Source organism: Procambarus clarkii, chromosome 50 (genome assembly GCF_040958095.1).
Source record: "Procambarus clarkii isolate CNS0578487 chromosome 50, FALCON_Pclarkii_2.0, whole genome shotgun sequence".
NCBI classification, from domain to species: Eukaryota; Metazoa; Arthropoda; class Malacostraca; order Decapoda; family Cambaridae; genus Procambarus; species Procambarus clarkii.
In genome coordinates this window covers 23,955,250-24,027,338 of record NC_091199.1, presented here as the reverse complement: position 1 = coordinate 24,027,338, position 72,089 = coordinate 23,955,250, and the positions used below count along the sequence as shown (strand labels likewise).

The 72,089-nt window shown below is 44.3% G+C and overlaps 2 protein-coding genes across 2 annotated transcripts; both read right to left on the bottom strand.

Annotated features, from left to right (window-relative positions):
- Positions 1 to 31,692: 31,692 nt before the first annotated feature.
- LOC138351702 (S-antigen protein-like) lies at positions 31,693 to 32,666 on the bottom strand. Its single transcript, XM_069303723.1, has 2 exons — positions 32,622 to 32,666; positions 31,693 to 32,367 (listed from the first exon to the last, which is right to left on the bottom strand). The coding sequence occupies exons 1-2, from the start codon at positions 32,664 to 32,666 to the stop codon at positions 31,693 to 31,695; spliced, it is 720 nt and encodes a 239-aa protein (XP_069159824.1).
- A 37-nt stretch (positions 32,667 to 32,703) lies between these two features.
- LOC138351701 (S-antigen protein-like) lies at positions 32,704 to 35,738 on the bottom strand. Its single transcript, XM_069303722.1, has 6 exons — positions 35,574 to 35,738; positions 34,784 to 35,199; positions 34,470 to 34,599; positions 33,569 to 34,215; positions 33,318 to 33,423; positions 32,704 to 33,159 (listed from the first exon to the last, which is right to left on the bottom strand). The coding sequence occupies exons 1-6, from the start codon at positions 35,736 to 35,738 to the stop codon at positions 32,704 to 32,706; spliced, it is 1,920 nt and encodes a 639-aa protein (XP_069159823.1).
- Between the last annotated feature and the right edge of the window lie 36,351 nt (positions 35,739 to 72,089).

Below are 72,089 nucleotides of genomic sequence, written 5' to 3'. Positions count from 1 at the left end.
CATGACAATACTTTCATATATTCTACAAGTTAACTTTACCATCTGTGTTTTTATATTATACTGTTTTGAATATATTTATGTAATATTGTTTATCTATTCTTCAGTCCTAAACGAAGATTGTTATTTATGTGCTCATTACTTATCAAGGGGTTATACTGGTGACGCGCTTTAGTGAGCAGCAGTGGTATCCCTAGACGTAATTAAAGTTTGGCTGCTGTAGGGTCACGAACCGTAACGAACGATAGGTAACAAAGAGTTATGGGGGCCTGTGCCGGGAAATATTGTTCCCACTTTAACTTAACTATGCTAATCTAACCTTGCCTTCCTAGGTACCAGTGTGTCAAGTGTCTGTGTGTTTCTTAAGAACTATTCCATGTGCCAAGCAAGCCTTCCTGTGTGTCAAGTAACAACGTTTCACGATTTTGAGGTAAGTCATCCTATATATTTTGTTTGTGCAGTGAGGCCAAGCGAATTTTCAGTGTGGTGACAATTTTACAGTGAAGTGTAGTGCAGTGCCATTGTTTTAATTATTTTTGTGAATCAAGTGCCAAGTGTTAGTAACGATGGAGGAGAAAGTTGCAGCGTTGGTGGCTCACCCAGACTTTGAAGGGATTCAGAACCTTAAAAAGACTGAGTTAATTCAAATGGCAAATCAGTTGGATTTGACCGCCAGCAATAGAATGGTTAAAGCCCAAATATTGAAAGTCATTGTGACGCATTTTGTTGAGAATGGGGAGTTAGATGAAGAAATTCTAGAGGAGTTAAGAGAGGAGTCGAGTGATCAGATGACGTTAAAGCGTCTTGAGTTAGAAGCGCAAATAGCCAATGCTAAGCTTGAAACTCAAAAAGAACAGCAAATATTAGAGGCTGAAGCTCAGAAAAGGGAACTTGAGACTAGGCGTTTAGAAATTGCGGTACAGTTGCAAATAGAAGCCACAAAGAAGCAACAAGCCGAGGAACAAACTAGGCAATTAGAGATTCAACAACAAATGGCTGACACTAACTTCAGGCTTGAATCACAGCGTATGGCAGCTGGGCATGGAAATACTAGTAATGTTTCAATAAATAGTGATAATAATCCCATCAGGATGAATAAGTATATAGAGTTGCCCAAGTTCAATGAGGAGGATCCTGAGGTTTTCTTTGCACATTTTTATAAAATTGCCATCAGTATGAACTGGCCAAGGGATCAGTGGGTAGCCATTATGCAGTCTCAATTTAAGGGGCGTAGTCAGGAGGTTTTCACATCCCTACCTGACACTCATAGCTTTGATTATGACTTTGTAAAGAAAAGCATCCTCAATGCGTACCAGTTAAATCCAGAGGCACACAGGCAAAGGTTCAGAAACCTAAGGAGGATAAGGGATCAGACAATAGCAGATTTTACTCGTCAGAAGACGAAATTTTGCAACAGATGGTTAAAGTCACTTTCAGTCACTGATTTTGATGCTTTAAAGAATCTTCTTATAATGGAAGAAGTATTGTCATATCTCCCAGACCAGTTGTCTACTTTTATGGCAGAACAAAAGAATGTAACAGACATTTATGAGCTGTCAAAGCTCGCGGATGAGCATGAGTTGTTGACTAAGGCCCCGTTTACGGCCACTTCACCTAAGTCTAGTCGTAGAGTAAATTATAATGCTCACCGAACTCCTTATCAGAATCCATCCCGTCCTAGTACTCCAGTTACTCCCATGAGCTCTTCTCTTACAAAACCTAACCCTGCTACTTCATTGTCAGGAATGTCAAATAATAATAAGGTTATTTCTAAACCTACAGTTGGTTCTACCAGTGTGTCCACTGTAAGGTCCTGTTCCCATTGTAAGAGAAAAGGCCATGGAATTCATTCATGTTTTATATTGCACCCTGAGTTACGACCAACTGGTCTCATTTATTGCAGAGGTGTGCAAAATAAACTTACTTATAACCATGTAACTGTAAACCCCAATTGGGTGAAACAGTATTCACCATATATGTCTTCAGGTGAAGTTTTGTGTATTAATGGGAAGTGGAAGCCAGTGGTTATTCTTCGTGATACAGGTGCTTCCCAAACCATAATTTCATCCAGTGTTCTTTCTGATGTTGAAAAGAAAGAGACAGGAAAGTTTGTTGTTCTTCAGAGTGTTGCAGGATGTAAAACTGTACCTCTAATAGACCTTAATTTCAGATCCACCATTACACCACGTTTATGCACTGTGGGTGTTAGTACACAGTTGCCCATCCCAGGTGTGGATGTTATATTGGGTAATGATGTGGCCATAAATCATGTTGTGGGTGAGAATGATCCCCGTTTGTGTAAACAGCCAGTTGCAGACCATGTTTATTCTGCCTGTGCTGAAGTTAGTTCTATGAATGAACCTGTTGTAGAAGATGGTTTTGTCCATTCTACCTGTGCTGATGTCAGTACTAATATAAATCCAGTTGTCAGTTCTGATGTTGTTACTCAAGCATTTGTTCCAGTAACCAGTACCCCTTCAGTGGAGAAGTGGGATGTGGTTGTTCCAGATTCCTGTGTGGCCGATTTAGTTGTTGAGAGTAAGCCTGATACTATGACTCTGCTTTATTCCAATAAATTGGGAAAGGATGTCCATGTACCATTGTCTTGCCCGCTCACTACGAACGTTGTGCCAGGAGTTGAGAGAAACTTAAAAGCCACGACTCTGTATTCCAGCCAAGTGAATGGTTTAGGACAAGATGTTGGGTTGGCAGAAGTATTCCCGCTCACTCCAAGTTTAGAATCAGTTGTCGAGAGTAAGTCCGTTGTAGAGGCCCCGCCTCACCCTAGTCAAGGTGATATAATAGGGAAGGAGGTCAAACTACCTGTTACTTGCCCGCTCGCTTCAGATTCCCTTCATTTATGTGCTTTGAGTAGAACTGACCCTAAGATTTCAGAGAGAAGCAAGGAGACAGTCTGTACTGTAGATCCAGTTTTGGAGAGTGTGGGAAAGCAGCCAGAGGATCAGCTTCTGTTGAGTAGATGGAGACCCATTGAGCCTCCCTCTTCAGTTGTCTGTGAGGATGTGACCCAGCTTGGTAGTGATATTATTGATTGTGAGCAGACAGTACTCCAAGCAGCTCCAGAAGTCATGGGAGGAAATTTTGGTAAAATCATTAATAAGAGTGGTAAAGTAGCATTTGGATCTAAGTTGCAGAGTTGTGATTCTTATTCCATGTGGAGTAAGTATTTCTCATTGTGTACATTGAGTCAGAGTGTGTGTAGGATGTTGAAATCTACTTTTATTCTGCAGGAGCCATTTTCTTGTGAAGTAATGGACTGTGGGACATCTTTGTCAAGCCTTGTGGTGGAGCAGAGAGAGTTTACTCAAGTAGGTTGTGCATCCAGTTCTGAGGAAGTGGTGAGTTATGCTAGAGCAGTGTCTCTATATTCAGATCCAATTAATTTTGATGCACGAGTGATAAAAGTGTATGTTCCACTCAAGTGTGGTGTTGACTTTCAGAGTCATATTGGTGTTGACCTTCAGAGTCATATTGTGGGTGAAGGATTAAATCATACTGGGGAGCAGATGTTTGAGGCTCCAGGTGTGCAATTCAAGTTGGAGGATAAGGTTATCCTACCTAGAGTTAATCATTGTGAAGGGTTTCAGATTGTCCTTGGGCGTTTCCCAGGTAATCTGCTGTTCATCTTCAAGATGTTAAGACCCTTAAACCTCTTGGTTGATTGGTTGTCATCAGACGTAAATCACTTGGGAAGTGATGGTGAGGGTTGTAAAGTTTTCGGCATGTTTTATTTAGTCTCTTGGAAGACTAGACGGTTGATGAAAGTGTGTGTTGTGTTCAAGTTCACCATCAGAGGGTGTGAACTTGTCTTCGGATTTCTGATTGAGATATGGTGCCTAGGCAGATGCCTGTTTTCTTTCACTGATCGTTATGACAGAGTTATGAGGAAATTGATTTCTGTGTTCCTTATGGATCATCTGAGTCAGTTCGATCAGGTAGTCTGTGCACTTATCTTGGGTTGTATTTCTTGGTTGGAAGGTCAAAGGTTTGATAAGTCGGTGTCTTGTGTTTCGGAAGGTTCTATGAATGGGAAAGTTTTATGCATAATTGTGAGGTTTAATGCTACTTTCTCTAATTTTAGTATCCATTGGGCGAGAGTATGTGTTCCACAGAGGATCAAGAGTGATGAGCAGATGTCTGTGTCAGAGCATACCCAGGAGAAGTCCCAACTCAACTCAACATACAGCCTGCTTCAATTAAGCAGTTCAGCTCCAGAAAAAGGGAGTAATGGAAAATCGAGGCTGTCTTGGGAAAATTCACCATGTGGAAAAGGAATCACATGGAAAAATGAAACTGATCTTGAAGAAATAGTAGAAACATATGAAAAACTAAATTGCCATGATAACTGTGTGAAAGCAGCTACCTTTATTGACAATTCTATTCATGCTACTAATGATACTGTTGTAGATAGGAGTGTGAAATATGATCTAAAACAAAGTGAAATAAATGAGATAGTCCCTTGGAGAGATAAATTTGCATACTCCAGTGACACATATGTAGAACATTGTCATAAGACTGAAATTTCTGAGTTTCCTGTAAAACTATATTTGGAGTGTTTCCATTTTTGTCCTGAAATGTGTTCTTATTACTTTCACATGTTTGGTGTAATTAATACCATAAATCTCAAGTGTCATACATTTTACTTTGAAAAAATGCCATTGATCTTCAATCTATTGCATTTTTTTTCTTGGAGGTGGAAGTGTTACGTACTCCTAGCAGAATACGTATATAAATTTAAAATAAATATTATTTTATTTTATCATTGCATGTATATGTACACACATTGTGTTTTGGGTAAATTGTCGTATGGTTTGGCAGCGTTAGTGGAGACCAGAGCGGGGTTGCGTTGTACACGTCTATTACCTGATTGATACGGGAAAGCTGGACCTGTTCAGTTGAGAGTTCCAGATGTCACTTTATTTTAGTTAGAAAATGTTTTATATACTGTAATTAAACAGGTGTCATTATACTTATATATTTTGTAAGCAACTATTATATGTAACTTGCAGTCTTATGTGTTTTGAGAACAAGTGGTTGTTCAATTAGTTTATAATATTAAAAAGTCCTTAGTTTCCATCCCTCATCCTGGGATGAGGCAGACGGGAGGTGAGAATGTGGGTGGCGACAGAGCGAGAGTTCAGTAGCTGATACTGGACCAGGAGAGTAACATGTGGGAGATAAGTCTATTACATTCATTTTGTGCCATAATTACTATTATATATTACGTGCCATGACAATACTTTCATATATTCTACAAGTTAACTTTACCATCTGTGTTTTTATATTATACTGTTTTGAATATATTTATGTAATATTGTTTATCTATTCTTCAGTCCTAAATGAAGATTGTTATTTATGTGCTCATTACTTATCAAGGGGTTATACTGGTGACGCGCTTTAGAGAGCAGCAGTGGTATCCCTAGACGTAATTAAAGTTTGGCTGCTGTAGGGTCACGAGCCGTAACGAACGATAGGTAACAGGGTGAACGGTGCGGGAGGACAGGAAGGAAAGGAGGGTTTTCTATGCAGAGGAGGGTGGTAGGGTTGCCCTCCCTGCTGGTGTTACTGGGTAGCTGGTTGTGGGTTTCCCCCTCGCCTCTGGGGGTGATGTGTTGGGAGCTGTGGTTTCCTGGTTTTCCCCTCTCGCCCTGTGCTTCTTCCTTGCTTCTGCCACCATGGCCCTCTCCTCCCTCGTCATGTCCCTCTGGAGGAATACTTTTTTGAATTCTCCCACATGTTGCAGGTGGCTTTTCTTTGTTAGAATCGTGTCCTTTGTGTTCTCGTTTGCAAACACTATCTTTAACACACGGTCTCGGTCTTTTTTGTACCAGCCTAACCTGAAAACCTTCTCAATGCTATGCTCAGCCCCTTCCATGTCTAGTGCCTTCAGTATTTCATCACTGCCGCTTTGTCCTTATCATTCCACTCTTTCCTATTAGAGCCTTCCTGCTCTTTAATTCCTACAGCTACCACTGCTCTTTTCCTTTCCAGCAGCTGGGTAGTGGAGCGTGCCGCTTCCTGCGAGGTGGCTGCTTTCATGGCTACCTCCATCACTGCAGACTTCAGAGTTGTTGTTTTTTAGCATTTCTGCAAATGTTGCTTTTAATGTGGCATTCTCTTCCAAAGTACTATTACCACCACCTCCCTGGGTGGTTATCTGAGTCTCAGCATCGATAGTGTTCTCTTTGAGGGCTCTAATCTCCTCCTTTGCTGCTGTCAGCTCTCTTTTTAGGTTGCTTATTTCATTCTTCATTTCCTGCATCATTTCCTGCATCTCACTCTTGATGTCCTCCAGAAACTGGGCAAACATTTCCTTCATTTCGTCGCCTGAACTTTTCCCTGTTCCCCTGTTGCTTCTGCCTGTCATGCTTGACCCTGTTCCTAGTTGTGCCATGATAGAATTTGTAGGAAGGGCAGAGCGGGGTGGGGGAGAGAGAAATAGAGAGGGAGAGAGAGAGGGAGAGAGAGAGAGAGAGAGAGAGAGAGAGAGAGAGAGAGAGAGAGAGAGAGAGAGAGAGAGAGAGAGAGAGAGAGAGAGAGAGAGAGAGAGAGAGAGAGAGAGAGAGCAGAAAGTGGGAGAGAGAGAGACGAGAGAGAGAGAGGAGAGAGAGGGGGAGAGTATATGTAAGAGGGATGCAGGGGACTGGGGGGGGGGGGGCGGTGGTGGCGACCAGGTCAGGTCAGGTCAGATGGGGGGGGGGTAAGAGAGGAGGTGGGGTATAGTAGGGACTTGGCTCTTTCCACAAAAGGTGTTAATCCTTTCTTCCCTGACTGAACGTTTGTGTGTGCGTATGTGTGTGCGTTTTTGCGTGTGCGTGCGTGCATACGTACGTGGGCGTGCCTGCGTGCGTGTGCTGCGTGCGTGCGTGCGTGTGTCACGAGTTCCCTTAAGTGTTACCTCTACCTAAATGAGCCACTTTGAGATTTTAAATATATATGATATCCTGAACAAAAATTTAATAATATATTACCTCGCACTGTACACCTGATTAATTGACCAGAGAGGGGTACATACCAGTCTTCCTTTCTGCTCACACAACTAGATGAGTAATGATGATGTATGGTTGACGATGGTCTCCGTCGTCGCCTTCCACTTGGTGATTCTCTAAGTGCTAGTAGATTGATGATGTCGGTTCTTCTCTATCTACACTAAGCTCTGTAGTCAGTCACTGTATCGTTGTGTGACAGTTCACTAATTTACTTTACCACTGATCACAGTCACCACTCAACAAACACAATCAGGTAGTTCCACAGCGGGTCGTCCCCCCTGGCCGTCAGGTCAGGTCGCTCTACGCGGTCATCCACACTGTATGCACCAGTAATGCCACTAGCTACACTTTGGTTTCTTCGCACTATCGCTAGCGATATGACTATGCTATGTAGCACCCTGCTAGCTACACACTGTGAGAGGCCAAATACTATGATCTAGCCTCTATAATCCTTCAATGTCCCGAGAAATTGACGAATTTCCGCGGACCTCGTTAATCGCGTGTGTCTCCTACCGTACTCACCTAATTGTGCATGCGGGGGTTGAGCTTTGGCTCTTTGGTCCCGCCTCTTAACTGTCAATCAACTGGTGTACAGATTCCTGAGCCTACTGGGCTCTATCATATCTACATTTGAAACTGTGTATGGAGTCAGCCTCCACCACATCACTTCCTAGTGCATTCCATTTATTAACTACTCTGACACTGAAAAAATTCTTTCTAACGTCTCTGTGGCTCAACTGGGTACTAAGTTTCCACCTGTGTCCCCTTGTTCGTGTCCCACCCGTGCTGAAGAGTTTGTCTTTGTCCACCCTGTCAATTCCCCTGAGAATTTTGTAGGTGGTTATCATGTCTCTCCTGGCCTACTGTGTGTGTGTGTGTGTGTGTGTGTGTGTGTGTGTGTGTGTGTGTGTGTGTGTGTGTGTGTGTGTGTGTGTGTGTGTGTGTGTGTGTGTGTGTTTATGTGTGTGTACTTACCTAGATGTGCTTATGGAGGTTGAGCTCTGGCTCTTTGGTCCCGCCTCTCAACTGTCAATGAACTAAAGTACAGGTTCCTGAGCCTACTGGGCTCTATCATATCTACACTTGAAGCTGTGTATGAAGTCATCCTCCACCACATCACTTCCTAGTGCATTCCATTTGTCTACTACTCTGTCACTGAAAAAGTTCTTTCTACTTCTCTATGGCTCATTTGGGCACTCAATTTCCACCTGTGTCGTGTAGTGTGTATGCCCTTTGTGTTAAATTGTCTGTCTTTATCTTCCCTATCCTTTAACTACCCTCTGAGAATCTTGTATGTGGTGATCATGTCTCCTCTAACTCTTCTGTCTCCCAGTGACGTGAGGTTTAATTCCCGTAGTTTCTCCTCGTAGCTCATACCCCTCAGTTCGGGTACTAGTCTAGTGGCAAACCTTTGAATCTTTTCCAGTTTAGTCTTATGCTTGACTAGATATGGACTCCATGCTGGAGCCGCATACTCCAGGATTGGTCTGACATATGCGGTATACAAAGTTCTGAAAGATTTCTTACACAAGTTTCTAAGGGCCGTTCTTATGTTAGCCAACCTGGCATATGCCGCTGATGTTATCCTCTTGATATGGGCTTCAGGGGAAAGGTCTGGTGTGATATCGGTCCCCATGCCTTTCTCTCTTTCTCTGACTCTTGAAGTATTTCATGTCCCAAATGATATGTTGTACCTGGTCTCCTGCTCCCTACACCTATCTTCATTACATTACATTCTTGGGTTAAACTCTAACAACCATTTGTTCGATCTTTCCTGCAGCTTGTGCAGGTCTTCTTGAAGCCTCAAGCTGTCCTCCTGTGTATTAATCCTTCTCATAATTTTCGCGTCGTCAGCAAACATTGAGAGGAATGTGTCTATACCCTCTGGGAGATAATTTACGTATATCAGAAACAGGATGGGTCCGAGTACATAGCCCTGTGGGACTCCACTGGTAACTTCACGCCAATCTGAGGTCTCACCCCTCACTGTAACTCTCTGCTTCCTATTGCTTAGGTACTCCCTTATCCACTGGAGCTCCGTACCAGTTAATCCTGCCTGTTTCTCCAGCTTATGCATCAGCCTTTTATGGGATACTGTGTCAAAAGCCTTCAGACAGTCCAAAAAAATGCGGTCCGCCCATCCTTCTCTCTCTTGTTTAATCTTTGTCACCTGTTCGTAGAACTCTATAAAGCCTGTAAGGCAAGATTTACCTTCCCTGAACCCATGTTGGTGGGAGGTCACGAAGTCCCTTCTCTCCAGATGTGTTACTAGGTTTTTTCTCATGATCTTCTCCATCACCTTACATGGCATACAAGTTAAGGACACTGGCCTGTAGTTCAGGGCCTCTTGTCTGTCACACTTTTTTGTATATTGGCACATTTTTTGTACAATAGCCGTCTTCCATATTTCTGGTTGGTCTCCCATCTCCAGTGACCTACTATACACTATGGAGAGTGGCAAGCAAAATGCTCCTGCACACTCTTTCAATACCCATGGTGAGATTCTATCTAGGCCAACAGCCTTTCTCACGTTCAGATCCAACAGATGCCTCTTTAGCCCATCTCTTGTAATTTCGAACCCTTCCAAGGCCGCCTTGTTTACTGCCACCTCTTCTAGCGCAGTGACCTCTCCCTGTTCTATTATGAAGACTCCTGGAACTTCTTGTTGAGTTCTTCACACACCTCTTTATCATTCTCTGTGCACCTGTCCTCACCCGTTCTAAGTTTCATCACCTGTTCCTTCACTGTTGTTTTCCTCCTGATGTGACTGTGGGGTAGCTTTGGTTAGGTCTTGGCTTTATTAGCTATATCATTTTCATACTTTTTCTCAGTTTCTCTTCTCACACTAACATACTCGTTCCTGGTTCTCTGGTATCTCAATGTTTTCTGGTGTTCTGTTATTTCGGAAGTTCCTCCACGGTCCTCTTGTTCAGTTCCTTTGCTTTCATACATGCCCAATTAAACCACGGATTCTTCTTTTGCTTCTCGTTCTTTTCCTGTCAGACCGGGATTAACCTGCTTACTGCCTCTTGACACTTTTGGGTGACATAGTCCATCATGTCTTGTACGGACTTAGTTCTGAGTTCTGTGTCCCATGTGTTGGAAATTTTTAACAATTATTCTCATTCCTAATACAATAGGATGTATTTCCTGTATTAGGTATCATAATCATTTAATATTAATTTACTAATCCTTAGTACAATGGGATGTATTACCTGTTCTAAGCGTCATAATTATCTAACACTACTAATCCGTAGTTTAGTATTACAGAATTCATTGCATTAGGATGTGGAACATCATGTAATTTCTCCTAGAATTGTGGCAGTGTTGCGTCAGCCACCCACAGAGAATCAATTTCCACATATCCGTAGATCTAATAGAAGTCCAACCATTTACTTATCTTTATAATAATTATAATTTAGTAATTAGGATAATTATTTAGTAATAGGTTTACTTTATTTAGTATACAACAGTTTACTGGAATTCCTTTACCCAGCTAGATAGCTGTTCTAGTAAACAATATCATAATCTAAAATAATTTTTACCTCCATAGATTCACATTTTATTTGTGCAGTCTATATTAACTGATTTGCATCGAGAAATCTCTATTTTCACATAAAGCATTTATATATATAGCGTAAGTATTCGTCATAAACACTTTCTTCCCTATTTAGAATTTAATGAATAAATATAATTTATGCTCGGGCCCCATACTGGGAGCTATTGTGCATGCGCATCCCCCGAGAGTGAAGGAGGACTCTCGCCATATTAGATCCACTGGCTGCGAGGTGTTCTGAAGCGGTTCTTTTAATTCACACAATCCTGCAAGCATCCATACATCATCGGGCTTCAGATCAAGAATGCAGCTACCAGAATCACGGACACCAGTTGCGGCAGGCATTTACCACTTAGTTTTTATTCCTGAGCTGTTGAATATCTTGCTAATGTAGGTACCCTGTCGTGACGCTGTAGGCGATAAAATAAACCCCATGTAAGTGCTGTTTCCACCGCTCCAAATATTTAGATCTTGCATTTATGTGTGTAAATACTAGTTTGAGTGGAAATTATGGAAGTTAATTATTACAGCATGGTGCAACACAACTGAGGAGGCGTGTGACTGTCCATATGCTTACGTGTTCCCAGGATCACTATCTCAGGGCTGATTCCAGACTGTTGAAGAGATTGGACTCCAAGTAAGTTCCTCTGTCAGAGCTGAGATTTAATTAGATCTTATTGTAGATAGTTCTCTCTCAGTTGTGAGAGTCAATACATACTCTATTGCATATTGATTAATAATTATTTGATCTTTAGTATGCAGTAGTATTTTCGCATTACAATTTACTAGTCAATATAATCTGTGGGTGCATATTATCATCATTATCATGTAAACAATTATTATATATGGCATAACTTAGACTAACCTCAAAGAAGACCTCCCCCCCCCCTCCAAAATGTGTCATGAGAAGATGGTTCTAAAATGAGTAGAATCTTACTGATCATTGCAGAATAGAGTTTTATAATTAATTGCATTTAATCATAGAGATCCATAAGCCACTGGTTCTCTCATTTAGAATAGAATTCTGGTCCATCGAGCTATCTTAGAATTAATTATTATTTTGCATTTATAGAACTATACATTTTATTGGTATAAACCAGAACCAGATTTCCCCACACCATGGTATATCCCTTAGAAATGTTCTCATCTCATAACTCATCTTCTCTCATCTCATTTTCTCATCTCTGTTTAACCCTTGTTAAACAGTTTATCTTTATCTACCCTGTCAATTCCTTTGAGAATTTTGTAGGTAGTGGTCATGTCTCCCCTTACTCTTCTGTCTTCTAATGTCTTGAGGGGCATTTCTCGCAGTCTTTCTTCGTAACTCATGCCTCTTAGTTCTGGGACTAGCCTAGGGGTATATCTCTGAACTTTTTCGAGCTTTGCCTTGTGATTGACAAGGTACGGGCTCCATGCTGGGGCCGCATTATCCAGGATTCGTCTTTCATATGTGGCATACAAGGTTCTGAATGATTACACTGGTTCCTGAAGGCAGTTCTGATGTTAGCCAGCCTCGCAATCGCCGCAGATGTTATTCTATTGATGTGGGCTTCAGGAGACAGGGTTGGTGTGATATAAATTCCTAGATCCTTTTCTCTATCCGTTTCATGAAGGACTTCATCTCCCATTTTGTATCCAGTGTCTGGCCTCCTGTTCACCTGGCTAGTTCCATTACCTTACATTTACTCTGGTTGAACTTTAGTAGCCATTTGTTGGACCATTCATGCAGTCTGTCTAGGTCATCTTGTAGTCTCATACTGTCTTCCTCCGTCTTAATCCTCCTCATAATTTTTGCATCATCGGCAAACAATGAGAGAACTCATTCTATACCATCTGGAAGATCATTTACATATATAAGAAACAGTATGGGTCCAAGGACTGAGCCCTGCGGGACCCCACTGGTGACGTCTCGCCAATCTGAGACCTCACCCCGCACAGTGACTCGCTGTCTTCTGTTACTTACGTACTCCCTTATTCAATGGAGTACCTTCCCTTTCACTCATGCCTGCATGTCCAGCTTTCGCACTAGTCTCTTGTGTGGCACTGTGCCAAAGGCTTTCTGGCAATCAGAAAATATGCAGTCTGCCCACCCCTCTCTTTCTTGTCAGATTCTTGTTGCCTGATCGTAAAATTCAAATAATCCTGAGAGGCATGACTTGCCATCCATGCCACCAACCATGACTTGCCACCAACCATGTTGGTGTTGTGACACAAAGTTCCTTCGTTCCAGATGTTCGACTAGCTTTTTTCGCACAATTTTCTCCATTAGCTTGCATGGTATGCAAGTTAGGGACAGTGGCCTGTAGTTCAGTGCCTCCTGTCTATCCCCCTTCTTGTATATCGGGATTACGTTTGCTGCCTTCCAAATTTCTGGCAGTTCACCTGTTACCAGTGATTTGTTATACACCATGGAGAGTGGCAGGCACAGTGCTTCTGTTCCTTATTTTAGTATCCATGGTGATATTCCATCCGGGCCTATGGCCTTTGTCACATCCAACTCTAGCAAAAGCTTCCTTACATCTCCACTGGTATACTCAAATTCCTCTAGTGGTGCCTGGTTAATTATTCCTTCTCTTATCTCTGGAACTTCTTGCTCTAATGTGAAGATTTCCTGGAAATTTATAGTGAGTTCCTAGCACACTTCTTTGTCGTTTGTAGTGAATCTGTCTGCCCCTATCCTCAGTTTCATTACCTGTTCCTTCACTGCTGTCGTTCTCCTGATGTGGCTGTGCAGCAATTTGGGTTGGGTCTTAGCCTTGCTTGCTATGTCATTTTCATATTGCCCTTCTGCCTCTCTTCTCACCCGGACATATTCATTCCTGGCTCTCTGGTAACCTTCTCTGCTTTCAAGTGTCCTGTTATTTCTATAGTTTCTCCATTCTCTTTTACTTTGTTGCTTAGCTAACCTACATCTCTGATTAAGCCATGGGTTTCTCATCTGCATTTCATGTTTTACCTTTTGGGCCAGGATAAACTTTTCTGCTGCCCCCTTGCACTTCCGCATGATGTATTCCATCATGTCTTTGGCCGTCTTTCCCCTTAGCTCTGAATCCCATGTTATATTCGTTAGGAATTTTCGTATCTCCTTGTAATTTCCCTTACGGAATGCTAGCCTTTTGCTTTCAGTTCCCTTTCTTGAGTACTTTAGCCCTTCTTCGACCAGATACTCAAACGTCAATACACTGTGATCGCTCATTCCTACTGGGGCCTAGAAGTCAATTTCCCTGATGTTGAAGTCATTCAGAGTGAAGACTAGGTCGAGTCTCGCTGGTTCATCGTTTCCGCTCATCCTAGTGAGTTCCCTAACATGTTGGCTTAGAAAGTTTCTTTTCGCCACCTCCACTTGTTTGGCTTTCGACGTATTCTCTCCCCCGTGCGGTTCCTTGTTCTTCCAGTCTATCCTTCCGTGATTGAAGTCCCCCATGATGAGCAGGTGGGATCGATTTCTATAGGCAGCAGAGACTGCCCTCTCAATTATGTTATTAATTGCTATGTTGTTTCTGTCATACTCTTGCTTGGGTCTTCTGTCATTTGGTGCAGGGTTATATGTCACTGCTACTACTACTCTAGGTCCTCCCATCATCGTGGTGCCTGTTATGTAGTCTCTAAACTCTTCACAACCTGGGATAACCATCTCCTTGAAACTCCATTCCTTTCTCATGAGTAGGGCCTCTCCACCTCCTCTCCTACCCTCCATCTCATTCCTTATTACAGTGTAATCCTGGGGGAAACACTGTATTTGTTATGATTCCTGAGAGTTTTGTTTCTGTGATTCCAATTACATCTGGGTTTACTTCTTGTGCTCTTTCCCTAAAATCACTAGCCTTGCTTGTAATTTCATCTATGTTCGTGTACATCACCTTGAAGCTGACTCTTTTCTGTCCATCCACAGTTTCTGTTGATTCCACTGGTGTAGATAAACATGGAGGGTCTGGGAAGGGGAAAAGAAAGGAGGGCCCTGGGTGGTGAGGGGAGCTGAGAGTGAGGGGGACCTCTGTTGTGGGGGGGGGCTGGGAGGATCTGGTTTGGAGAGGGTAGGGGAAAAGTGAGGGCTTGGAGGGGCGGGGAAGAAGGGAGGGCTTGGGGGATGGGGGAGAAGAGGGGGGTTTGGTGGAGAAAGGGGGGAGAGAGAAAAGGGGCCTCGTAGCCTGGTGGATAGCGCGCAGGACTCGTAATTCTGTGGCGCGGGTTCGATTCCCGCACGAGGTAGAAACAAATGGGCAAAGTTTCTTTCACCCTGAATGCCCCTGTTACCTAGCAGTAAATAGGTACCTGGGAGTTAGTCAGCTGTCACGGGCTGCTTCCTGGGGGTGGAGGCCTGGTCGAGGACCGGGCCACGGGGACACTAAAAAAAGCCCCGAAATCATCTCAAGATAACCTCAAGAGGGCTTGGGGGTAAGGGAGAAAGGAGGGCTTTGGGAGAGGGGCAGGAAAGAGGAATTGGGGGGGGGGAGGAGAAGGGAGGGTTTAGAGGGGGTGAAGGAGGGGGTAGGGGGGGTGGGGGAGAAGGGAGGGCTTAGAGTGGTGGGGGAGAGTAGGGGCTGGGGCAGGTAGCTCTTCTATTAGGTGGGAGGTGGGTGTGATCCTCCTCCCACTGGGGCTGTTGAATTGCCTGTGAAGGGTTTCCCAATCCCTTCCTTGATCTGAGCTGGGTTGTGGTTCCCTGATACTTTTCTCTCTCCCTGCACTTTTTCCTTGCTGCTGCTGCTCTCTGTCTCTCCTCCATGGTCATATCCCTCTGCAGGAACACCTTTTTGAACTTCAGTACATTGAGTAGGCTGCTCTTCTCTGCTAAACTTTCCTCTTTTGTGTTCTTGCTTTTGAAAACCACTTTTATCAATCGATCTTTGTCCTTGTTGTACCAGCCAAGCCTGAAAACCTTTTCTATATTTAGTTCTTCCCTCTCCATCTGTACCCCATCAAGGATCTCTTTGACTGTGGCTTTGTCCATATCTCTCCTCACCCTTGGAGTGGCCCTTATTTTGCTCCTAATACCTACTACGACTGCTGCTCTTTTCCTTTCCATCAGTCGGCTAGTGCATCTTGGTGCTTCCTGAGAAGTAGCAACTTTCATGGCAATTTCCTGTACTACAGAGACAACTTCCGGGGTCTTTCTAAGTATGTCTGCAAATGAGGGTTGTATTGTAGAAGTCCCTTCTATAGATACATTACCATCTTCCTGAGGGCTGAATCGTGTTTGATATTGGGGGATTCTCTTTCAGGCTTTTAATCTCCTCCCTTGCCTTAATCAGTTCACCCTGCAGGTTGGCTACCTTTTCCCCCATTACCTGTAGTTCCTCCATGATTTCTCTCAACATTTGAAAGAGTGCATCCTCAAGCGAGACATCTTGTCCTCCTCCTCCCTTTGTGTTACGTCTGCTCCCTGTTATGTTCCCTGAGTATGTGTGTGTGTGTGTGTGTGTGTGTGTGTGTGTGTGTGTGTGTGTGTGTGTGTGTGTGTGTGTGTGTGTGTGTGTGTGTGTGTTTGTGTGTGTGTGTGTGTGTGTGTGTGTGTGTGTGTGTGTGTGTGTGTGTGTGGGTGTGTGTGTGTGTGTGTGTGTGTGTGTGTGTGTGTGTGTGTGTGTGTGTGTGTGTGTGTGTACTCACCTAGTTGTGCTTACGGGGGTTGAGCTCTGGCTCTTTGGTCAAACTGTGTGTGTGTGTGTGTGTGTGTGTGTGTGTGTGTGTGTGTGTGTGTGTGTGTGTGTGTGTGTGTGTGTGTGTGTGTGTGTGTGTGTGTGTGTGTGTGTGTGTGTGTGTGTGTGTGTGTGTGTATTCACCTAGTTGTGTTTGCGGGGGTTGAGCTCTGCTCTTTTGGCCCGCCTCTCAACTGTCAATCAACTGATTACTAACTACTTTTTTTCCTCACACCACACACACACACACACAGCCCAGGAAGCAGCCTGTGACAGCTGACTAACTCCAAGGTACCTATTTATTGCTAGGTAACAGGGACATCAGGGTGAAAGAAACTCTGCCCATTGTTTCTCGCCGGCACTGGGAATTGAACTTGGGACCACAGGATCACGTGCCCAGCGTGCTGTTCAGTCAGCAACCGGCCCCCTGGGGCCGTTGGCTCCAGGGGGCCACCACACACTGTGTGTGTGTGTACTCACCTAGTTGTGCTTGCGGGGGATGAGCTCTGGCTCTTTGGTCCCGCCTCTCAACCGTCAATCAACAGGGGGACAGGTTCCTGAGCCAATTGGGCTCTATCATATATACACTTGAAACTGTGTATGGAGTCAGCCTCCACCACATTTCTTCCTAATGCATTCCATTTGTCAACCACTCTGACACTAAAAAAGTTCTTTCTAATATCTCTGTGGCTCATTTGGGCACTCAGTTTCCACCTGTGTCCCCTAGTGCGTATGCCCCTTGTGTTAAATAGCCTGTCTTTATCATCCCTGTCGATTCCCTTGAGAATCTTGAATGTGGTGATCATGTCCCCCCTAACTCTTCTGTCTTCCAACGAAGTGAGGTTCAATTCCCGTAGTCTCTCCTCGTAGCTCATACCTCTCAGCTCGGGTACTAGTCTGGTGGCAAACTTTTGAACCTTTTCCAGTTTAGTCTTATGCTTGACTAGATATGGACTCCATGCTGGAGCCGCATACTCCAGGATTGGTCTGACATATGCGGTATACAATGTTCTGAAAGATTCCTTACACAAGTTTCTAAAGGCCGTTCTTATGTTAGCCAACCTGGCATATGCTGCTGATGTTATCCTCTTGATATGAGCTTCAGGGGACAGGTCTGGCGTGATATCAACCCCCAGGTCTTTCTCTCTCTCTTTGACTCTTGAAGTATTTCATCTCCCACGTGATACCTTGTATCTGGTCTCCTGCTTCCTACCCCTATCTTCATTACATTACATTTGCTTGGGTTAAACTCTAACATCCATTTGTTCGACCATTCCTGCAGCTTGTCCAGGTCTTCTTGAAGCCTCAAGCTGTCCTCTTCTGTCTTAATCCTTCTCATAATTTTGGCGTCGTCAGTAAACATTGAGAGGAATGAGTCTATACGCTCTGGGAGATCATTTACATATATCAGAAACAGGATAGGTCCAAGCACAGAGCCCTGTGGGACTCCACTGGTGACTTCACGCCATTCTGAGGTTTCACCCCTCACTATAACTCTCTGCTTCCTATTGCTTAGGTACTCACTTATCCACTGGAGCGCCCTACCAGTTACTCCTGCCTGTTTCTCCAGCTTATGCATCAACCCTTTATGGGGTACTGTGTCAAAGGCTTTCCGACAGTCCAAAAAAATGCAGTCCGCCCATCCTTCTCTTTCTTGCTTAATCTTTGTCACCTGATCATAGAATTCTATCAAACCTGTAAGGCAAGATTTACCCTCCCTGAACCCATGTTGATGGGTTGTCACGAAGTCTCTTCTCTCCAGATGTGTTACTAGGTTTTTTCTCACAATCTTCTCCATCACCTTGCATGGTATACAAGTTAAAGACACTGGCCTGTAGTTCAGTGCCTCTTGTCTGTCACCCTTTTTAAATATTGGTACTACATTAGCAGTCTTCCATACTTCTGGTAGGTCTCCCGTTTCCAGTGACCTACTATACACTATGGAGAGTGGCAAGCAAAGTGCTCCTGTACACTCTTTCAATACCCATGGTGAGATTCCATCCGGCCCAACAGCTTTTCTCACATCCAGCTCCAATAGGTGCTTCTTGACCTCATCTCTTGTAATTTCGAACCTTTCCAAGGTCACCTGGTTTGCTGCCACCTCTCCTAGCGCCGTGACTTCTCCCTGTTCTATTGTAAAGACCTCCTGGAACATTTGTTGAGTTCTTCACACACCTCTTTGTCATTCTCTGTGTACCTGTCCTCGCCCACCCTAAGTTTCATCACCTGTTCCTTCACTTATGTCTTCCTCCTGACGTGACTGTGTAGTAGCTTTGGTTCGGTCTTGGCTTTATTAGCTATATCATTTTCCAACCCGTTCTCGCAAATTTAATAAGTCAATATTGACTTATTAAATATGTGCATAGGTGACATACTTAACATAATAGATACCCTTAAAAAGATTCATAGAAAACACCGACCTTACCTAACCTTGTTAGTATCTTAAGATAAGCATCTTATTGCTTCGTAATTACAATTATTACCTAACCTATAATAGGTATAGGTTAAGTAATAATTGTAATTACGAAGCAATAAGATGCTTATCTTAAGATACTAACAAGGTTAGGTAAGGTCGGTGTTTTCTATGAATCTTTTTAGGGGTATCTATTATGTTTAGTATATCACCTATGCACGTAGTTAATAAGTCAATATTGACTTTACGAATTTGCGAGAACGGGTTGCATTTTCATACCTTTTCTCAGCTGCTCTTCTCACACTAACATACTCGTTCCTGGTTCTCTGGTATCTCTCTCTGCTTTCTGGTGTTCTGATATTACGGAAGTTCCTCCATACCCTTTTGTTCAGCTCCTTTGCTTTCATACATTCCCTAATAAACCACGGATTCTTCCTTTGCTTCTCTGTTTTTTCCTGTTGGGCTGGGACAAACCTGCTTACAGCCTCCAGATATTTTTGGGTGACATAGTCCATCATGTCTTGTACGGGCTTGGTTCCGAGTTCTGTGTCCCAGTGTATATCCCATAGGAATTTATTCATCTCTTCATAGTTTCCCTTTCGGTACGCCAGCCCTTTGTTTCCCAGTTCTTTTTTGGGGGTGATAATTCCTAGCTCAACCAGGTACTCAAAGCTCAATACACTATGATCACTCATTCCCAAGGGGGCTTCCAACTTAACTTCCCTTATATCCGACTCATTTAGGGTAAATATCAGATCAAGCAAGGCTGGTTCATCCCCTCCTCACGTTCTTGTCGATCCCTTCACGTGTTGACTTAGAAAGTTTCTTGTTGCCACATCCAGCAGCTTAGCTCTCCATGTGTCTGGGCCTCCATGTGAGTCTCTGTTCCCCCAATCTATCTTTCCATGGTTGAAGTCTTCCATGATTAGTAGCCTGGATCCGTTCCTGCTAGCCACAGAAGCTGCTCTCTCTATTATATTGATGGTGGCCAAGTTGTTTCTATCATATTCCTGTCTGGGTCTTCTGACATTCGGTGGGGGGTTATATATGACTACTACTATAATTTTCTGTCCTCCAGTTGCTATGGTGCCTGATATGTAGTCACTGAAACCTTCACAGTTCTGAATTACCATCTCTTCGAAACTCCAACCTTCTCTTAGTAGCAAAGCTACACCACCTCCTCCTCTCCCTTCTCTCTTTTTCCTCACTACATAGTAGCCCTGTGGAAACACTGCGTTTGTTATGGTGTTTGTTAGCTTTGTTTCTGTGAGTGCTATTATGTCTGGGTTTTCTTCTAGTGCCCATTCTCTGAGTCCACTTGTTTTATTTGTAATTCCATCTATGTTAGTGTACATTGTCTTGAAGCTCACTTTCTTCAGTTTATTTTCTTGTCCCTTTCTTGGCGAGCATTCTGCTGGTGTGGGAAGCTTTTCAGTGGGTGAGATGATCTGTGAGGTGGTTTGCAGGGTTTCAGGGGAGTTTAGGGTGAGGGGTGGGGGTTTCATGGAAAGAGTGACAGGTAGGGTGTGGGTTAAGGAGATAGGTGGGACATGGAGGATACGGGGTGAGTGTGTGTGTGTATGTGTGTGTGTGTGTGTGTAAATATATATTATTTAGATGCTGGTGAGGCTTACCATAATTTTAACCTATCCTACCAATATTTACCATCTCCTAAGCAAAATTCACCTATATTAATCAAAATTTAACCTCTTACAATTTTTTTTTTTTTTTTTGAGATATATACAAGAGTTGTTACATTCTTGTACAGCCACTAGTAAGCGTAGCGTTTCGGGTAGGTCCCTGGAATACGATCCCCGCCGCGAAGAATCGATGTGTAACCAAGTACCCATTTTACTGTTGAGTTAAACAGAGGCTACAGTTAAGGATTTGCGCCCAATAAATCCTCCCCGGCCAGGATACGAACCTATGACAAAAGCGCTCGCGGAACGCCAGGCGAGTGTCTTACCACTACACCACGGAGACTAACCTACCTAAATCTCGACCTATTTTATCCCTAACAGAAACTATGTTAACCTAATCTAGCCTATGATGTCCAACTAAAAGTAATGATGTCCATTCCCTACCTATGCTATTTTTGCCAAACCTAAAGTGACAAATCTTTTTCCAAAATTAACCTAAGAGAAGCAAAATGTATGCAAATTTACTATATTCAACTAAAATTTACCCCAACACATGCTAAATCTAATGAAATTAAACTTATCCTTTCCAAATTTACTCCAACATGATCAAATTTGAGCTATCCTAACTGAACCTGTGATGCCATACCCAAAGCTATATTTAATTAAATATGGTCAAATTTTAACCTGTCTAGAATGTGATCTAATCTATGCACCCCAACCTACTCCATGATAACCTGTTCCCATTGAATACCTAATCCAGCCTAACCAAGCATAATCTAACCTAAATCTAATAAAATTAATCCTATCCTTTCCTAATTTACTCCAATGTGACCAAATTTAAGCTATTCTAACTGAACCTGTTATACCACACCCAAAGCAATATTTAATTAAATTTGGTAAGATTTTAACCTGTCCAGAATGTGATCTAATCTATGCATCCCAACCTACACCCTGATAACCTGTTTGCATCGTATACCTAATCCAGCATTACCAAGCATAATCTAACCTAATACATCTAAAGCTATATTTTATTATTTTTAACAAAACTGGACCTACCCTCAATAAATTTAGCCTAATTTATGCAAAAACCACCAAATTTAAATTAACCATAACACAACCAAAGCTAAATTTTACAAAATTTTACCAATCCCTTTAAATTTATTACCTACCTATTTCCAACATGCAATTAACATGCTGTTTTCCTATTCTTAACACTGTTTCACTCTGTTAGGACTGCTTCTATTTAACTATTTCCAGTATCAAGTCACTAAGCATCCTACCCAATACTCAACACCATTTAACTCTTGTAGTGATGTGTCCGTCTAACTATTTCCAACATTCAATCATCATACATTCCACTCTATTCTCACACAATTTCACTCAATTTGAGGGGTCTGTCGAACTATTTCCAACATTTAATCCTCACATAACCAACCCACATTCCCAATACCATTGCACTCTGTTAATGTTCTGTCCAGCTAGCTATTTCCAACATCTAGTCTACTCACAGTTTGTCCCATTCTTAATACCATTTTACTCCGTTATTGGTGTGTCCGAAGTCTAATATATCATACTCTAGGGAACATTTTTTTTTTTTTGCATCCACACAACTATACCCAACCTAACTTAACCTGAACTAACCTCTAGTACAACATATTCTTAGGAAAGTGTTGTTTTGGACATCATCCCAACCTAACCTAAATTCTAATATTACATACTATTATGAAAGTGTTGTTTTTGGACCTAACCTAAATTCTAATACCTAAGGCAGAGCTCACGTTTGCAACTGTACTCATAGAAATGTGTTTTTATTGGACATTTTCCCTACCTCTACTACCACACATATTTAATTAACATAACCCAAAATTGGGTTTACTATTCATATGGAAATTGTATTATTTGCTCTGTTCTAACTAAAAACAAATAGAGGTAGATAGGGGTACCCCCACCTGATCTTGAAACTATGTTACATCTTTAGGATAAGAATGTATTATTTATCACATTTTATCCTATTTTACTTTATTGGCCTTAATTGTTGATAATGTTTCTATATTTAAAATAATTTTAACAATTTGGGGAAGGGGGTTAAAATTGTGTGTTATTGTCAATTTGCCTATAGATGTTTAAGGGAAATAAGAATGGTATATATATATAATGTAAGGATAATATTCTCACCCTTAAAATATAGAATTTCAGGGTTACGTACAGGGCATTCTTTCCTACATGTTGTTAGCTTCTAAAGGATGAATATAACAAATAATAACATTTTCCTAAGAATAGTAAACCCAGATCCGAATAGATTAAGTAAAATTATGTTAAAATAATGGTTTGCATTGTATGGATATTGTGAATAATCTCACTTTCCTAAGAAAATGGTGTAAAATAGAATCTAGATCCAGGAATGAGAGGTTTCGTTAAGGATGTTGGGTTAAGTTGATATAAGGAAAATTAACAATGGCAAATCATATTCCACGCATTGAGCTCTATGAGTATAGTTGCATAAAATGAGTTCTGATCCAGGTATTTGAAGTTAGGTCCATGAAGGACCTAATCTCAACCTGAGGTTGAGCTGATGTCCTTCGCAGTCACAGTGAGATGTAGGGAGTGAACTGGTGCTAGTGAGAGAGCTAAGTGGAACTCTGAGGACAGAGTTGAATTCCCTGCAGAAGAAGCTTAATGCGGCTTAAACAAGGTCAAGAGGAAGCAAAGGAGGAGAGCAGCATTAGAAAGTCTTCGTCTTGGAATGTCGTAAGAGACAGGGGGGACTTAAGAAGACTCTGACAAGGCCGCTTACCGCTGTCCTAAAGACCTCTAACTCATTCACTGAACTGAATGAGTTGAAGGACAAGAGCTGTAGGGAGACTGCAGTTCGCTCAAAAGGCAACGCATCGTAGGGAGCGTCGGTAAAGGAAGTTGCTTCGCGAATTTTGGTTGTTAGAGAATACCAGGTGAGGTATTTTGATAAAGATTTTTGTGCCAAAGATAAGGGGAACAGGTTAAGGGTTTGCTATCTGGGATCAGGAATCTAAGATATTATAAACAACATGAATGATATTATAGCTGGAAATGGGAACAAACCCATTATTTGTATCGGTTCTGGTGGAAATGATATAGGACGATTTAGGAGTGAGACACTGATACCAGGTGAGATATTTTGTGGCTCAGCAAGGCTTGGCTGGGTACAGCTATATAAACCCATAATTTTGGACGTTATAATTTTTTGCGTCTAAACTTTGAGCATCTTTTGAAGGTCAAAATTGACTACTTTATTTATATTAAACTATACCCTCAATCTAGATTTTCTGTCAATGAAAATTAACGTTATATGCCATTCTGAGCCCATAATGAATAAAATAAAAATTGGTGAAATATTAAATTAGTTAACTTAATTTGAAAATGCAAAATTTTCAATTATAAAATATTGTTTTCCCGTTCATGTTTTGATATTGATCCATTAGGAAAAGTTGGAGCATTTTCCATATAGATTGTGCACAACAAATTTTAAAGTGTTAGAGGAAGGTTGAGAATGTGAGGACCTGGCCCCCTTAACACTTAAACTGTGCAACGTGCCTGCAGGCCCATGTCTGGTTTGCGCAACGTGCCTCCGGGTACTCTTATTTTTCACGTTCCATTCAAAACTGGCACGCGGTATGGCATGGGTGGGTGGGGGCCCCAGTGATCGTCCACCATCTTAAAAAAAATCCCAGCATGTCCCACGGCCATGGGTAGCCTCAGTTTCACAGCAGCAACCATGTCTGACGCATCCTCTACGAGCTCCCGCTCCAGGGTGACCCACAGTCATGGAAAACGACTCTCTGAGGAGGAAATACGCAATATTTTGTATGATGACGGTGCTATGGATGATGACATAGACTATGACCCAGAGAAAGACCTTACTCAGACATCTGATACGAGTGAGAGAGAGAGACGGAATTGGAAGATGTGGCGAGCGTGTACGGTACACGCGCCTCGCCTGGGCTGCCTCGCTGTCCTGGGTCAACACCGTTATCATCACCACCATCATGTATGTCCACAGACGCTAGTAGTTTATTCAGGGACAGTGCATGTGACGAATCTTTCTCAGGCTTCAGTGACATTGGCTCTGATATGAGTAGTGTGGACGACCCGAGTATGATGTGGGAACCGATCTGTGAGATTTATATTTATTTAATTTATATGAATTTATATAGAATTTATATTTACGTTAATTTATATATTTCGATAAAAATTGGTATGATGTTAAGTGAACTGTATTTCTGCAATATTTCTCACAAATCGATCCTTACTCATTAGGGGGGGTTTATATTAAATTTATATATATGCAGCCAATCAAACTACAGTATTAAACTACATATACTAGTAAATAAATTGGAGGTGCCTTATCTTATTGTACAGCAGGCTTAGTCCACCAGATATAACTAGGATGTAGACACCAAATTATCCTCGTGTGAGGCTAGCTTCCATCACCCTGGTAACTGATGTACCAAGATTAATTTGCTTCCTCTTCTTGTTCCTTCAAAGGACACTAGCTGTCAAGCCGAAAACCTAATATATGACAGCTATATCAGAGAAAACACTGTATATTAAAGAATAAGGACCAAGGCTTAATTACCTTTATTAAGAGGCTAGTTCGCATCCTAACCAGTTTGCCCTTATCTACCTAACATTAACTGGCCAGAAATGATTAGATAAACGGGTTTTGGTAGGACACTTCCCTTGTTTATGTTGACAGCGTGTTGATGATGGTAGAACACTTTGATCTCCATAACACTTTGTCCAAGAGAAATTATAGGAGCTGAATTTGCTCCCCTGCGCCCCTGGTCATAACAAACAACGGCTGACCTCTCCACAGCATGACGCCTTGGCTCTCCTTGTCCAATGGCAATAAGTGATAGAAGGGTCACATTTACTTTATTTTGATACTGATAATTAAGTTAATTCAAATGAGATATTTTTATGATGGTAAAAGTCCAAAGACTAATGTATTTAAGAATAATTCCCAACAGAATAGCTGGTGAATTTATAGTACTATATGGCAATGATATCCTGTTTTCTATTGACGGAAAATTCCACTTCAATCTACATTTTCTAAGGGTTAACTTGTGTACACAACACAGCAGCAATATCATCTGCAAATTACATGTAATATTATTAAATGGTGTCGGGTTTTCCGACATACGAGCAGCAGTGGTGTTACCAGGCGGGGTTTTGCTGCCTCAGCAACACACCATGGCAGGCGGCAGCGTGTCTCACAGCATGTGGACAACAACGACAGTGGCCCCTGAACATCATTTATTCGTGGTGGGTCTACAGTACGTAAATCTGCCTCAGCGCCTAGCATACCCTCACTCAGCTTTAGCAGCAGCAGTAGACGACGTAGCCGTGTTCTTGGTGCTCGTGGTGGTGTTGGCCGTGGTGTTGGCACCACGGCACCACTTGTGTGGGAGGATTGCACCACATTTGTCCCTCAAATACCAACGTTCGATGATACTGATGTTGGTGTTACACCATTATTCCCATATACCGGTGATGATATGGCAGACATGGAATATTTCCAGGCATATTTTGACAATGTATTCATGACGCATCTTGTGACTGAGACAAACAGGTTCGCTCACAGCCTCATAGACGACGGCATTTTACCTGCCTCACGCCTCACACGATGGAAGGACACGACAATCGACGAAATATACGTGTTTCTGGCACTCAGCATGATGATGAAGCACTCTGAGAAACCTGTCATCCAGGATTTTATTCCACTGCCCGTGTTCAACCAGTACATGTCGCGTGATAGGTTTCTCTTGATTCTCAGGTGCCTGCACTTCGAAAATAATGCAAATGAGGACAGACACGACAGACTGTGGAAAGTACAATAGATGTTCAGTGACATGAGAGGGAAGTTCAGGAATTATTTTGTACATGCACAGAATGTGGTTATTGACGAGTCGCTTGTACTCTTCAAGGGGCGACTGGCATTCAAGCAGTACATCCCATCAAAGCGGCACCGATTTGGACTGAAGTTTTTTGTGCTGTGAGACTGGTATCGTCTTGGACATGATATTATATTTTGGTACAGACGAGTGAGTGCCAGCTGTGCAAGTGTGACAATATGCTGTCAGTGCAGTGGAAGGACAGACAAGAGGTGAATTTGCTGACTACGATTCACACCGGTGCCATGTTGGACAGTGGGAAAGTCCACTGTCAGACACGCAACACCGTGTATAAGCCAGACTGTGTCATAGACTATAACGTGAACATGCGCCTCGTCGATAAATGTGACATGATGCTTGGTGGAGTGGAGTGCGTGCGCAAGTCTGTAAAGTGGACGAAAAAGTTCTTCCACCTCATGGATGTTGAAGTGCTCAACTGCTTCAATATGTACCTAGTAAAATCTGGCAGGAGACCGTCTATACGTACAATCAGTGCTGGTGTTGTGTCACAGCTGCTAGTAAAGTATGGCAAGGAGGGCACAGTTGTACCGCATGAGGTGCAAGCAATAATATCACACGCAGCTCCAGACAGATTGAGGGGTAATGAGAACTTCGGAGTACATATGCTCGAGTATATGCCAGGCACAGCATCACGGGAGAAGGGTAAACGTGCATGTATAGTCTGCAGGAACACTACCCGTAGAGAACAGAAACCAAGATACATCAGCACCTGGTGCGTGGAGTGCAAGGTGCCAGTCTGCGCCGTTGGCTGTTTAGCAGCATATCACACACTCGCGGAGTACTGAGTGTGTTTATGGTGTGTGTATATAGTGTGTGATACTGTACAGTGTGTATATAAAGTGTAAATATAAATATATTAGGCGTGATACATTGGAAATTGTGCAGGATAAGTGAACTTGTTTGTGATGCACGTAACACAGTGTCTACGGACAGTACGGATATTCTACTGCCATAATATAGTGTACGTGTTCATTATATATTGGATTGGCACGTAAAAACAACTAAATTGTATTTGGAACTGTGCGTAAAAAATTAACGAAAATATATTCGCAGCAACTCGCGCGCCCCGCCCCGAGCGCCCTACTGGCCCCGGGAGCGTACGTCACGGGCGCACGGGGAATGATGACCTCACGCCCCGACTTACGGACCACATAGCAGCCAAAGTAAGTACAATTTCGATTTTTTTTTACATACCCATACTGAGTAAGGGTTTTTGAGACTTTAAAAAAAAATAAAAAAATTCCAGAGAATTTATTTCCTGCACACTACGGAGGTGTCATATTTGGAGGCAACGCAGTTAAGGGGTTAAGTTACTGCACATCAGCAGTCATTGCAAGACCGTCTGGTCTGTTGTGTAGTCAATGTCCCACCAGCCCCGTTGGTTACCAGACCCTCTAGTTTGTGGTGTGGTCAAAGTCCCTGCAGCCCCGTCTCTTACCAGACCTCTGCTTTGTTAAGTGGTCATCGTCCCCAGAGCCATGTCTCTAACCAGACCCTCTGGTCTGTTGTGTATTCAACGTCCATGCAGCCCCGTTTCTAGCCAGACCCTCGGGTTTGTTGTGTGGTCAATTGTCCCACCAGCCCTGTCTCTAACCAGACCCACTGGTTTGTGATTTGGTCAACGTAGCTGTAGCCCCCGTCTCTAACCAGACCCTCTGAGTTGTGGTGTTGTGTGATCAACATCTCTGCAGCCCTGCGTCTAACAAGACCTCCTCTGGTTTGTGTTGTGGTCAACGTCCCAGTAGCCCCTTGTCTAACCAGACCCTCTGGTTTGTGGTGTGATCAACGACCCTGCCGCCTAGTCGCTAAACAGACCCTCTTGTTTGTGGTTTGGTCATCGTCCGAACAGCCCAGTCTTTAACCAGACCCTCTGGTCTGTTGTGTATTCAATTTCCATGCAGCCCCGTCTCTAGCCTGACCCTATGGTTTATGGTGTGGTCATTGTTCCAGCAGCCCTGTCTCTAAGCAGACCCTCTGGTTTGTTGTGAGGTCAACGTCCTACCAGCTCCATCTCTAACCAGACCCTCTGATTTGTTGTGAGGTCAACGTCCTACCAGCTCCATCTCTAACCAGACCCTCTGGTTTGTTGTGTGGTCAACGTCCCTTGCAGCCTTGTCTCTAACAAGTGTTATGACCCCATGTAGCCTGGGTGGAACGAGTCTACCCCAGTGAGAGTTATCCTGTCTTATGGACCTGATTGAGAGGTTAGAGGAAATATGTATATATTAGACAATTGAATAGACGTCAGTGAGTAATCTCAGGATAATAGCAGAAGAAGGGAGTTGGTAATAAGTTACATGAAATGAGATGTCGATACTTTGACGACGTGCAATGATGCTAGCAGGAGGCTGTGACCTCACTTGAGTCACGACTATCGTCAGAGGTGGTTGTATGTCACTGATTCTCCCAGAATAAGGAAAAATATAGTTCCCTGTGTTTGTACTGGAGTGAAGACGACATGTCTGCAAGTGTTAGGAAGCTGTTGAGGACTTAGTACACCATTTTTCTGTGATTTTGATAAATTAGAGACGACCTGGAAATGAGTGTTGGTCGCGCCATGGTGAAACTCTAATTGTTGTGCCTTCAAGAGGAAGGAAGTGAGCAGGCGTTTCTGTTGTTGAGCCTGCCAGGCGACGTTGTGAAATCAAGATGTGGACTGGAAGAAGCCTTGTGAGGCAGTCCTGAATCATTTTTGTGGGCGGCCTATGTGAGCGCCATGTTTGAGCTCCAGTGACTGAGTGTCCTCACGTCAGAGATTTTGGCGATAAGCCTACTTAATCAGTTGTAATTTAGCCACTAGTGTTTGTTTGTGTGGCCAGCGATCGTCGTGAACATATGTACTTGTAGAATAGAGATTTTATTGAGACAGTGAGCTAAAATAAGTAGTTAAATTTGGGAGGACATGCTGCAGGGAGGAGCGAGACAGCCTCCCTCGCCGAAGGTCAAGTGCTGATTGAAGGGAGGAAGCCTCCAGCTTTGCGACAGGGGAACTGGCCTGGAGGGTGTCAAGACATGTTCCCAGAGTAGACTCGCCCAGGATTGAGGGAGGACCATCGCGGCGACGCATTAGTGTTTAAAGAGATGTAGGATTTTATTTCCTGTGAATAAATTTAATTAAGTTTGGTTAGGAAAACATTTTTATTGGCATGGTAATGGAATTGCAGGTTTGTTTGGGAAGGAGTTTGTGGAGAAACTTTGAAGTTAGAGAAAAAGTTAGTGGAGGAACTTCGAGGCTGGAGAAGAAGTGTATGCTAAACTCTGTGGTAGAGCAGAACTCTATGTTGAGGAGTTGGTTTCAAGCAGTGTAGAGGAGTTATGCGTGTCTCTGTGGAATCAGTGGTGATGCGTCACTGTAATCGGATTAGAACTTCGTTGTGCAGGAGATTGGGAGAACTGTAGAAGTGCCTTTCCTGATATTATGAAGGACATAAAGATATACATTGGTGTTGAACCTTTAGGAGCAGAACAAAGATTCATGATGGACACACGTAAATATATAAGGGAAGTGCTTGAATGCTTATAGGCAAGTAAGATGCAGTGTAAGGTGAGAGATTGATTTCTTCTTTTGTTGGGGGATATTTATGTAGATGTTTCTGGTGTTTCAGCCCCAAACTTAGTTTCATATATTTATAAGGCTGATAATACAGTATTGCTGTGACAGGATTTGAGCCCCATTAAGTGAGGGAGTAGTAAGTGGTAAGGCAAGAGTTGAGCAGCCACTTGATAACGACATTTGGTGAAAGCAGGATATTATATTGGAATGCCACCGGATTGAAGCAGTTTGGAGAGTTGTATGATAATGTTCTATTTTATATGTTATGTATTATGTATGTTTTCTTTGTATATTAAATTTATATGTTAGCTGGCTTTTGCTCTTGCCCTGGTGAGGTTTCCCAGAAAGCAGAGGAGAGAGGGAGAGGGTCACGGCTGCGTATAGGGTGGCAGAAGATACTAATTCAGGAAAGGGGGATCTAGGAGATCATTCCAAACAAGGAGAGAGTTGGGGGTCACAACGACTCGAGTAGTGTGTGTACACAAGACAATGAGGCCTGTTTTGGAGCCACACCCCTAAATATGTGATGGTGAACCCATCTCCAAGATCAAGAGGCATACAGGGTGATCTCCTAGGTAAATTAGAAACACTCCAGTGTCCATTGCTGGTCGACCAACGGTAGCGGGAGTGTGGCTGACGGGGTCGGTTGTTTGTTCCGTCAGAGAGTGGTTGGGGACGTTGTCCACCTGTACAAAAGTAACAGTCTGGTGCAACAACCAGGGCGCACTTATGGAGGTTTAAGTCCCAAAATCCCCAACCCCCTCAGGGCAGAACACCAGACCCTCTGGTTTTTGTTGTGGTCAGCATGCCAGTAGCCCCGTCTCTAACAAGACCCTCTGGTTTGTGTTGTGGTCAACGTCCCTGCAGCCCCGTCGCTAACCAGACCCCTGTGATTTGTGGTGCTGTCAACGTCCCTTCAGCCCAGTCGTTAACCAGACCCTGTGGTTTGTGGTGGTATCAACGTCCCCGCAGCCCCGTCTCTAACCCTCTGGTTTGTGGTGTGGTCAACCGTTCAGTTCGAGGCGGCGGCTCGCAGCCTGACAAGTCAGTCACAGCCTGACATATCAGACGCAGCCTTGTTGATCAGGTATCCTTTGAAGGTGTTTATCAAGTTTTCTTTTGAACACTGCGAGACGTCGGCCAGTTATTCCACATTTGTGAAGAGAAAATGTTGAACAGTCTTGGGCCTTTGATGCTCGAGTTCTCTGCCAGCGTGTCTCTTGCACCTTTGCTTTTCAGTGAAGCTATTCTGCACATCCTGCCAAGTCTTCTTGTCTCATGTGGTGTTATTTCTGTGTACAGATTTGCAACCAGTCACTTCTAATATTTTTCATGTGTAAATTATTATGTGTTCCGCCTGTCTGCGTTATAAGGAATACAGATTTAACATTTTTAAGCAGCCCTAATAATTTAGATGTATTATTTAGTGGATTCTAGCTGTAAAGTATCTTTGCACACTCTCCAGGTCAGCAATATCTCCGGCTATGAATGGGGCTGGGAGTGTGCAATAGTATATCACTCTACAGAGCACTAGCGTCTTAAAAAGTATCATCATCATTGGTCTGGCATCTAATATTTGAAAGGTACATGTTATCCAACCTGTCATTTTTCTTGCGGTTGTGGCAGCTATTGTGTAGTGCTCTTGAAAGATTTGGTTTTCCCACATGATTACTGAAAATTACGGAGTAACTTCAACTTAGCCACATTAAACATCATGTTATTTTCTGTGCCCCGTTGAAAGACTTGAAGAACATCAGACTGGAGGTCTGCTGTGTCCTCTATAGTGTCTACTTGCATGAAAATCTCAGTGTCGTCAGTAAAGAATGATACATTACCATAGTTTGTGTATATTTGTCTTATATGAGGAGGAGGAAAACTACCTGAGCAAGCACTATATCTTGGGGAACTGAGCTTTTTATGGTGAATAATTCGGATTTTACTGTTGACCATTACACTCAGGGTTCTGTTGACCATTACACTCCGGGTACTGTTGACCATTACGCTCCGGTAACTGTAGACCATTACACTCCGGGTACTGTTGACCATTACGCTCCGGGTACTGTTGTCCATTACGCTCAGGGTACTGTTGACCATTACACTCCGGTAACTGTAGACCATTACACTCCGGGTACTGTTGTCCATTACGCTCAGGGTTCTGTTGTCCATTACGCTCAGGGTACTGTTGACCATTACACTCCGGTAACTGTAGACCATTACACTCCGGGTACTGTTGTCCATTACACTCAGGGTTCTGTTGTCCATTACGCTCAGGGTACTGTTGACCATTACACTCCGGTAACTGTAGACCATTACACTCCGGTAACTGTAGACCATTACACTCCGGTAACTGTAGACCATTACACTCAGGGTTCTGTTGACCATTACACTCAGGGTTCTGTTGACCATTACGCTCCGGGTACTGTTGTCCATTACGCTCAGGGTTCTGTTGTCCATTACACTCAGGGTTCTGTTGACCATTACACTCAGGGTTCTGTTGACCATTACGCTCCGGGTACTGTTGACCATTACACTCAGGGTTCTGTTGACCATTACGCCCAGGGGACTGTTGACCATTACACTCAGGGTTCTGTTGACCATTACGCCCAGGGGACTGTTGACCATTACACTCAGGGTTCTGTTGACCATTACGCCCAGGGGACTGTTGACCATTATGCCCAGGGGACTGTTGACCATTACGCCCAGGGGACTGTTGACCATTACGCCCAGGGGACTGTTGACCATTACGCCCATGGTTCTGTTGACCATTACGCTCAGGGTTCTGTTGACCATTACACTCAGGGTTCTGTTGACCATTACACTCAGGGGACTGTTGACCATTACGCCCAGGGTTCTGTTGACCATTACGCCCAGGGGACTGTTGACCATTACGCCCAGGGGACTGTTGACCATTACGCCCAGGGGACTGTTGACCATTACACTCCGGTAACTATAGACCATTACACTCAGGGTTCTGTTGACCATTACACTCAGGGTTCTGTTGACCATTACGCCCAGGGGTCTGTTGACCATTACGCTCAGGGTTCTGTTGACCATTACACTCAGGGTTCTGTTGACCATTACACTCAGGGGACTGTTGACCATTACGCCCAGGGTTCTGTTGACCATTACGCCCAGGGGACTGTTGACCATTACGCCCAGGGTTCTGTTGACCATTACACTTAGGGGACTGTTGACCATTACGCTCAGGGAACTGTTGACCATTACGCCCAGGGGACTGTTGACCATTACACTCAGGGGACTGTTGACCATTACACTCAGGGGACTGTTGACCATTACACTCAGGGGACTGTTGACCATTACGCCCAGGGGACTGTTGACCATTATGCCCAGGGGACTGTTGACCATTACGCCCAGGGTTCTGTTGACCATTACGCCCAGGGTTCTGTTGACCATTACGCCCAGGGTTCTATTGACCATTACGCCCAGGGGACTGTTGACCATTACGCCCAGGGGACTGTTGACCATTACGCCCAGGGGACTGTTGACCATTACACTCAGGGGACTGTTGACCATTACGCCCAGGGGACTGTTGACCATTACGCTCAGGGGACTGTTGACCATTACACTCAGGGGACTGTTGACCATTACGCCCAGGGGACTGTTGACAATTACACTCAGGGGACTGTTGACCATTACGCTCAGGGTTCTGTTGACCATTACGCCCAGGGGACTGTTGACCATTACACTCAGGGGACTGTTGACCATTACGCCCAGGGGACTGTTGACCATTACAGTCAGGGGACTGTTGACCATTACGCCCAGGGTTCTGTTGACCATTACGCCCAGGGGACTGTTGACCATTACGCCCAGGGGACTGTTGACCATTACACTCAGGGGACTGTTGACCATTACGCTCAGGGAACTGTTGACCATTACGCCCAGGGGACTGTTGACCATTACACTCAGGGGACTGTTGACCATTACGCCCAGGGGACTGTTGACCATTACGCCCAGGGGAGTGTTGACCATTACACTCAGGGTTCTGTTGACCATTACGCTCAGGGTTCTGTTGACCATTACGCCCAGGGGAGTGTTGACCATTACACTCAGGGTTCTGTTGACCATTACGCTCAGGGTTCTGTTGACCATTATGCCCAGGGGACAGTTGACCATTACGCTCAGGGTTCTGTTGACCATTACGCCCAGGGTTCTGTTGACCATTATGCCCAGGGGACTGTTGACCATTACGCTCAGGGTTCTGTTGACCATTACGCTCAGGGTTCTGTTGACCATTATGCCCAGGGGAGTGTTGACCATTACACTCAGGGTTCTGTTGACCATTACACTCAGGGTTATGTTGACCATTACGCTCAAGGTTCTGTTGACCATTACACTCAGGGGACTGTTGACCATTATGCCCAGGGGACAGTTGACCATTATGCCCAGGGGACTGTTGACCATTACACTCAGGGGACTGTTGACCATTACGCTCAGGGGACTGTTGACCATTACGCCCAGGGGACTGTTGACCATTATGCCCAGGGGACTGTTGACCATTACACTCAGGGGACTGTTGACCATTACGCCCAGGGTTCTGTTGACCATTACACTCAGGGGACTGTTGACCATTATGCCCAGGGGACTGTTGACCATTATGCCCAGGGGACTGTTGACCATTACACTCAGGGGACTGTTGACCATTATGCTCAGGGGACTGTTGACCATTATGCCCAGGGGACTGTTGACCATTACGCCCAGGGGACTGTTGACCATTATGCCCAGGGGACTGTTGACCATTATGCTCAGGAGACTGTTGACCATTATGCCCAGGGGACTGTTGACCATTATGCTCAGGGGACTGTTGACCATTATGCCCAGGGGACTGTTGACCATTATGCTCAGGGGACTGTTGACCATTATGCCCAGGGGACTGTTGACCATTATGCTCAGGGGACTGTTGACCATTACGCCCAGGGGTCTGTTGACCATTACACTCAGGGTTCTGTTGACCATTACACTCAGGGGACTGTTGACCATTACGCCCAGGGTTCTGTTGACCATATCGCCCAGGGGACTGTTGACCATTACGCCCAGGGGACTGTTGACCATTACGCCCAGGGGACTGTTGACCATTACACTCCGGTAACTGTAGACCATTACACTCAGGGTTCTGTTGACCATTACACTCAGAGTTCTGTTGACCATTACGCCCAGGGTTCTGTTGACCATTACGCTCAGGGTTCTGTTGACCATTACACTCAGGGTTCTGTTGACCATTACACTCAGGGGACTGTTGACCATTACGCCCAGGGTTCTGTTGACCATTACGCCCAGGGGACTGTTGACCATTACGCCCAGGGTTCTGTTGACCATTACACTCAGGGGACTGTTGACCATTACGCTCAGGGAACTGTTGACCATTACGCCCAGGGGACTGTTGACCATTACGCCCAGGGGACTGTTGACCATTATGCCCAGGGGACTGTTGACCATTACGCCCAGGGTTCTGTTGACCATTACGCCCAGGGTTCTGTTGACCATTACGCCCAGGGTTCTGTTGACCATTACGCCCAGGGGACTGTTGACCATTACGCCCAGGGGACTGTTGACCATTACGCCCAGGGGACTGTTGACCATTACACTCAGGGGACTGTTGACCATTACGCCCAGGGGACTGTTGACCATTACGCTCAGGGGACTGTTGACCATTACACTCAGGGGACTGTTGACCATTACGCCCAGGGGACTGTTGACCATTACACTCAGGGGACTGTTGACCATTACGCCCAGGGGACTGTTGACCATTACACTCAGGGGAGTGTTGACCATTACGCCCAGGGTTCTGTTGACCATTACGCCCAGGGGACTGTTGACCATTACGCCCAGGGGACTGTTGACCATTACACTCAGGGGACTGTTGACCATTACGCTCAGGGAACTGTTGGCCATTACGCCCAGGGGACTGTTGACCATTACACTCAGGGGACTGTTGACCATTACGCCCAGGGGACTGTTGACCATTACGCCCAGGGGAGTGTTGACCATTACACTCAGGGTTCTGTTGACCATTACGCTCAGGGTTCTGTTGACCATTACACTCAGGGGACTGTTGACCATTACGCTCAGGGTTCTGTTGACCATTACGCTCATGGTTCTGTTGACCATTATGCCCAGGGGACTGTTGACCATTACGCTCAGGGTTCTGTTGACCATTACGCTCAGGGTTCTGTTGACCATTACGCTCAGGGTTCTGTTGACCATTACGCTCAGGGTTCTGTTGACCATTATGCCCAGGGGAGTGTTGACCATTACACTCAGGGTTCTGTTGACCATTACACTCAGGGTTCTGTTGACCATTACGCTCAGGGTTCTGTTGACCATTACACTCAGGGGACTGTTGACCATTATGCCCAGGGGACTGTTGACCATTATGCCCAGGGGACTGTTGACCATTACACTCAGGGGACTGTTGACCATTACGCTCAGGGGACTGTTGACCATTACGCCCAGGGGACTGTTGACCATTATGCCCAGGGGACTGTTGACCATTACACTCAGGGGACTGTTGACCATTACGCCCAGGGTTCTGTTGACCATTACACTCAGGGGACTGTTGACCATTATGCCAAGGGGACTGTTGACCATTATGCCCAGGGGACTGTTGACCATTACACTCTGGGGACTGTTGACCATTATGCTCAGGGGACTGTTGACCATTATGCCCAGGGGACTGTTGAACATTACGCCCAGGGGACTGTTGACCATTATGCCCAGGGGACTGTTGACCATTATGCTCAGGGGACTGTTGACCATTATGCCCAGGGGACTGTTGACCATTATGCTCAGGGGACTGTTGACCATTATGCCCAGGGGACTGTTGACCATTATGCTCAGGGGACTGTTGACCATTATGCCCAGGGGACTGTTGACCATTATGCTCAGGGGACTGTTGACCATTACGCCCAGGGGACTGTTGACCATTACGCCCAGGGAACTGTTGACCATTACGCCCAGGGGACTGTTGACCATTATGCTCAGGGGACTGTTGACCATTATGCCCAGGGGACTGTTGACCATTACGCCCAGGGGACTGTTGACCATTATGCCCAGGGGACTGTTGACCATTATGCTCAGGGGACTGTTGACCATTATGCCCAGGGGACTGTTGACCATTATGCTCAGGGGACTGTTGACCATTACGCCCAAGGGGACTGTTGACCATTACGCCCAGGGGACTGTTGACCATTATGCTCAGGGGACTGTTGACCATTACGCCCAGGGGACTGTTGACCATTACGCCCAGGGGACTGTTGACCATTACACTCAGGGGACTGTTGACCATTACGCCCAGGGGACTGTTGACCATTACGCCCAGGGGACTGTTGACCATTATGCCCAGGGGACTGTTCACCATTACGCTCCGGGGACTGTTGACCATTATGCCCAGGGGACTGTTGACCATTACACTCTGGGGACTGTTGACCATTATGCTCAGGGGACTGTTGACCATTATGCCCAGGGGACTGTTGAACATTACGCCCAGGGGACTGTTGACCATTATGCCCAGGGGACTGTTGACCATTATGCTCAGGGGACTGTTGACCATTATGCCCAGGGGACTGTTGACCATTATGCTCAGGGGACTGTTGACCATTATGCCCAGGGGACTGTTGACCATTATGCTCAGGGGACTGTTGACCATTATGCCCAGGGGACTGTTGACCATTATGCTCAGGGGACTGTTGACCATTACGCCCAGGGGACTGTTGACCATTACGCCCAGGGAACTGTTGACCATTACGCCCAGGGGACTGTTGACCATTATGCTCAGGGGACTGTTGACCATTATGCCCAGGGGACTGTTGACCATTACGCCCAGGGGACTGTTGACCATTATGCCCAGGGGACTGTTGACCATTATGCTCAGGGGACTGTTGACCATTATGCCCAGGGGACTGTTGACCATTATGCTCAGGGGACTGTTGACCATTACGCCCAAGGGGACTGTTGACCATTACGCCCAGGGGACTGTTGACCATTATGCTCAGGGGACTGTTGACCATTACGCCCAGGGGACTGTTGACCATTACGCCCAGGGGACTGTTGACCATTACACTCAGGGGACTGTTGACCATTACGCCCAGGGGACTGTTGACCATTACGCCCAGGGGACTGTTGACCATTATGCCCAGGGGACTGTTCACCATTACGCTCCGGGGACTGTTGACCATTATGCCCAGGGGACTGTTGACCATTACGCTCCGGGGACTGTTGACCATTACACTCAGGGTACTGTTCACGTGGAATTAAAGTTTCATTTACCTACTTGGTTATTAATTCCTTTTGTGCGCATTTTGTGAAATCTATAAATATAAAGAGCTTTTTGCTTGTCTTCCATGGCCTTAACGGCCATGTCATAGTGGTCACAGTGTCATGAAGTCTCTGTGATCCATGTGTCCAGTGTTATGAAGACTGTGATCCATGTGTCCAGTGTTATGAAGACTGTGATCCATGTGTCCAGTGTTATGAAGACTGTGATCCATGTGTCCAGTGTCATGAAGACTGTGATTTATGTGTCCAAGGTCATGAAGACTGTGATCCATGTGTCCAGTGTCATGAAGACTGTGATTTATGTGTCCAGTGTCATGAAGACTGTGATTTATGTGTCCAAGGTCATGAAGACTGTGATTTATGTGTCCAAGGTCATGAAGTCTCTGTGATCCATGTGTCCAGTGTCATGAAGACTGTGATTTATGTGTCCAGTGTCATGAAGACTGTGATTTATGTGTCCAGTGTCATGAAGACTGTGATTTATGTGTCCAAGGTCATGAAGACTGTGATCCATGTGTCCAAGGTCATGAAGTCTCTGTGATCCATGTGTCCAGTGTCATGAAGACTGTGATTTATGTGTTCAAGGTCATGAAGTCTCTGTGATCCATGTGTCCAGTGTCATGAAGACTGTGATTTATGTGTTCAAGGTCATGAAGTCTCTGTGATCCATGTGTCCAGTGTCATGAAGACTGTGATTTATGTGTCCAAGGTCATGAAGTCTCTGTGATCCATGTGTCCAGTGTCATGAAGACTGTGATTTATGTGTTCAAGGTCATGAAGTCTCTGTGATCCATGTGTCCAGTGTCATGAAGACTGTGATTTATGTGTCCAGTGTCATGAAGACTGTGATTTATGTGTCCAAGGTCATGAAGACTGTGATCCATGTGTCCAAGGTCATGAAGTCTCTGTGATCCATGTGTCCAGTGTCATGAAGACAGAGTGATCCAGGTTTCCAGGGTCATGAAGTCTCTGTGATTCATGTGTCCAGTGTTATGAAGACTGTGATTCATGTGTCCAGTGTTATGAAGACTGTGATTCATGTGTCCAGTGTTATGAAGACTGTGATTCATGTGTCCAGTGTTATGAAGACTGTGATTCATGTGTCCAGTGTCATGAAGACTGTGATCCATGTGTCCAGTGTCATAAAGACATTGTGATCCTTGTGTCTAGGGGTCATGAAGACTCTGTGATCCCTATGTCCAGGGTCATGAAGACACTGATCCATGTGTCCAGGGTCATGAAGACACTGATCCGTGTGTCCAGGGTCATGAAGAATGTGACCTATGTGTCCAGGGTCATGAAGACACTGATCCATGTGTCCAGGGTCATGAAGAATGTGATCCATGTGTCCAGGGTCGTGTAGAATGTGATCCATGTGTCCAGGGTCATGAAGAATGTGATCCATGTGTCCAGGGTCATGAAGAATGTGATCCATGTGTCCAGGGTCATAAAGTCTGTGATCCATGTGTTTTGTGATCTTACTTTTTAGCCATCTTTTAAGGACTTTCATGTTGTGTGATGTTATAGCTGTTGGTCTATAATGCTTTGCAACTGCTCTACTACCTCCTTTGTGACGTGGGGCTATCTCCAGTATGTAAGTATCAGGTATAACACCAGCATCTAGGCTCCTTTTCATATGATGTTTAGGGCTTGTGATAGAGGATTTTAGCAGTTCTAGAGAACATAGAATTCCAGGACTCCAGGTCTAGTGCAGAATGCATGGGCACGCTCTCTACAGCTACTTCTAATTCCAGTGCGGTTAAGATTACAACTGATATATGATTCGAATGTGGTGTCTTCGGTTAATGTGATTGGTGGACATATTACCAAACATAAAATAGAAGGTTTTATCAATGTTAAAGATGAGTTTGTTAGCAGTTAAAAAGTATGGACTTCTTTATTTCAGTATTCAGTGTCAATTTTAATGAAATGATTATGATTGGAGAAAATAAAGGTTGTGTTATCAGCTAACTGCAGTGGCTTCAGGTGTTGAGAGCCACTTGGAAGGTCATTGACGCAAATAAAAAAGAGGAGAGTACCAAGTATACTGTTGTGTGGAACTCCTATGTGGAAGGGTGGAAGTAGTAGCATCATTCACAGAGACATTCTGGAATCTGTCACTGAACTAAGATTACAGGTATTGGAGGGAGTGATCTTTGACTCCAAAGCGTTGCAGCTTAAGAAGAACTGTGGTTAAATTAACGGTGTCAAAAGCCTTAAGAAGGTAAAAAAAAAAAAACTACGAGGTACTCATTTTTGTCAAGGTTGCATGTATGAAGTCAAGCATACCAGTTAGTGCGTTATGGGTGTTTTTTTGGTCAGAAAGCATGTTGGCAAGGACTAAGTAATTATGTTTTGGTAGATAGGAGTAGAACTATACATAACCCTATAAGCTTTTTCAAATATTTTGGACAAGGATGGAAGGATTAATATAGGTCTAAAATTATTGATTTCAGTGAGAAAACCCTTTTTATGGACAGAGATCACTCGATACTTTTTTTTTTAGAATATCAGGAAGATTCGATACTCAAATGATTTCATGTAGAGCAAAGACCATGACGGAGCTAAACATCTTGAAGCTTTTTGTACATTAAGGCTTGTATCTCAGGTGGAATTAGTGAGAGGATTATATCATTACCGTCAGAGGAATCAATGGGAGTTAGGTACAGAGACGCAGGGCAGGTAAGGTAGGTATTAATTTAACATTGGTTATGGCTCTGGAATTTAATTAGCCAGGGATGTACCAATGGATGGAAATACACTATTAAATTTAGTAGCAGTGGAGAAACTTATTACTATGCAGTAGTGCTTCAATGAAAGTGAAGGAAAGGCTCAATATATACGTGTAAGTGTATTAAAACCAAATTTTCGGATGCACCCGAAATCCGATTTCATCACACATGTGAAATCTAAAGTAAAAACCGCTGCCAGTATTGTATAGTGTTCGTACAAATGAAGGTTCATACACAGAGGAGGACAAAGAAATTACTGAAATCGTAAAAAAGCATTATGAGGACATGTTTAGCATTTCAGGAAACAGCATGAAAGTGGAAGATCCGGATAACTTCTTTATGTATGATATGTATACTCAAGAAAATATAACTGATATCAACACGAGCGTAGCAGATTTTGAAAGAGAAATTAACAACATGCCTATGCACTCATTCCAGACTAATGGAATTCAATATTTATAAAGAAATGCAAAGTGCCAGTAGCACAAGCACTTAGTATTGTATGGAGGAAAAGCTTGGACATGAGGGTGATACCAGATGCGCTAAATCAGCAGACATAGCTCCTCTACACAAGGTAGGGAGCAAAGAATTATAGACCCCACATAAGAAAAGTATTTGAGAGAGTGATCAGAAGTCAGGTCACCAGTTTCATGGAGACCAATGATCTCCACAACCCAGGCCAACATGGATTTAGAGCGCGAAGATCATGCCTCTCACAGCTACTTGACCACTTTGACAGTCACTGAGGCATTAAAAGAAACACAAAATGCTGATGTGGTATTCACGGACTTCGCAAAGTCATTCGAGAATGTGACCATGGCGTGATAGCACACAAAATGAAGTCAATGGGAACCACCGGTAGAGTAGGACGCTGGATACTCAGTTTTCTGTCGAACAGAACACAAAGAGTAACAGTCAACCAAATAAAATCACGTCTAAGCGCAGTTAAAAGCTCTGCACCTCAAGGTACAGCTCGTGCACCACTGCTTTTCCTTATTCTCATATCGAATATAGGCAAAAAAACAAGTTACAGCTAAATATCATCCTTTTCAGATGCCACAAAAATCAGCATGAAAATTATCTCTGTTGAAGACATTGAAAAACTACAGTAAAAATGAGGACCTTAAACATACTACAGGGTAATTCCGGGTTCAAATCCCGGGCAGGACACAAATGGTTGGGCACATTCCCTTTCACCTAATGCCTTTGTTCACCTAACAGTGATTAGGTACTGAGGAGTTAGTCAGCTTGTTGTGGGGGCCGGGGGGGGGGGGGTGGCATCCTGGGCACGGTCAAGGGAGTAACCCTTGACCGACTCTGGAGGGGGGTCCTCGATTAAAGCCTAACGTGTATGAAAACACTGACTTCCTGTCCACAGTAAATTATATTATTAAAACACAATCAAATGTGCCCATAGTAGAAAAGAAGCATGTGAAGGTTCTGGGAATAATGATGTCTGACGACCTAAAGAGCACAACACGTTTAAGGAGAACCACTAAGCAAACATTATGTCAGCCAGAAAAATGATTGGATGGATTATAAGAACCTTCAAATCCAAGGATCCCATCACAGTGGTTGTGCTCTTCAAATCATTTGTGCTGTTCCATCTTCAGTACTGGTCAGTACCCCTTCAGAGGGTAACTTCCCCCTTCAGAGCAGAAGAGATTGCAGAAATAGAGGTAATTCAGAGAACATATAAGTCATACATAGACGCAATAAAGCACATGAAATATTGACATCGTCTCAGAGCTCTCCCAATGTACTCCTAGAAAGGAAATGACAGGGAAAGATTTCAAATAATATATACGTGTAAAATACTGGAGGGCCAGGTCCCAACTCTACACAGTAAAGTAACAACGTACTAGAGTGAACGATATGGAAGAAAATGCAGAATACAACCAGTGAAGAGCAGGGGTGCCATAGGCACAATCAGAGAACACTGCATCAACATCAGAGGTCTGCGGTTATTCAACATCCTCCCAGCGAGCATAAGAAATAAATGCCGAAACAACCGTGGACATCTTCAAAGGAAAACTAGAATGTTTTCTTCAAGCAGTGCCGGACCAAACGTGCTGCGGTGGATATGTGGGCCTGCGGGCCAGCCCAGGCCAGGTGTACAACCCGTCACCAGGCCAGGTGTACAACCCGTCACCAGGCCTGGTGTACAACCCGTCCCCAGGCCAGGTGTACAACCCGTCCTCTGGCCAGGTGTACAACTCGTCACCAGGCCACGTGTACAATTCGTCACCAGGCCAGGTGTACAACCCGTCACCAGGCCTGGTGTACAACCCGTCCCCAGGCCAGGTGTATAACCCGTCCTCTGGCCAGGTGTACAACCCGTCACCAGGCCTGGTGTATAACCCGTCCTCTGGCCAGGTGTACAACCCGTCCCCAGGCCAGGTGTACAACCCGTCCTCTGGCCAGGTGTACAACTCGTCACCAGGCCACGTGTACAATTCGTCACCAGGCCAGGTGTACAACTCGTCACCAGGCCACGTGTACAACCCGTCACCAGGCCAGGTGTACAACCTGTCCCCAGGCCTGGTGTACAACCCGTCCTCTGGCCAGGTGTACAACTCGTCACCAGGCCAGGTGTACAACCCGTCCTCTGGCCAGGTGTACAACCCGTCACCAGGCCATGTGTACAACCCGTTACCAGGCTAAGTGTACAACTCGTCACCAGGCCAGGTGTACAACTCGTCACCAGGCCAGGTGTACAACTCGTCACCAGGCCAGGTGTACAACCCGTCACCAGGCCAGGTGTACAACTCGTCACCAGGCCAAGTGTACAACTCGTCACCAGGCCAGGTGTACAGCTCGTCACCAGGCCAGGTGTACAACTCGTCACCAGGCCAGGTGTACAACTCGTCACCAGGCCAGGTGTACAACTCGTCACCAGGCCAGGTGTACAACTCGTCACCAGGCCAGGTGTACAACTCGTCACCAGGCCAGGTGTACAACCCGTCACCAGGCCAGGTGTACAACTCGTCACCAGGCCAGGTGTACAACCCGTTACCAGGCCAAGTGTACAACTCGTCACCAGGCCAGGTGTACAACCCGCCACCAGGCCAGGTGTACAACTCGTCACCAGGCCAAGTGTACAACTCGTCACCAGGCCAGGTGTACAACTCGTTACCAGGCCAAGTGTACAACTCGTCACCAGGCCAAGTGTACAACTCGTCACCAGGCCAGGTGTACAACTCGTCACCAGGCCAGGTGTACAACTCGTCACCAGGCCAGGTGTACAACTCGTCACCAGGCCAAGTGTACAACTCGTCACCAGGCCAGGTGTACAACTCGTCACCAGGCCAGGTGTACAACCCGTTACCAGGCCAAGTGTACAACTCTTCACCAGGCCGAGTGTGCAACTCGTCACCAACACAGATGTACAACCCGCCACCAGGCCAGGTGTACAACTCGTCACCAGGCCAGGTGTACAACTCGTCACCAACACAGGTGTTACCTGGTTGATGGGGTTCTGGGAGTTCTTCTACTCCCCAAGCCCGGCCCGAGGCCAGGCTTGACTTGTGAGAGTTTGGTCCACTAGGCTGTTGCTTGGAGCGGCCCGCAGGCCCACATTCCCACCACAGCCCGGTTGGTCCGGCACTCCTTGGAGGAATAAATCTAGTTTCCTCTTGAAAATGTCCACGGTTGTTCCGGCAATATTTCTTATGCTTGCTGGGAGGACGTTGAACAACCGCGGACCTCTGATGTTTATACAGTGTTCTCTGATTGTGCTTATGGCACCTCTGTTCTTCACTGGTTCTATTCAACATTTTCTTCCATATCGTTCACTCCAGTACGTTGTTATTTTACTGTGTAGATTTGGTATTTGGCCCTCCAGTATCTTCAAGGTGTATATTATTTGATATCTCTCTCGTCTAGTGAGTACATTTGGAGGGCTTTGAGACGATCCCAATAATTTAGGTGCTTTATTGCGTCTATGCGTGCCGTATATGTTCTCTGTATTCCCTCTATTTCATCAATCTCTCCTGCTCTGAAGGGGGAAGTGAGTACTGAGCAGTACTCAAGACGGGACAACACAAGTGACTTGAAGACTACAACCATTCTGATGGGATCCCTGGATTTTAAAGTTCTCGTAATCCATCCTATCATTTTTCTGGCTGTCGCAATATTTGCTTGGTTATGCTCCTTAAACGTTAGGTCGTCAGACATTATTATTCCCAAATCCTTTACATGCTGTTTTTCTACTATGGGTACATTTGATTGTGTTTTGTACTCTGTATTATGATTAAGGTCCTCATTTTTACCGTACCTGAGTACCTGGAATTTATCACTGTTAAACATCATGTTATTTTCTGATGCCCAGTCGAAAACTTTATTAATATCAGCTTGAAGTTTTTCAATGTCCTTAGCCGAGGTAATTTTCATACTGATTTTTGTGTCATCTGCAAAGGATGATACGAAGCTGTGACTTGTATTTTTGTCTATATCTGATATGAGAATAAGGAAAAGCAGCGGTGCAAGGACTGTACCCTGAGGTACAGAGCTTTTCACTGCACTTGGACTAGATTTTATATGGTTGACCGTTACTCGCTGAGTCCTGTTTGACAGAAAACTGAGTATCCAGCGTCCTACTTTACCGGTTATTCCCATTGACTTCATTTTGTGTGCTATCACGCCATGGTCACATTTATCGAAATCCTCTGCGAAGTCCGTGTATATCACATCAGCATTCTGTTTTTCTTCTAATGCCTCAGTGACTTTGTCGTAGTGCTCAAGTAGCTGTGAGAGGCACGATCTTCCCGCTCGAAATCCATGTTGGCCTGGGTTGTGAAGGTCATTGGTCTCCATGAAATTAGTGACCTGACTCCTAATCACTCTCTCAAATACTTTTATGATGTGCGATGTTAGTGCAACTGGTCTATAATTTTTTGCCAATGCTTTGCTCCCTCCCTTGTGTAGAGGGGCTATGTCTGCTACTTTAAGTGCATCTGGTATCTTCCCCGTGTCCAAGCTCTTCCTCCACACTATACTGAGTGCCTGTGCTACCGGCACTTTGCATTTCTTTATAAATATTGAATTCCATGAGTATGGACCTGGGGCCGAGTGCATGGGCATGTTTTCAATTTCTTTTTCAAAATTTAGTGCGCTCGTGTTTATATCAGTTATATTTACAGGGGTTTGAATATCCCGCATAAAGAAATTGTCTGGATCTTCCACCTTCATGTTGTTTATTGGAGTGCTAAACATTGTGTACAACATGTCACCAGGCCAGGTGTACAACTCCTCACCAGGCCAGGTGTACAACCCGTCACCAGGCCAGGTATACAACCCGTCACCAGGCCAGGTGTACAACCCGTCACCAGGCCAGGTGTACAACCCGTCACCAGGCCAGGTGTACAACCCGTCACCAGGCCAGGTTCATTAAAGTCTTGTAAATAGAGACCTTGATCACCACAACAAATGTTTCCTCCATTGCTTCAGAGACACTTGGTGCCTGGGGTAAAAGTGCTGCTAGTGTTTTGAAGGAGCTGGGATCTAAGCTAATGGAAACACTAGCGACCATAGAGTCGCCAGATTCCTCTTTCAGCGCCTTGGTGTAGCGTTCCAGAGAAGATATGCGCCCTGCATCCACGGTTCCTGCCCACCGTTTAGGGGCCTCGTAGCCTGGTGGATAGCGCGCAGGACTCGTAATTCTGTGGCGCGGGTTCGATTCCCGCACGAGGCAGAAACAAATGGGCAAAGTTTCTTTCACCCTGAATGCCCCTGTTACCTAGCAGTAAAATAGGTACCTGGGTGTTAGTTAGCTGTCACGGGCTGCTTCCTGGGGGTGGAGGCCTGGTCAAGGACCGGGCCGCGGGGACACTAAAGCCCCGAAATCAACTCAAGATAACCTCAAGATAACCAACTGAGGCGCTGGAGACACTCTACAACCTGTGACAAGTAGTCTTGTACCTTTGCATGTAACCAATGGTGCAACCCTTTTTGTGTAATGAAGCTTTAAATAAAATAGAAAGACAAAACACACAAAATAATGGGGGTGGTAGGAGAAGATAATACGTGTGTTTGCGGGTGGTTATCTTGAGGTTATCTTGAGATGATTTCGGGGCTTTTTAGTGTCCCCGCGGCCCGGTCCTCGACCAGGCCTCCACCCCCAGGAAGCAGCCCGTGACAGATGACTAACACCCAGGTACCTATTTTACTGCTAGGTAACAGGGGCATAGGGTGAAAGAAACTCTGCCCATTGTTTCTTGCCGGCGCCTGGGATCGAACTCAGGACCACAGGATCACAAGTCCAGCGTGCTGTCCGCTCGGCCGACCGGCTCCCTGGCTGCAAACTCTACAAGGTGCCCTACAAGGATTCCCTGCATGCTACATATGCATCGTCTTCTCAATGTCGAGGGTCCTTACAAACGCAACTATTGGTGGGGGTTCCAAATCTTTGTTTATAAAATGAATCACTAAAGCTGAAATAACTATCTTTAATGCACAATTTTATGAGTTCAATTTTTCCTAAACATACATTTGGCATAGCGATAGGTAATCCCCTCTCACCTGTTTTGAGCAATTTGTATATGGAGTGTTTTGAAACGAATATCTTACCTAGGATTTTACCCTCGAGTTTGGTGTGGTATAGGTACGTTTACGATGTTTTGTGCCTGAGGCCGGTTAGCCAAGAACAAACTGATTGCTTAATCATTCGTCGTTGGTTTCGTCAATTAAATTTACAATTGAGAATGAAGATAATGGTGTTCTGCCTTTTTTAGGCCTCATGATTGATAGAATCGGTAGGAGTTTCAAATTCAGTGTATAGGAAACCTACCAATGTGTGTTTAGTTTTACTAAACACACGTTGGTAGGTTTATGCTCGCGTGTTTAATTTTACTGAAATCATCATGTTCAGGTTAAGCGGGCAGTATTTTCAGAAATGTTTCTCAGAGCCCTCAGAGTTTGCAGCCAGGAATTTTTTGATGAAGAAAAAAAGAAAATATTTGAAATTGGGAAAAAGTTAAAATACCCAAAATCGGTCGTGGATGATGTGTTTGGTTAGGCAAAAAGGACGTTCTACAAATAAGCTCCCAAGTCTAAACCAGAACATAAAAACTCGTTGGTATTACCATATTTTGATAGACTAGTAAATTTTGCCCAAGTCCTGAAAAACCTGAATATTAACCCAGAGTTCAATGATAATAATAATAATAATAATAATAATAATAATAATAATAATAATAATAATAATAATAATAATAATAATAATAATAACACAATTAAGTCCATTTTAATTTAGGACTCGCCCTGGTCTATAGCAGGTTGTGTGTACTATATCCCTTGCAACGCGTGTGCATATGTTTACATCGGTCAGACTGGTAAGTCTCTTTCCTCACGTTCAAAATCACATTCAAATACTATTCGTACAGCCCAGGACTCCAGTGCATTGTATTTACGTTCCAGTTTATGTGATCATCTATCGATTTCAGAGGGGCAAAATGTACTGTTAAAAGTAAGGATTTCGTTGATCAAAATGTGATTGAGTCCGCTCTGATCACACAATGTAACAACAGCCTAAATGTATGCCCTGGAATACATGAAGGAATACATTATATATTTTCACTCACTTGGGCCATAGCAGCCTTGATCCACTGACCATATGGGCGGGAGACAGTCGGAAACATACAACACTGTACCCGGAGTAGGATACATACGACACTGTACCCGGAGTAGGATACATACGACACTGTACCCGGAGTAGGATACATACGACACTGTACCCGGAGTAGGATACATACGACACTGTACCCGGAGTAGGATACATACAACACTGTACCCGGAGTAGGATACATACAACACTGTACCCGGAGTAGGATACATACAACACTGTACTGTACCCGGAGTAGGATACATACAACACTGTACCCGGAGTAGGATACATACAACACTGTACCCGGAGTAGGATACATACAACACTGTACTGTACCCGGAGTAGGATACATACAACACTGTACCCGGAGTAGGATACATACAACACTGTACTGTACCCGGAGTAGGATACATACAACACTGTACCCGGAGTAGGATACATACAACACTGTACCCGGAGTAGGATACATACGACACTGTACCCGTCCCTGGTACTCTACCAGGTCATCCCAGTCTTACAAACGACAAACTGCACAAGAGTAACTTACCCACTACGACCCACGGCTTGAGTAACTTACTACGATCCACTGCTTGAGTAACTTACCCACTACGACCCACGGCTTGAGTAACTTACCCACTACGACCCACGGCTACGTTCAATAGACAATCACACGGTAGTGAAATTGTTTTTTTCAGTTCACCGCCAGGACGCTGTACACAAGTGTCGAAGCACCTGTGGTTAACATTCGCTCAACAAGGTACGGGTACACAGGTGTCGCAGCACCTGTGGTGCGTGGGCTCATCACTCATCTCTATGGTCACGCTGCTATCATATTATCTGCTTATCTTCGTCACTCTTGTGTAGCTGCTCAGTGGCCTCAGCGGCACCGCACCTGCACAGAGGCACCACAGCTGCACAGCGGCACCACAGCTGCACAGCGGCACCACAGCTGCACAGCGGCACCTCAGTTGCTCAACGGCACCCCAGCTGCACAGCGGCACAACAGCTGCTCAGCGGCACTCCAGCTGCTCCGCAGTTGTGTAGAGGCTCTGCAGTTGCTCAGCGGAACCGCTGCTAAGCAGTGGTACCACAGCTGCACAGCGGCACGGAAGCTACACAGCGGCACCCCCCATCTGCTCAGCGGAGTCGCGGCTGCAACCCAGCTGCTCAGCAGCATTGCAGCGGCACAGCAGCACCACAGCTGCTCAGTTGAGTTCTTGATACTGGTAATGGCTTAAAAGGGCCACCACTTACGGGCTATTTATGCCCGTGCCACCTTTTGGGTTGCTTCATCTTCATCTTAACACATTCATAAGGGAGACATCTCCCGTCATGCAGGGTGCATTCGCACCTCCACAGATCTCCAATATCAGCTCTTGATACTGGTAATGGCTTAAAAGGGCCACCACTTACGGGCTATTCATGCCCGTGCCACCTTTTGGGTGGCTTAATATTCATCAATCATCAGCACCACAGCATCGTAGCGGCACGGCAGATGCAAAGCGGCAACCCCAGCTGCTCCACCGCACCGCAGCTGCACAGCGGCATTCCGCAGCTACACAGTGGCACCCCAGCTGCAATGTGGCACCCCAGCTGCAATGTGGCACCCCAGCTGCAATGTGGCACCCCAGCTGCTCAACGGCACCCCAGCTGTTCAGCGGCCAAGCTGCTGCACAGCGGCACCCCAGCTGCTCAGTGACATAGCAGTTGCGCAGACGCACCCCAGCTGCTCAGCGGCATAGCAGCTGCGCAGAGGAAACCCAGCTGCTCAGCGGCATAGCAGCTGCGCAGAGGCACCCCAGCTGCTCAGCGACACCGCAGTTACTCAGCGGTAATGCAGCTGCCCAGCTGCACGCCACCTGCTAAGCGGCAACGCAGCTGCCCAGCGGGACCCCACCTGCTCAGCGGCAACGCAGCTGCTAAGCCGCAACGCAGCTGAACAGCGGCACTGCAGTTGCTCAACGGCAACGCAGCTGAACACCGGCACCCCAGCTGCTCAGTGAAAACGCAGCTGCACAGTGACACCCCAGCTGCACAACGGCACCCGAGGTGCTCATTGGCTCCGCAGTTGCTGAGCGGCACCGCAGAAGCTCAGCGGCACTACAGCTGTTCAGCGGCACTACAGCTGCTCAGCGGCACTACAGCTGTTCAGTAGCATCGCAGTTGCTCATCGGTACTTCAGTTACACAGCGGCACTGCAGCTGTCTTATATTTCCAGAAGCATATACAAGGTGCAAGAAATCCACCCAAGATAACCTAAAGTTGCATAGAGAAGATATAATTCTGAATATATTTACACACCAAACACACCCTAACATAACCTAACAACCCTAACTTAACCTAACACACCCTAACATAACCTAACAACCCAAACTTAACCTAACACACCCTAACTTAACCAAAAACACCGTACCGCAACCTAACACATCCTAACTTAACCAAAAACACCCTAACTTAACCTAACACACCCTAACTTAACCTAACATATCCTAACAGACACTAACACATCCTAACATAACCTAACACATTCTAATATAACATAACACACCCTAACATAACTTAACACACCCAAACGTAACCTAACTCACCCTAACATAACCTAACACATCCTAACGTAACCTTACACATAGTAACATAACCTAACACTCCCTAACATAAACTAACATACCCTAAGATACCATATCACACCCTAACATAACCTAACACACCCTAACATAACCTAACACACCCTAACATAACCTAACACACCCTAACATAGCCTAACACATCCTAATATAACCTAATACACGCAAACGTAACCTAACACACCTTAACATAACCTAACACACACCTTACATAACGTAACACACCCTAACATCACCTAACAAATCGTAACAGATTCTAACACACACACACCCTAACATTTCCTAAAACACTCTAATATAACTTAACACACCCTAAAATAACCTAGCCCTCCCTAACGTAACCTAACACACCCTAACGTAACCAAACACACCCTAACACACAATAATATAACCTAACATACCGTGACATAACCTAACACACCCTAACATAACCTAATACACCATAACATAACCTAGTACTCCCTAACCTAACCAAACACACCCTAATATAATCAAGCACATTCTAACATAACCCAAAACGCCCTAATGTAAACTAACGCACCATAACTTAACCTAACACACACCCTACCGTACCAAACACACCCTAACATAACCTAAAACATCCTAACAGATTCTAACACACTTCAACGTTACCAAACTCATTCTAACAGAACCTAACACACCCTAAGATAACCTAATGCACCCTAACATAACCTAACACATCCAAAAATAGCCTAACATGCCCTAACATAACCTAATACACCCTAACCTAACCTAACACACACCCTAACGAAACAAAACACACCCTAACATATCCTAACACACCCGAACATAACCTAACACACCCTAACGTAACCTAACACAAAACACAACCTAACACACACTAACGTAACCTTGCACACGCTAACGTAACAGTACACAACCTAACATAACATAACACATTCTAACACACCTCAAAGTTACCTAACACACCCTAACATAACTTAACACACCCTCACATAACCTGACACACCCTAAGAAAACCTAACGCATCCTAACATAACCTTACACACACTTACATAACCTAATACACCCTAACGTAACCTAACACACCCTATCATAACCTAACACACCCTAATGTATCCTAACACACCCTAACATAACCTAACACACCATAACATAACACACCCTAACGTGACCTAACACACCCTAACGTGACCTAACACACCCTAACATACCCTATCAAACCCTAACATAACCTTACACACCCTAACATAACCTAATACACCCCGTAACATAACATAACACACCCTAACATAACGTAATATACCCTAACATAACCATACAACACCCTAACATAACCAAAAAACACCCTAACATCAGCTAACAAACCCTAACATAACCTTATAGAACATAACATAACATGACATATTATATCCTAACATAACCTAACACACCTTAACATTACCTAACACACCCTAACAAAACCTAACACACCCTAACATAACCTAACACACACCCTAACATAATCTAACACACACACTAACATAACCTCGTACACCGAAACATAACTGAACACAATCTAACGCAACCTAACAAGCCCAACCCAACCTAACACACCCTAACTTAACCTAAAATCCCCTAACATACACACCCTAACATAACCTAATACACCCCCTAACGTAACATAACACGCCCTAACATAACCTAGTACTACTTAACGTAACGTAACATCTTAACGTAACCTTAAACACCCTAACATAACCAAGCTCACCCTAACATAACCTAACAAACACTAACATAACCTAACACATCCTAACATAACATATTATGCCCTAACATAACCTAACACCGGTTAGGGAGCCGGTGGCTGAGCGGACCAAACATTGGACGCGTGATTCTGTGGTACCAGGGTTCGATCCCGGGCACCGGCGAGAAACAATGGACAAAGTTTCCTTCACCCTGATGCTTCTGTTATCTAGCAAAAAAATAGGAACCTGGGAGTTAGTCAGTTGTCACGGGCTGCTTCCTGGGGGTGGAGGTCTGGTCGAGGACAGGGCCGCGGGGACACTAAACCTCTAAATCATCTCAATATAACCTTAAGATAACACACTCTAACGTAACCTAACACACCCTAACATAACATGTTGTACAAAACTATAACCTAACACACCCCTAAGATATCCTAACACACCCTACCATAACCTAACACACCCCTAAGATATCCTAACACACCCTAACATAACCTAACACACCTCTAACATAACATAGCACACACGTTAGATAACCTGCCACACCCAAACATAACCTATCACACCATAACCTAGCACACCCTAACGTATCCAAACGCACACAACACACCCTAAAGTAACCAAACACACCCTAACGTAACCTAACACACCCTAACGAAACCTAACAAATCCTAATATAACCTAACAAACCCTAACGTAACCTAACACACCCTAACACACCCTTATGTAACCTAACACACCCAAACATAACCTATAACACCCTAACAATACTTAAAAAACTCTAAAATACCCTAACACACCCTAACATAAACTACTACTGCCTAATATAATCTAACACAGCCTAACGTAAACTAACACACCCTAACGTAAGCTAACACACCCTAACTTAACCTAGAACATCCAAACAAAACCTAACAAACCCTAACATAACCGAACATACTCTAAAGTAACCATACACACCCTACCGTAACCAAACACTCCTTAACATAATCAACCATGCCCTAACATAACCTAACACACCCTAACGTAACCTAACACACCATAACAGAATCTAACATATCTTAACAGAACCTAACATGCCTTAACATAACCTAATGCACCCTAATATAACTTAAATACATGCTAAAGTATCCTAACACTCTCTAAAATATCCTAAAACACACCTTAACGTAACAAAACGCACCCTAACATAACCTAACACATCCTAACAGATTCTAACACACCCTAACGTAACCTAACACACTCTAACGTTATCTAACACACCCTAACAGAACCTAACACCCTAACATAACCTAACGCACCCTAACGTAACCTAACACCCTAACACGCCCAAATGTAACCTAACACAGCCTAACGTAACCTAATACACCCTAATATAACCTAACACGTCCTAACGTAACCTAACACACCCTAACATAATGTATAAAACCCTAATATAACCTAACACTCTAACATAATCTAACACACCCTAACATAACCTAACACACATTAACAGAACCTAACACACCCTAACGCAACCTAATACACCCTAACGTAACCTAACACACCCTAATGTAATGTAACACACCCTAACACAACCTAACACACCCTAACGTAACCTAACACACCCTAACATAACGTAACACACCCTAACGTAACCTAATACACCCTAACATAACCTAACACACCCTAACGTAACCTAACACACTATAACATAACCTAATACACCCTAACGTAACCTAATACACCCTAACGTAACCTAAACGTATCATAACACACACCACACACCTTAAAGTAATGTAATGCACCCTAACATAATCTAACACACCCTAACATAACCTTGTACTCCGTAACATAACCTAACACACCCTAACATAATCTAATACACCCTAACATAACCTAGAACATCCAAATATAACCTAACACACCCTAACATAACCAAACACCCTAACATACCCTAACACCCTAACATAACGTAACACACCCTAACATAACCTAACACACCCTAACGTAACAAAACACACATTAGCATAACCTAACAATATAATATAACCTAACACATCTTAATTTAACAGAACCTAACACACCCTAATGTAACCTAACACACTCTAACCTAACACCCTAACATAACCTAACACACCCTAATATAACATAACACCCTAACATAAACATATGTTAACATAACACATGTTACACTCTAGTGTAACATAACACCCTAGCACGCCCTAATGTAATCTAACACACCCTAATAAAACCTAACACCCTAACATAACCTAACACACCCTAACGTAACCTAACACCCTAACACGCCCTAATGTAACCTAACAGATTCAAACACACCTTAACGTAACCTAACACCCTAACATAATCTTACACACCATAACATAACCTAACACCCTAACATAACCTAACACACCCTAACATAACCTAACACACCCTAACGTAATCTAAGAGGTCCTCTGGGGCAAGCTATACATATAATGTAATGTAAAGTAATGATATTTTATTCGTAATATATTTTGTACTTCTCCGTGTACAAATAAAAATCTCTGTTCAAATAAAAAAATAAAATAAAAATACAGTTTAAAAAATAAAATAAAAATACATTTTAAAAAAATATAATAAAAATACAGTTTAAAAACAGAATAAAAAAGTAAAAAAAAATACGATATGTTTCAATTTTGTTGGAGAGGTGGTGGGTCGGATCCTTATACAGGTGTGTGTGTTGATACACCTATGCTCTACAGGTGTGTGTTGACACACCTGTGATTTTACAACACAGAAAAGTTTTTGTGCAGATACAAATTGTCAATTCAGATTAGATTCCTCGATTCTGCAGATACAAACAGTAAATACAGGTGTACTCACTTAGTTGTACTCACCTTGTTGTGCTTGCTGGGGTTTCCACCAATCATTTTCCCGTTCTCTAAACGTTTTAAAAATAACATTTCATTATTTTATGCACTTTTTAATAAATAAATACACGTGTTTTGAGAATTTGTAAAAAAAAGAGTATTAAGCGTGAGGTCATAATGTTTTATTAATACGTGTTTTAAATGTTATGATATAACGTTTCGAATGAAAGGCTTTTAAAACGTTAAATCTAATTATTAATTATTGGGTATAATTATTTGCATTGCAATTAGAAAAATAGGGAAAAGGAGAAGAGAGAGAGAATAGACAAAGAGGAGTGAGAGAGAGAGAGAGAGAGAGAGAGAGAGAGAGAGAGAGAGAGAGACAGAGAGAGAGAGAGAGAGAGAGAGAGAGAGAGAGAGAGAGAGAGAGAGAGAGAGAGAGAGAGTGAGAAAGAGAGAAAGACAGACAGACAGACAATTCCGGTGGCCAAACGGACAGCACGTGATCCTGTGGTTTCGGGTTCGACTTTTCGCCCAGGCGCCGGCGAAAAGCAATGGGCAAAGTTTCTTTGAAACTTTGAAACGTTTCTTTGAAACGTTTCTTTGAAACGTTTCTTTCAAACTCAAAGAAAGTGAGAGAACAGATAAGTGAGAAGAAAAGAGAAAAAGAAGAGAGAAAGAGACAGAGAAAAAAGAGAAAGGAGAAGAAGAATAGATAGAGGGAGATAAAAGAAGAGGATATAGAGAGGGGGAGAGATAGAAGAGAGAGAAAAACGAGAGAGAGGGAGAGAGAGAGAGAGAGAGAGAGAGAGAGAGAGAGAGAGAGAGAGAGAGAGAGAGAGAGAGAGAGAGAGAGAGAGAGAGAGAGAGAGAGAGAGAGAGAGAGAGACAGACAGACAGACAGACAGACAGACAGACAGACAGACAGATAGACAAACAGACAGACAATGCCGGTGGCTGAGTGGTAGGGACGGTGGCCGTACGTACAACACGCTGGTCACGTGATCCTGTGGTCCTGGGTTCGATCCCGGTCGCAGGCGAGAGACAATGGACAATACGTACCTATTCCTAATTTGAAACTTTGTGACACCTTTTATACCCTAATTTGAAATTTTTTCACACCTTTTATAAAGTGTTTAACGTTAAAATGCTAAAATAGGAAATGTAAAAATATAAAAATATATTTCTACATTTGGTAAAATAAAAAAAGGATCATAATAAAAGTGGGTTCATCATTTTTATTCATTTATCATTTGTAGTAGCGAAGTGTAGTGGCTTGGTGTAGTAGCCTGGACCTAGATTCAGGAAGCTCTGTGTATTTCTTCGTAAGTGAGTTTGCTACGAAGGTTCCTAAGTGCGCCCTAAGAAGATGCTTAGGTGCGATTCAATAAGGTATACTTAGGAAGAAAATTGTTGGTTCACCTGCGTGCCGATAGAGGTCACTACTGTGTTTCGTTTGGCCAATCAGAGAGCAGCAGCATTCTTCATATTGAAGATTTAGCGCTGGCTTATCGGAGCTCTACTGCCTCCTATTTACGTCGAATTTTCTTATAAAATTAGTATATTTCGAAGTAAAACAATGTTTTTTCAACTTCTACAGCCAGCACCGATATTGTAGTAAACAAATATGTTACATTTGTTGTTTACCTACGTAATTCTAAGAGATACTGTGTAGCGGTCCTTGTTGCTCGGAAGATGCGCTGACAATTATTGTATATATTTACTGAATTTACCCAAGGGCCACTAACTATCTAGTGACCTCGAAGACGACAGAAAGCCGGCGGCTTGAAAGGGCCCGCCAATTGTCTTAATGATATTTTTTAGCTGGAATTTGGCATTTACGACTTCAGCGGGTAGGCGGTTCCATGGGTTTATAGCCCTCTTGGTGGAAAAAAAACATCTGTTTTCAGTCCTACTTGAGAGAACATACTCTCCAACACTATATCTGTGATTGTCCTGTTATCAGTGACTTCATACCAAATGGTATGAGGTATTTTGAGCTCTGTAATTACTTCATACACTCAGGAATATTGGAAGATATTCTTCTGCTGCACCCAGATTTTGCCAGTGGAGGCTAATAGATCAGCATTAAGTATTTTGTTCTCTCCTGACTCTATGTATGACTGGCCATCCTGTGAGGTGAGGATGTTGGGTGAGCTTGTAGCTGGTTTTTGATCTACACTGTGTGGTCCTTTATACAGAATAGGGAAGCAGCATATTGCTGTGTATACCTAAACATGTTTAAAAATACATTGTTTGAGAGGAGTTTTGTAGAAACTGGTAAGAGTAATTATAATATAATGTTTCCATGATTCAGTGCTTACCTCTTGTGAAAATTGCTTAGAGTTGTTTAGTCAGAGTTGATTTGTTTTTTGTATTGAGGCTGGTATTTTCTAAATTGATTCCATGTACAGTATGTCTAACCATCCTGTGAGATGGGAGTATTAGATAAACTTATAGCTAGTTTTTTATCTACACTGTGTAATATTCCATATAGAATAGGGTAGCAGCACATTACTGTGTATACCTAATCTTCTTAATAAAAAAAATCAGTAATAAAGATTTTAAATTATAGTTTGTATTATTACAAATACAGTACTGTATTATCCTTATTAAATCATGTTGACCATGGATCATTAAGATCTCATGTTGATATGTAATACAAGTCATATTTCTTTTGAACTGCTAATCCATGTTAATCATTCATTAAATTGTGCATTATGTCTCAATTTTTCACTTCCTTGGATATACTGTACAGTACAAAAAGATAGGATAATAATAAACCAGTAATATTTCTTTCATTATATTTTTCATTTAAATAACTGCATCAATATTTTTACAGCTGACAGGATTTGTTTTCCCATACAGGTGCATTATTTGTTAAAAAAAATTTGGTTTATTGTTACACACAATGGTGCTACATAGCCTTCCCAGCTTGGTGCCTTCTTTTAATACTTACTGATTAAAAAATAAATAATAAATACATTTTATTCAGGAAAAGTACATACAGTTGATTTACAAACATAATGTTGGATTTATAGGCAGAGCTTGTACATACAATACCTAAAGCCACTAATACTCATAGCATTTCGGGCAAGGTGTGGGGGGAAAATAACACAGACTAAAACTTAATAGTAATCGGGATTAGGTATAAATTGTGTTGAAAGAAGGAATAAAAAATACAAAAAGGGGGTTAACATAGCATAAATCAGCAATTGCACATGTTGGTGAGCAGCGTTGTTTAAAAAATAGCAAGACATGGGTTGACATTTAGGAGGTAAGTTAGGTTACATGGAGTTAATTAGGCAGTACTTGGTTTAACTCTTAAACTGGTTGAGAGAGGTACAGCCTTAGACATGATTCGGGAGTTCATTCCACATTCTGGGTCCCTTGATTTGTAGAGCACTTCTAGTTTGGTTACTCACAGCCAAATTGAGTAACAGGAAGAGGTCTTGGACACAAACTTGTTCCATGCTAAATGTAGAGGAATCAGCTGAGTATTCCTCAAATAAAATAAGTTGCCTCAGCTTATAAGGTAAATAAAATAAGCATTTCTCAAATAAGTAGCTGCCTCACCTCACTGCCTTACTGCTACATAGCCTTCCCGGCATGGTGCCTTCTTTTGATAATTACTTGTTCCACACCCAAATTGTATAACAGGAAGAGGTCTTGGACCCCTACTTCCCTCTCTCTTTTTTAATAATCTATATAGTCATAATTATAGCTTTAAGTATTCAATGAATAAAGTTTTTGACATTTTTACCCTTTTCCTTACCTAACATCATTTGTGCAGCATATTTTTATTTTATGTCTCACCCAGATTTAATTTCAAAATAAAACCAAACTAAATACATTAGAAATGGGTATGTATAGCTAAGGTACACCCTTACATTTGGTGATAGTAAATGATCCCATCAGGCAGGGCTCATCACCTTCTCTCATATTTCATTTTCACCAGTGTTTATTTACTTAATAACTACTGGTATAATATCTTGCTATTATAAAATTAATGCTACTATCATCAAACACATATTTACTTCAAGTTTCAAGCAGAGAATGCATATATAACTAACACGAAGGATTCCTCTTCGATAGATTCACCAGCTATAATATTTTGGTCATGTTCCAATATCATAAATCAATCCCAGTGTTATGTAGTAGAGAAAAAATGACTTATATCCAGTTTACGTAAAGCTACGAGTGGTCGAAACCACACTTAAATCCCGGAATGAACTTACGAAGGTTTTTCCACTTAGGGTAGTTAATTGAATACGGACGTAGCCGCCACGAAAGCGCTAAGAGGGAAAACGTTCTTAGCTAAGAGGAAAAACCTTCGTAAGTACCTTCCTGAATCCGGCCCCTGGTGCAGTAGCGTGGTGTAGTAGTGTAGTGGAGTAGCCTGGTGTAGTAGCCTGGTGTAGTCGCGTGGTGTAGTATCCTGGTGTAGTGGCATGGTGTAGTAGCCTGGTGCAGTCGCGAGGTGAAATAGCCTGGTGTAGTAATGTGGTGTAGTAGCCTTGTGAAGAAGCGTGGTGTAGTAGCATGGCGTAGTAGCCTGGTGTAGTAGTGTGGTGTAGTAATGTGGTGTAGTAGCCTGGTATAGAGCCGTGGTGTAATATCCTGGTGTAGTAGCGAGGTGTAATAGTCTGGTGTATTAGCGGGGTGTAGTAGCCTGGTGTACTAGCGCGGTGTAGTAGCCTGGTGTAGTGGCCTAGTGTAGTGGCCTGGTGTAGTAGCATGGTGTAGTAGCCTGGTGTAGTAGCCTGGTGTAGTGGCATTGTGTAGTGGCCTGGTGTAGTAGCCTGGTGTAGTAGCCTGGTGTAGTGGCCTGGTGTAGTGGCCTGGTGTAGTAGCCTGGTGTAGTAGCCTGGTGTAGTAGCCTGGTGTAGTAGCCTGGTGTAGTGGCCTGGTGTAGTAGCCTGGTGTAGTGGCGTGGTGTAGTGGCGTGGTGTAGTGGCGTGGTGTAGTAGCCTGGTGTAGTGGCCTGGTGTAGTGGTGTGGTGTAGTAGCCTGGTGTAGTGGCGTGGTGTAGTGGCCTGGTGTAGTAGCCTGGTGTAGTGGCCTGGTGTAGTAGCCTGGTGTAGTAGCCTGGTGTAGTGGCGTGGTGTAGTGGCGTGGTGTAGGAGCGTGGTGTAGTGGCGTGGTGTAGTGGCCTGGTGTAGTGGTGTGGTGTAGTGGCGTGGTGTAGTGGCGTGGTGTAGTGGCGTGGTGTAGTGGTGTGGTGTAGTGGTGTGGTGTAGTAGCCTGGTGTAGTGGTGTGGTGTAGTAGCCTGGTGTAGTGGCCTGGTGTAGTGGCCTGGTGTAGTGGTGTGGTGTAGTAGCCTGGTGTAGTAGCCTGGTGTAGTAGTGTGGTGTAGTAGTGTGGTGTAGTAGCCTGGTGTAGTAGCGTGGTGTAGTAGCGTGGTGTAGTAGCCTGGTGTAGTGGCGTGGTGTAGTGGTGTGGTGTAGTAGCCTGGTGTAGTGGCGTGGTGTAGTGGCGTGGTGTAGTAGCGTGGTGTAGTAGCCTGGTGTAGTGGCGTGGTGTAGTGGCCTGGTGTAGTAGCGTGGTGTAGTAGCGTGGTGTAGTAGCCTGGTGTCGTAGTGTGGTGTAGTAGCGTGATGTAGTAGCCTGGTGTAGTAGCCTGGTGTAGTAGCGTGGTGTAGTGGCATTGTGTAGTTGCCTGGTGTTGTAGCCTGGTGTAGTAGCCTGGTGTAGTGGTGTGGAGTAGTAACACGGTGTAGTAGCCTGGTGTAGAAGTGTCTTGTAGTAGCCTGGTGTAGTAGCCTGGTGTAGTAGCGTGGTTTAGTAGCCAGGTGTAATAGCCTGGTGTCGTAGTGTGGTGTAGTAGCGTGGTGTAGTAGCGTGGTGTAGTAGCCTGGTGTAGTAGCATGGTGTAGTAGCATGGTGTAGTAGCCTGGTGTAGTAGCCTGGTGTAGTAGCATGGCATAGTAGCGTGGTGTAGTAGCCTGGTGTAGTAGCCTGGTGTAGTAGCATGGCATAGTAGCGTGGTGTAGTTGCCTGGTGGTGTGGTGGTGGTGGTTGTGTTTGCTGGTGGTAGCATGTGGTGGTGGTAGTGTGGTAGTGGTAGTGGGGGTGAAGTAGTGGTAGTGGTGTTTGACGTGATAACGGTTGTAGTGATTGTAGGGTAGTGTGATAGTGGTAGTGTGTTAGTGGTATTAAAGTGGTGGCATTGGTAGTTGTGGTACGGTAGTTGTGGTGGTGTGATAGTGTGATAGTTGTGGTGTGGTAGTGGTGGTTTAGTAGTAGTTGTGGTGTTGTAATGGTGGTATAGTAGTGGTGGTAGTGATAGTGTGGTAGAGGTTGAGTGGTAGTGGTGGTATGGTACTGCCGTAGTTGTGGTAGTGGTAGTGTGGTAGTGGTGGTAGAGGAGGTAGTGGTAAAGTGGTAGTAGTAGTGTGGTAGTGGTAGTGTGATAGTGGTGGTGTAGTGGGGGAAGTGGTAGTGTGGCAGTGGTGGTGTGGTAGTGGTGGTGCTGTAGCAGTGGTGTGGTAGTGGTGGTGTCGTACTGCTGGTTGTGGTGGATTTGGTAGTGTGGTAGTGGTGGTAGTGTTAATGTGGTAGTGGTAGTATGGTACTGGTGGTGGTAGTGGTGGATAGTGATGGTTGTGATATGGTTGTGGTGGTGTTGGGTGGTGTGGTGGTGAGAAGGGGTGTTGGGTGGTGTGGTGGTGAGAAGGGGTGTTGGGTGGTGTGGTGTTGAGAGGGAGGTGTTGGGTGGTGTGGTGGTGAGAAGGGGTGTTGGGTGGTGTGGTGTTGACAGGGAGGTGTTGGGTGGTGTGGTGGTGAGAAGGGGTGTTGGGTGGTGTGGTGTTGAGAGGGAGGTGTTGGGTGGTGTGGTGTTGAGAGGGGGTGTTGGGTGGGGTGGTGTTGAGAGGGAGGTGTTGGGTGGTGTGGTGTTGAGAGCGAGGTATTGGTTGGTGTTGTGTTGAGAGGGGGTGTTGGGTGGTGTGGTGTTGAGAGGGTGGTGTTGGGTGGTGTGGTGTTGAGAAGGGGTGTTGGGGTGTGGTGTTGAGAGGGTGGTGTTGGGTGGTGTGGTGTTGAGAAGGGGTGTTGGGTGGTGTGGTGTTGAGAGGGTGGTGTTGGTTGGTGTGGTGTTGAGAGGGTGGTGTTGGTTGGTGTGGTGTTGAGAGGGTGGTGTTGGGTGGTGTGGTGTTGAGAAGGGGTGTTGGGTGGTGTGGTGTTGAGAGGGTGGTGTTGGTTGGTGTGGTGTTGAGAGGGTGGTGTTGGTTGGTGTGGTGTTGAGAGGGGGTGTTGGGTGGTGTGGTGTTGAGAGGGTGGTGTTGGTTGGTGTGGTGTTGAGAGGGGGTGTTGGGTGGTGTGGTGTTGAGAAGGGGTGTTGGTTGGTGTGGTGTTGAGAGGGTGGTGTTGGTTGGTGTGGTGTTGAGAGGGGGTGTTGGGTGGTGTGGTGTTGAGAGGGTGGTGTTGGGTGGTGTGGTGTTGAGAAGGGGTGTTGGGTGGTGTGGTGTTGAGAGGGTGGTGTTGGTTGGTGTGGTGTTGAGAGGGTGGTGTTGGTTGGTGTGGTGTTGAGAGGGTGGTGTTGGGTGGTGTGGTGTTGAGAAGGGGTGTTGGGTGGTGTGGTGTTGAGAGGGTGGTGTTGGTTGGTGTGGTGTTGAGAGGGGGTGTTGGGTGGTGTGGTGTTGAGAAGGGGTGTTGGTTGGTGTGGTGTTGAGAGGGTGGTGTTGGTTGGTGTGGTGTTGAGAGGGGGTGTTGGGTGGTGTGGTGTTGAGAGGGAGGTGTTGGGTGGTGTAGGGTTGAGAGGGTGGTGTTGGTTGGTGTGGTGTTGAGAGGGTGGTGTTGGTTGGTGTGGTGTTGAGAGGGAGGTGTTGGTTGGTGTGGTGTTGAGAGGGTGGTGTTGGTTGGTGTGGTGTTGAGAGGGGGTGTTGGGTGGTGTGGTGTTGAGAGGGAGGTGTTGGGTGGTGTAGGGTTGAGAGGGGGTGTTTTGTGGTGTGGTGTTGAGAGGGGGGTGTTGGGTGGTGTGGTGGTGAGAGGGAGGTGTTGGGTGGTGTAGGGTTGAGAGGAGGTGTTGGGTGGTGTGGTGTTGAGAGGAGGTGTTGGGTGGTGTGGTGTTGAGAGGGGGTGTTGGGTGGTGTGGTGTTGAGAGGGAGGTGTTGGGTGGTGTGGTGGTGAGAAGGGGTGTTGGGTGGTGTGGTGTGGTGTTGAGAGGGAGGTGTTGGGTGGTGTGGTGGTGAGAAGGGGTGTTGGGTGGTGTGGTGTTGAGAGGGAGGTGTTGGGTGGTGTGGTGGTGAGAAGGGGTGTTGGGTGGTGTGGTGTTGAGAGGGAGGTGTTGGGTGGTGTGGTGTTGAGAGGGGGTGTTGGGTGGGGTGGTGTTGAGAGGGAGGTGTTGGGTGGTGTGGTGTTGAGAGCGAGGTATTGGTTGGTGTTGTGTTGAGAGGGGGTGTTGGGTGGTGTGGTGTTGAGAGGGTGGTGTTGGGTGGTGTGGTGTTGAGAAGGGGTGTTGGGGTGTGGTGTTGAGAGGGTGGTGTTGGGTGGTGTGGTGTTGAGAAGGGGTGTTGGGTGGTGTGGTGTTGAGAGGGTGGTGTTGGTTGGTGTGGTGTTGAGAGGGTGGTGTTGGTTGGTGTGGTGTTGAGAGGGTGGTGTTGGGTGGTGTGGTGTTGAGAAGGGGTGTTGGGTGGTGTGGTGTTGAGAGGGTGGTGTTGGTTGGTGTGGTGTTGAGAGGGTGGTGTTGGTTGGTGTGGTGTTGAGAGGGGGTGTTGGGTGGTGTGGTGTTGAGAGGGTGGTGTTGGTTGGTGTGGTGTTGAGAGGGGGTGTTGGGTGGTGTGGTGTTGAGAAGGGGTGTTGGTTGGTGTGGTGTTGAGAGGGTGGTGTTGGTTGGTGTGGTGTTGAGAGGGGGTGTTGGGTGGTGTGGTGTTGAGAGGGTGGTGTTGGGTGGTGTGGTGTTGAGAGGGGGTGTTGGGTGGTGTGGTGTTGAGAGGGTGGTGTTGGTTGGTGTGGTGTTGAGAGGGTGGTGTTGGTTGGTGTGGTGTTGAGAGGGTGGTGTTGGGTGGTGTGGTGTTGAGAAGGGGTGTTGGGTGGTGTGGTGTTGAGAGGGTGGTGTTGGTTGGTGTGGTGTTGAGAGGGGGTGTTGGGTGGTGTGGTGTTGAGAAGGGGTGTTGGTTGGTGTGGTGTTGAGAGGGTGGTGTTGGTTGGTGTGGTGTTGAGAGGGGGTGTTGGGTGGTGTGGTGTTGAGAGGGAGGTGTTGGGTGGTGTAGGGTTGAGAGGGTGGTGTTGGTTGGTGTGGTGTTGAGAGGGTGGTGTTGGTTGGTGTGGTGTTGAGAGGGAGGTGTTGGTTGGTGTGGTGTTGAGAGGGTGGTGTTGGTTGGTGTGGTGTTGAGAGGGGGTGTTGGGTGGTGTGGTGTTGAGAGGGAGGTGTTGGGTGGTGTAGGGTTGAGAGGGGGTGTTTTGTGGTGTGGTGTTGAGAGGGGGGTGTTGGGTGGTGTGGTGGTGAGAGGGAGGTGTTGGGTGGTGTAGGGTTGAGAGGAGGTGTTGGGTGGTGTGGTGTTGAGAGGAGGTGTTGGGTGGTGTGGTGTTGAGAGGGGGTGTTGGGTGGTGTGGTGTTGAGAGGGAGGTGTTGGGTGGTGTAGGGTTGAGAGGGGGTGTTTTGTGGTGTGGTGTTGGGAGGGGGGTGTTAGTTGGTGTGGTGTTGAGAGGGTGGTGTTGGTTGGTGTGGTGGTGAGAGGGGAGGTGTTGGGTTGTGTGGTGGTGAGAGGGGGGTGTTGGTGGTGTGGGGTTGAGAGGGTGGGGTGGTGTTGAGAATGGGTGTTGGGTTGTGTGGTGGTGAGAAGGGGGTGTTGGTGGTGTGGGGTTGAGAGGGGGGTGTTGGGTAGTGTGGTGTTGAGAGGGGGTTTTGGGTGGTGTGAGGTTGAGAGGGTGGTGTGGTGTTGAGAAGGGGTGTTGGGTTGTGTGGTGGTGAGAGGGGGGTGTTGGGTGGTGTGGTGTTGAGAGGGGTTTTGGGGTGGTGTTAGGTTGAGAGGGTGGTGTGGTGTTGAGAAGGGGTGTTGGTGGTGTGGGGTTGAGAGGGGGGTGTTGGGTAGTGTGGTGTTGAGAGGGGGGTGTTGGGTGGTGTGGTGTTGAGAGGGGGTTTGGGGTGGTGTGAGGTTGAGAGGGTGGTGTGGTGTTGAGAAGGGGTGTTGCGTGGTGTGGTGTTGAGAGGGGGTGTTGGGTGGTGTGAGGTTGAGAGGGTGGTGTTGGGTGATGTGGTGTTGAGAGGGGGTGTTGGTGGTGTGGTGTTGAGAGAAGGAGTGTTGGGTGTTGTGGTGTTGAGAGGGGGTGTTGGGTGGTGTGGTGTTGAGAGGGGGTGTTGGTGGTGTGGTGTTGAGAGAAGGAGTGTTGGGTGGTGTGGTGTTGAGAGGGGGTGTTGGTGGTGTGGTGTTGAGAGAAGGAGTGTTGGGTGGTGTGGTGTTAAGAGGGGGTGTTGGTGGTGTGGTGTTGAGAGAAGGAGTGTTGGGTGGTGTGGTGTTGAGAGAGGTGTTGGGTGGTGTGGTGTTGAGAAGGGGGTGCAGGTGCATTATCGAGCATGTGCTCGATAATGCACCTGCACATCCTCCACAGATGCAAGATGATTTGCTTCCCGAAAATCAGTTCATCACCATCAAGTTTCTTCCTCCGAATACTACTCCACACCTCCAACCCATGACCAGAAAGTCATAGCCAACTTTAAGAATCTCTACATGAAGGCCTTGTTGGCGAGGTGTGTTGATGTGATGTACAATACAGAGCTGACCCTCAAAGAATTCTAGATGAACCACTTCAATATCCTGGGTGCCTTACGTTTGATCAAAGGCCTTGGAAGGAGAGACATGGAGGACCCTAAACTCTGCATGGCGAAACCTGTGGCCTAAGGGGTGTCCCTGAGCGAGACTTCGTTGGTTTCGGTCCTGCACTTGCATGTGCATCTGCACCTGTGGAAGACCCGGGCATGCATCTAGTGGATGATATCGTTGCTCTGGGCCACACTTTGGGTCTGGATTAGGATGCTGGTGATGTGCAGGAGTTAGTGGAGGAACACAGTGATGAACTGACCACTGAGGAATTCCGACGAATTCCCAAATGATCTGATGTTCTATCAGAAAATTGGGAACATCAAATGATCTGATGCTTCCATCACTGAAATATAAGAAAAACGATTAAAAAATGAAAGGAAAATAAATAAAAAAAATAAAAAATAAACTATACTTAAGAAATGAAAAGTATAGTAAAGAATACAGCTCAATTCCCAACCAATTCACACAAAATAATTAAATACAAATGAAAATAAATCGAAATGTATGAAAATTCAAGTCATCAATGCAATCTGAAACACTGCAATGGAATCATAACATATTTAGTATAGCGTGTGTTGCTATAACTTGTAACAGATGGCTCTATTTAAAAAAAAAACATGGTTTTACCTGTCACAGGTGTGGCATCTATATCGTAGGCACATAAAAACATGCACGTATTTGAATGGAACATTGTGTCAAAATTTCAAAGCAATCGGTGAAGAACTTTCAGAGATTACAGCTTGTGTTGCTCTTCCGTCAAACAGATGGCACTGTTTTTTGTTTAAAAAACGTTTTTTCCTGTCACAGGTGAGGCATGTATACTTATACTCACAAACTGAACTGAATGGTAAACAACACAGAGCAATTCCAACTCAATGTCGCACAAAATAATTAAATAAAAATAAAAATAAATAAAAAACTATGAAAATTTACATTGTCAATGCAATCGGAAACATTGAAATGGAATCGTAACATATTAAGTATAGCAACGTATTTGATGTAAGGATCAAGCTGGTGTATTTGATGTAAGAGTTGCTCTTACGTGCAAGAGAGGGCGCTGTTTCTTAAAAAAAGATTGTTTTTTCCTGTCACAGGTGTTTCATCTATACTTATACTTATGAAATGAATGGTATGGTAAATACCACAGCTCAATTCCAACGCAATGTCACACATAATAATTAAATCTATGAAAATTCAATTTATCAATGCAATCGGAAACATTGAAATGGAATCATAACATATTTAGTATAGCGAGTGTTGCCATTACATGCAATAGATGACGCTGTTTTCTACAACAAATGCATGTTTTTATTTGTCACAGGTGTGGCATCTATATAGTTGGTATATAAAAACACGTGCGTATTCGAATGGAACGTTGTGTCAAAATTTCAAAGCAATCGGTGAAGAACTTTCGGAGATTAGCGATGTTGAACAAACGAACATTTGCATTTTTATTTATATAGATTTTTTACAGATTATTATTAAATAGTCTATATTTTTTCCAAATTTTTATGGCATTGGATCTGCAAGTACTAAACAGACCAGAATTCAAGATGGACTGATAATGTATCATCATTTAATGGATAAGGACCATACAACAGACTTTCAAATATCATCAAATGGAATGCAGCAGCTAGAAGATAATTCGTCAACCCCCATTTTGGGGAAAGAAAAACCCCCAAAATTCTGGAAAACTTTTGATTTGAGGATTTAAAAAAAAAGAAAACTTTAATATGGCGTTGACAAATTAAAAATTTGCTCATACAGTAGTTGCAATGTGTGTTTGACTTTTTATGATATAATTAAGTAATATTAAAGCCAAATTCAGTCTAATATCATTGCCAATCAGATGTAAATAATTGTCCAAGTCAGGGTAATATAACCTGCCTCCTATAGTTAGGAAAGAGATTTATGACTTTGAAAGAAAATCTTTCTTAGTGAGTGTTTGCTTGTACCATGAAAAAGTAATGCAGTAAATTAATACTCTCTGTTTTGATTAATATTCCTTTTACATTAAGACTTAGGCAAAAACTTAATGATGCCTATATTGTATGCAAAGTGCCATTCAAGCAGAATGTTGGATTTTTAGATACATCTAGTATGTACTTTGCCTAAAGCTATTAATACCCTCAACTGTTTGGGCAAGATGAGGAGGAAAAACTTTAAAACTAAGACTTAAGATATAAATGCTGGAAGGAAACCTCACCTTTGTCATGGGGGGGGGGGGGATCCTCACAAAGTGTACTCTTATATATATAAAACTCTAAACAGTAATGCACACGATGAGGTTTTTTTATTTAACAGGCTTAGGTATACACAGCAATGTGCTGCTACCCTTTTCTATAAGAAAGATTACAGTGTAGATCAAAAACTAACTATAAGTTTATCTAATATTCCGATCTCACAGGATGGTTAGTCCTATATGGAGTTCGGGGAGAATTTACTTGTTTCAGTACAAAAACAAACCAACGCTGACTAAACAACTAGCTATTATTTCATCTAATATTCCCATCTCACAGGATGGTTAGTCATATATGGAAGAAAATACCAGCATCATATACAAACAACAAACAACTCTGACTAAGAGTCAGGTGAGAACATAAAAATGTAAGACTGATCTATTAGCCCCCCACTAGCAAAATCTGGTCCCAATATTTTATCTCCCAATATTCTTGAGAGTATGAATTAATAACAGAGCTCAAAGTACCTCATACCATTTGGTCTGAAGTCACTTATAACAGTGTAATCACAGATATAGTGTTGAGGGAGTATATCCCAGCTCTTGTTCACATAATTTACAATCGGAATGTTCGCCATTGGAGGATTCCAGCAATTACAATGTCACACAGTCTAGTGGATGTTTTATGCTGCCCCGTACATATAACTCTCGGTTATGACATGTCATAACATGACATGTTATGACATGTCATAACATGTCATAGCTCTTTATACTCGTGCCTTATATACTTTTATACGTGCTTATACTTTTGGCCTTTGCATGTCAGTGACTGCTCTTCTGTCCTCCCTAATTTCCTGAAATATTGCGGTTTTTACAGCAAAGTATGGAATGCCCATATCCAACTAATTTTCAGGCTCATCACATGCAGTTTTAGCTGCCTTGTCTGTGTCGTCATGCTGGACAACACCTATGTGAGATGGTATCCATACAAATGAGATTCTGAAACTCTTGCTCTTTACATTAATAATGTTATTTATAATGGATGTTACAACATTCCTAGTGTCTATTTTACATGTTGGGTTTTTAAGGGCTTGAAGAGCTGACTTTGAATTAGAGAAAATTACTCCACTGTTCTTCAGTACGTTAGTGGCAAGTTGTAGTGCAGTTAACTTTGCATGTGTGGAGCTAAGATAGTTATCCAGTCTCCCACTTGCGGTCTGTGTACATATGTTGTCTTTGTATATTCTACAGGCTGCTGCAGTGAGACCTGCTGACATTTGAACACACCCATCAGCGTAAGCATAGTGCTCCTGAGGCTGTAAGTTACTTATCAAGGAATCAATTGTTTTAAGTGATGTTGCTGTTAGTAGTGCTGGGTTTTCTTTGTTCTTTTTGCTGATGGGCGTGTATGACACTTGTATATCAGGGGTATAGATATAGTGAAATATCATTGGCTACAACTTTACCTACAATCGGAATATTTAGTTTAATGAGATTAGCAACACTTCTACTCAACCAGCTTGCATCTAGGATGCCCGCTGGTGCGTTGGCAACACTCTCCCGCCTACATACAACACTAGTCAGTTTTTCTCTAAGTAGTAAGAGGGATGTCTCATCACCCTTACACAGAAAGTAGTACTGAGCTGCTCAGTTCTTTCATATGTGGTTGGGAGTTTCAGCTCCTCCCTCATGTTGATGATTCTTGTGCATCTGGGGGCTCCAAGAATTATACTCGTGGTTTCATGTTTGGATTTTCTCTGAAACTTTTAGCCTATTGCTATGGAGACAAATAAGGTGCAGGGCATGGTAGTCGACTAGTGACCTGATGAACGTCATGTAAAACATTCTGGCATATTAAACATTAATACCAATGTTCTTTCCAGCAATGGTTTTAAGAGGACTTATCCATTCATTAAGCTTAAACTGTAGTTCACCTTCAATGTCACTATTAATTTCACACCGAGGTATTTGTATTGCGTGCAGTTTTCAGTGAGCTGATCATTGACCTTAATAACAGGAGGATTATTGATTTATAGGGGACATTAAGTCCTGGTTTATCTGTTGAGACGATAAGCCCACATTCAATGCCTTTATTTGCAAGTGTATCAAGGATAGTCTGCAGCCGGTTGTCACCGTTTGCAATGACGCAAATGTCCTCTGCATAGTAGATGACAGCCTCATTGTCTCGAATAGGTATGTCAGCTATTAGTGTATGCATCAGCACTTTGAAAAGTGTAGGACTGAGGACTCGAGGTGTGCCTAATTCAAAGGAGGAATTTTAGCTACTCTTATCCCCCTTATAGATGACTGCGGCAGTTTTGTTACTCAAATAACTCCTAATCCACTTCAACAAATATCCATTGACAAAAAAAAGGCTAGTTGCTCTAGGATGAGATCCCTATTAGCTGTGTGAAAGGCAGCTTGGCGGTCAAGAAAGGCAACGTGAGAGTTTGGTTCCGGTCTTATGAAGTACTCGACACTGCAAGAGTGTGTACTTCTCCCATGGAGAAAGCCATGCAAGTTAGAAGTGAGTTAACTTTTAATTTATAACATTAGCCTACTGAGAACAATCCTCTCAAGGACCTTGCACATGCAAGAAGTTAAAGATATCGGCCTAAGTTTGTTCGAGTTTGGCTTAGGCACAGGGATTATGAGGCTTTGCATCCAACGATCTGGTACGACTCCTTGGCGTAGACTTTGTCTATACAGTTCTGGCAGCGGACTATTAGTTATGCCAGCAAAAAGTTTCAGGGTACTATACGTTATGCCATCGTCTCCAGGAGAAATTGCTCTGTCCTTCTTTAGTGCAGTTTCAAGCTCGAAAGGAGAAATGTCATAAGCATCATCTTGACCCTTTTCACTAGAGGCAATTTCCATATTAAAGCCCTATTACATTAGTTCTAACAAGAGGTTGTTGTATATTTTGGGGCAGATTCGATATGCATGCAGTGTTTGCATACTGTTCTAGCAACATCTCAGCATAAGCTGTTAGAGAGTGATGAACAAGTTAAGGGGTATTAGGTTTAGAAATCTTTTTAATTTTATCCCATATTTCGGCTGAGGATGATGCATGATTGATGTCCTGTAAGAATTGTTCCCAAATTGACAACGTACTAGTACTTTCATTTCCCTGAATGCGCGGTTGGCTTGAAGAAACGCATCGAGTGACTCAGTTGTTTTGTGAGCTTTATAATGCTCAGCAACATGTAGTACCTGATCATGCATGGGTTGTAGGCAAAGGTCACAGAACCACTGCAACCTCCATTCATAGTTCTTGGCCCATTAGGTTCCACCAATTTGACATAGTACTGAGTTACTTCATTAATAAGGTCCTCATATAGGGCATTGACATTAATAAATGTATATGACTGATACCAATTTCATATTTTGTGCTTGAATGCATGTGCAGATTGTCAGGGAAGTTAACTGTAGTCCTTTCATAATGATGTGATTTACCATCTTTGATTGTGTATGTGCTAAGTATGGCATGGTGATCAGTAATTAACTCTTTCACTGAAGATCCATGGGCAGCATTGTCTTAGAGACCGTGACCTATTACATAATCAAGCCTTCCACCTGAGAAATGGGTGACATTAGAT

Bases quoted from the DNA above. Each gene is read 5' to 3' on its own strand.
- LOC138351702 (XM_069303723.1), bottom strand. From the start codon at position 32,666: ATGGTCAACAGTCCCCTGGGCGTAATGGTCAACAGTCCCCTGGGC. The intron at 32,368-32,621 runs GTAATGGTCAAC...AATGGTCAACAG, and splicing joins TGGTCAACAGTCCCCTGGGC to TCCCCTGGGCGTAATGGTCA.
- LOC138351701 (XM_069303722.1), bottom strand. From the start codon at position 35,738: ATGGTCAACAGTCCCCTGGGCGTAATGGTCAACAGTCCCCTGAGTGTA. The intron at 35,200-35,573 runs GTAATGGTCAAC...AATGGTCAACAG, and splicing joins TGGTCAACAGTCCCCTGGGC to TCCCCTGGGCATAATGGTCA. The intron at 34,216-34,469 runs GTAATGGTCAAC...AATGGTCAACAG, and splicing joins TGGTCAACAGTCCCCTGGGC to TCCCCTGAGCGTAATGGTCA.